This window comes from Nicotiana sylvestris, chromosome 11 (genome assembly GCF_000393655.2).
Source record: "Nicotiana sylvestris chromosome 11, ASM39365v2, whole genome shotgun sequence".
NCBI classification, from domain to species: Eukaryota; Viridiplantae; Streptophyta; class Magnoliopsida; order Solanales; family Solanaceae; genus Nicotiana; species Nicotiana sylvestris.
Genome location: NC_091067.1, coordinates 156,978,547 through 157,050,635, shown reverse-complemented (window position 1 = coordinate 157,050,635; position 72,089 = coordinate 156,978,547). Strand labels below are relative to the sequence as shown.

Here is a 72,089-nt window from a genome sequence, read left to right as displayed (position 1 = left end):
AATTGGTTGGCCTTATCTTCACGAGAGGCGTCACCACGACCGAGTTCGGGGTTAGGGTCGTGACAAGTTGGTATCAGAGCCTAGGATACATAGGTCTCACGAGTCATGAGCAGGTTTAGTAGAGTCTCGCGGATCGGTACATAGACATTTGTATTTATCCTCGAGATGCTGCAAAACCTTTAGGAAAATATCACATTCTTGAATTCTTATCGTACATCCTTTGATTCAGCTTGAAATGTAACTCTTTGAATTTCTTCCACGCGTTCGTGTGCGCGCATGAGCGCTCAGTATCAGATGTTCCTCGATGGCTTGTGATTCCCTGATAGAGGGGCGAGATGTGATCTCTGTGAGTTGATGTTGGGCCGGTCTGGAGGACTTGAGGCCGGATCTTTGCCTATAGCTTGAGCACCGAGGTGCTGATTGTGTGAGCAAGTATTTTTAAATGTATATGTTCGGTATTGTCCCTATTAGTGGAAGTGACGGCTGGATAACTATGTGATGAGTATGTTGGTACTACGAGATGTACCCATATGATTTAGAGGTGACGAGAAAGGTCTGCTAGAGGATAAAAGAACTATTAGGTGCTTGAATTCCATCTTGATTCGATGTATAGCCCCGAGTTATGGGCGTGTGAAGGATCTTTTCATGTTTCCCAGATGTGAGTGAAGTAAATTTCATGTTGCAGTATGAGTTCAGACTCAAGTTTATGATGGTGGAAGGTATACAAAAAAGTTAGTTAGAGGCAAGCAGGTGGGTTGTCTCCTGCGAAATGTTCTGTGGTTGTGCGATCCTTATGTGTCTGTTAGAAGATCTCATTTGCGAGTGAAAGATATGTGTTGCAATTTAAATTGGGTCACTTAGAGAGTGGGTGTGACTTTTACGAGAGTGGAATGCGAGATTGCAGAAGAGTTAAAATTCTAGATGATCTGTGTTTTCACAAGCTTATAAAAGATTTGAGTTTAATCTCAATATGGTATCATGGCATCAATAGAGTATAATCGTTATCAGTTATTGGGTGTGTGATGATCTATGGCTTCGAGCTAAGTGGGGGAGTCTGCTGTTGATTAGTTGATTGCACGGTTATATACTATGTTGATTCTAGTTTGAGGTATGTTGGTGAATCAGTTATGGCTTGTGGAAATTGAGATCGAGGATGGCTCGAGTAAAGGAAAATTTTTAACAAAGGTTATAAGATGCTTCACTGGCGTGTGAGAATCATAGAATGTCTTGAGTTGTTGTTGGTAAAGGATGCTCGGTGCATAGAGCAGGAAGTGGCTTGGTTGTTCTAGGATGAGGTTATACTCAGCAGTGTCGGAGTGCTATTGAAGCACGGGTGGTTCTGTTCATTTGGTCAGGCTAATTAAAGTTTGAATAGAGTGAATGACTCTCGAGAATGGTTCCAATGTGTTCAAGATTCTACATGTAACAATGGGTATTTTAAAGTCGTATATGTGGTTAAGAACTGAGTTTTCATTTGGAAGATGTCAAGACTGAGTTCTACATTAACTATGGGATTCTATATATCAGTATCAGGAAGGTAAAGGTAACGTATTTAGATTCGCAGAAAGTTTTTTCAGAGTAAAGTTTTTTCAGAGTAAAGTATTTTGAATGTGGTGCTTTTGGGAATATTTGAGAGAGTACTCAGCGGCTTGTGAGCCTTAGACAGTGTAGTTTTATGCTTGAGTCTCGTGTGGTAAGTCTGGTTTGAGGAATTGTGGTGCTACAGCAAGAGGAGATATCAAGTTGAAGATAAATCAGAAAGAAACTCGGATAGATGGGATAGCTAGGTAGTAGGCTAGATCGGTATGGTAAGGATATGATTAGTTCCTTGGGTGTGTACAGGGTAATGAGTTCCTACAGGTATTTCATGACAATGCTCTTAGGTTTTGATGGCTTGCGTAGCTTGGTCGAGTTAGAAGGATTCAGTCCTGGCAGGTCTGGCTTGTGCAAGGGGAACTCGGAGAGTTCTTGATGGTTTCTACTTCGATTGGAGATGTCTATTTTCTATGGGCATGAGGAGCATGAGATGCATAGTGATTTTCTTCTAGATGGGATCAATAGAAAGTCCTTGACTAGTTGAGTACGTAGATGTTTGTGGCTCGGAAGGGAGATGAAGTTCTCATGTTATCCTAGGATGGTATGGTATATGCGGTATGTTGTGGAGGATTGAGATTTGCGTGTGTAAGGTTACAGTTCAGTTTTGAACGGAAAGTCATAAAATTCTTAGGCAGCACGGGCAGTTTTAGATGATTAGAGAAATGAACTTCAGATGATTAGGGGGATGATATCTAGGTGATTAAGGAAATGGTATTGCTAAATGGGAGTGATTTGACGAGGGTATAAGTTTCAGAAAAGGCAATGTGATTAAGTTAATGGTACTTCGGTGGAACTGCGGCGCTTTCTTGTTAGATTGACTGCTGATATTCGAGTTTGCTTGGTGACACAGGGGAATTTTAGAGTATCTTTCGTGGAATGATTGGGTATTTGAGGTGTGGTATGCATTCGGACGGCGAAATTGGGATCAAGTGTGTTGAGTCATGTGCCATATGGACTTAGAGTTAGGGAACCTCTGGCATTTAGGCTATATTGTAATTGTGAGTCATATGTATCAGCACTGTTTAGTGATTATTAGGGGTTTGGTGACCCAAGCGGATCTTTCGTTGCTTGGTATGTTAGATTTTGGATGTGATATTGGGTTCGGACTGGTTGTCTCCATGTTGTGTTATTTTGGACTATTGCACTAAGGCGGCGCTGTTGGCTATGCCGAAAATGCCACGGAGTGAGTGGTGAGTTTCGACGGATTATGTCCTATTGAAGTGGTTTTATATTTTGAAGACCCAGCAGACGGCTGGGAAGAATTGTTTTTCTTATGTGAGCTTTCGTGATAAATGTCAGTGCAGAGGCTCCTACCATTGATTCGGTTCCGGTGGTGATAGACTTTTCAGATGCGTTTCTTATAGGCGGGCATGTCGCCGGGCAGGGTGGTTGATTTCGGTATTGATTTGATGCCGGACACCATATCGTATGGCACCGGCAGAGTTAGAGGAGTTGAAGGAACAACCTTAGGATTTCCTTGATGAGGAGTTCATTGGCAGGACAATGTAGATGTGTGTTCTAACTTGAGTCGGCTTGAGTGGCTGTGAATTTTATTGCTGAGAGAGGTGTTGTGATTTATCGGTTATAGGCACCTAGGGTGCGATTCTATTGGGGTGTCATAGTGGAAGTCGAGCGGGAAGAGAAATTGGGTGTTACTCGGTGAATGGTGTATGGGTTATGTCCTTTCGGGTTTGTGTGGTGTAGGTTATTTGCTCTACCATGGGTATGATGACTTGCTTTGGTTCCAGACATCAAATTGTGCGTGGTTGTCGATTTCTAGCATAGTGACTTGAGGTGGTTCATGTAGATCAGTGTTGGATAGGATCGCGCATCGCAGCGAAGTTATGTGGAGGTATGACCTTGCGGGATAGATTCATGAATTCTGTTCCTACGATGCGAGATGGGTTCTCAGCCTTGTGTTGTGGTGGTACTGGTGAGCTTAAGGTACAATTCTTTCATTTAAGTCATTTTCATGATTTGAGTATGTTCGGATCGTTGCTTATTAGTGCGCGTATTATGCAAGTTGTTGCTTAGGCCTATATTGTTGTGTCATGTCACCAGAGTGGTGTGTTGGATTAGAGGAGATCGTTGGGAACATTAATGAATACAAACAGATTCGATTTCAGCATATTGGAAGGATAATATCGAGGTTCGGCTCAGAGATTTGCTATGGTATTTGCCAAAGGAGAAGTGGCTTCATGAATGGTTGATCTGAGAGATGGTTATGGTTTATTGCATGCTTCATTTATCCTTGGTAGTATATGAAAGTATTGGAATGAGACTTTTGTTGATAGGAGGTTTTCTACCGGTATTCGGTTGTTGTGGGCAGCTACTATGAATAAAAGTTATCGCTACGAGCGTTTGAGTTACGTGGTTTATCATGTAATTGCACCTGAGGTTGTAGGTATGGGTTATTACAGCTGGTTCGAGCTTATTCTGAATATAAATGTGAGATTCTGATCGTATTGAGGATTTTAGAAGTGGAAATGTGGTTCTATGGTTTATGGGCTAGATTGGGTTGTGAAATTTCAGTTACAATGTGTTATCGGACCTATATGGGGTGACGTGGGATCACCCCGGGTATATGCATGGTAAGGTTATTCAGCGATTGGTTGGTTTTTGGAACAACTCTAAGCATGTTTGAGGACGAACGTATGTTTAAGTGGGGGAGGATGCAATGGCCCGACCGGTCGTTTTGATCTTTAGCACTTTGCTCGCTAGTTCTCGGGCATGACTTGCCCTGTGTGGTGTATTATGACTTATGTAAATTGTTGGTGTTAGGTTTCAGGTTAATCAGAATGAATTTGGAAGAACAGTCTCAGTTGAAAGCTTAAAATTTGAAAAGTTTGACCAAAATTTGACTTATGTGTGTTTGATGTCAGATTGGAATTTTTATGGTTTGGTTAGCTCCGTTAGGTGATTTGGAACTTAGAAGCGTGATCGGAATGCATTTTGGAAGTCCGTGGAAAGTTTAGGCTTGAATTGACGAAATTGAGATTTTGGCGTTTTCTGGTTGATAGGCGAGATTTTGATATAGGGGTCAGAGTGGAATTCCGAGAGTTGCAGTAGCTTCGTTGTGTCATTTGGGATGTGTGTACAAAATTTCAGGTCATTCGCACTAGATTTGATAGGCTTGTTGATCGAAAGCATAATTTAAGAGTTCTTGGAGTTCTTAGGCTTGAATCCAATGTTAAATTGGTGATTTGATGTTGTTGTGAGCGTTCCGAAATTTTGAACAAGTTTGAACAATGTCATGAGATGTGTTGGTATAATTGGTTTGAAGATCCGGGAGTTTCGGGTATGTTCGGGGATGTTTTAGGCCGAAAATCATAGCTGTAGCAGGTCCAGAAGGGTTGTAGGCCTCGGAACCCACCCGCGCGGTCCGCACAAAAAGAAGTGCGGCTGCGGTATGTGCTGTGCGGACCGCACAAAATGAAGTGCGTCCACGGTAGATGTTGTGCGGACCGCAGAAAATACAGTGCGGTCGCGGTGGGGGACATTTCACTTGTCCTACTTCGGAATCTTATGTCTTTTGATCTACAAGGAATTTTGAAATGATTCAAAACGAAAGTTGTAGCCCTTCGTGTCTAATTTCCAGAAAGGTAAAGATATTACAATTCGGACATCTGTAGCAAAATCTATGTCCAAAATACTAAAGCTTGTCACTGTAGAGAAAAGCCTGTGCGACCGCGGGCGTTTTTATGCGGACCGCGGTCGATTTTGTACGGTCCGCGGAGGTGGAAATCTGTGGGGTACTCTATAAATACGAGGTTTTGGATTTTATTTGATATTTTGACCTAAAGAGCTCAGATTTTGGCGATTTTTCCAAGGTTTTTCAAGAAATTCATCGGGGTAAGTGATTCTAACTCAGATTTGGCTAGAGTACATGAATCCGTCATTGAATTCATCATTTAATTCGTGTTTTGGGATGGAATTTGGGAAGAAAATTGTGAAATCTTTCAAAAATGTAAAATGATGAATTGAAGGACCAAATGGTATCAGAATTGGATAATTTTCATATGGTTAGACTCGTGAGGGTATAAGGATTCTAGTTTTGTGAATTTTGTCAAATTCCGAGATGTGGGCCCGGGGGTCGGGTTTTACCAATTTCTGAAATTTTGTGGTAATTCGATTGTTTTTCGCTTGGGCTTTGTTCCCTTAGAAATTGTGACGTATTCGTTCTGATTTTAGATAGATTCGACGCGCGTGGAGGCCAATTCGAGGGGCAAAGGCGTCGCGGGCTAGAGCATTAGCCGGTTCGAGGTGAGTAATGATTGTAAATGATGTTCCGAGGGTTTGAAACCCCAAATTGTACATCGTAGTGCTATATTAATGTGAGGTACACGCTTTCTACGAGCGTGGGGTCGTGCACTATTGGGGATTGTGACTTAGTCCGTCCCGATTGATGATTTTACCGCGTATTTGACTGAAACTTATATGTTATCATCATGATTTGGGTTGATTTCCATATTTGGGCTTCGTGCCAACTATTTGAACCCTTCGAGGATTTTTATTACTATTTCCTCACTGCTTTGACTTATTAATTGAACTCAGTCATGTTATTTTCCACTATTTTACCACTCAGTCATTTTTACTCTGTTTTGAGACTTAAATGATATTCTAAATGATGTTCTGGGCTGAGAAATACTGTTTTACTAATGTCCGAGGGGCTTGTGAGTATTTTTGACTGAGTAAGGCCGAGGGCCTAGTTGTGAGGAAACACTGATACTGATTGAGGCCGAGAGCCTGAGATATATACGCCATGATGTGGCTTGTTGATATTGTTTACGAGGCCGAGGGCCTGAGATATATACGCCACGAGGTGGCTTGATTGATATTAGGCCGAGGGCCTAGATTTGATGCCACGAGATGGCTTGATATTGCGCTTGGGCCGTAAGGGGCCCCTCCCGGAGTCTGTACACCCCCAGTGAGCACGGGTACCCAATATGATGTGAGAGATAGCCCGATGGCTGATATTGTTCTACGGAAAGAAATACAAGCCCGACCTCGGGTGTCACTAAGTCATGAGCCAAATCTACTACAATTGTTCGAAATAACATGACCAACATGGTTTGAGAATATCCAACAAATAACTAAAGGAAGATAAGGAAGGACAAGGCGGAACTGCAACCGCCAAGCAGCTATCTCGCGATCTCCAAGGAAAAGTTAACAATGATATGATCAACAGCTGCTACCATGGCCCAAGATACCTGGATCTGCACAGAAGGTGCAGGGGGTAACGTGAGTACACCAACCCAGTAAGTAATAAGTCTAAACTATGGACTGACAGGTAGTAATGAACCAAACCTCAACAGGTAATCAAATAACTATACAGAAAAGTAGACATGCTTGCAGTTCAAATAAAAGCTCAACAGTAAGTATTTACAATATGACTATTATGGAGTAATAATCTTAGTAAAACTCTAAGTACCAATGCATAAATAGCATGATCAATGTCCCGCATACCTCCACTCAAAAGTGCTCAACCACTCGGTACTGTATATGACCATTTGGCCCAGGGAAGATCCATCACTGTAACGACCCGACCGGTTGTTTTGAGCTTTTGCACTTTTGATCGCCAGTTCTTGGGCATGACTTGCCCTGTGTGATGTATTATGACTTAAGTTAATCGTTGGTTTTGGTTTTCAGGGTAATCAGAATGAAATTGGAAGAACAGTTCCTAGTTTAAAGCTTAAAATTTGAAAGGTTTGACCAAGATTTGACTTGTTAGTATATGATCTTGGATTGGAATTTTTATGATTTGGTTAGATCCTTTAGGTAATTTGGGACTTAGAAGCATGATCAGAATGCTTTTTGGAAGTCCGTGGAAGGTTTAGGCTTGAATTGGCGAAATTGAGATTTCGGCGTTTTCCGGTTGATAGGTGAGATTTTGATATAGAGGTCGGAATGAAATTCAGAAAGTTGCAGTAGTTCTGTTGTGTCATTTGGGATGTGTGTGCAAAATTTCAGGTCATTTTGACGTGGTTTGGTTGGGTTTTTGATCAAAAGTGTATTTCGGAAGATTTTAGAAACTTAGGCTTGAATCCGATGTGTTTCGGATGATTTGATGTTGTTTGAGGTGTTTTGATGATTGGAACAAGTTTGAATAAGGTTTTAGGATGTGTTGGTGCCTTTGTTTGAGGTCCCGGGGGCCTCGGGTGAGTTTCGGATAGTCAATCGGACCATTTTGTGCCTTAAAAGATTGCAGAAAATGCAGGTTCAGGTTGCAGAGAAATTTGCCCTTTGCGATCGCGTAGGGTGTATCGCGATCGCATAGAAGGATTGAGAAAGGCCAGGAATTAAGCCTTCGCGTTCGTGAGAGGGGCATCGCGTTCGCGGAGGGCCGAGATGCAGTATATCGTGTTCACGGGAGAGCATTCGCGATCGCGTAGAGAAAGTGGGGTGAAATGGGTTCCAGGTCATTTGTTCATCGCGTTCACGTAGGGATGAGCGCGTTCACAAAGGTGTAGGAGGAAGAAGCATCGCGTTCGCATAGGCCTTATCGCGTTCGCGTAGTGTAATTTTTGGGAGTTGAAAATTTGTTCTTCGCGATCGTGAGGAAGTGCCGCGATCGCGATGAAGGAAAGTCAGGCTTGGGCAGAATGTTTTTAAGTCGTCTTGTCCGCGATTTTTGGTCTATTTTCACCCATAGCTGCTTATTTTTGGAGATTCTTGAAGGAGATTAAAGATGGATTCAACGGAAATCGATTGGAGGTAAGAAATTCGGACCTAAAACTTGATTCTATTGTGAAATCTACCTAGAAAATCATGGAAACTTAAGCTAAAAATGGAAGAACTAGGGCTTGGGATTTTGAACTTTTGGTTGGGGATTTGGAGGACCATTTGAGGTCGGATTTGAGAACTTTTGATATGTCTGAACTCGTGGGGAGATAAGGAACCCGTTGTTGTGAAAATTTCTGAGTTTCGAGAAGTGGGCCTGAGGCCCGGGTTTTGCTAATTTTGGGATTTTTGGTATTTTTCGATTGTTTTCATTTGGGCTTTGTTCCCTTAGCACATTGTGACGTATTCGTTCTGATTTTGGATAGATTCGACGCGCGTGGAAGCCGATTCGAGGGGTAAAGGCATTGCGAGCTAGAGATTTAGCCGGTTCGAGGTGAGTAATGATTGTAAATGATGTTCTCAGGGTTTGAAACCCTGGATTGCACATCGTAGTGCTATATTGAGGTAAGACACATGTTGGATGACGGGCGTGGGGTCGTGCACTATTGGGGATTGTGACTCGGTTCGTCCCAATTAATGATTTTTACCGCATATTTGACTGAACTTAATTGCTATCATCATGATTTGAGCTGATTGCCATATTTGGGCTTCGTACCAGCTATTTAAACCCTTCAGGGATTGTTGTTGATATTTCCTCTCTGTTTTGATATATATTTGAACACAGTCATGTATTTTCCACTATTTTCAAAACTCAACCAAGTTTATTTTGCTTTAACGCTTGAAAAGATATTTCCAATAATATTTTTGGGCTGAGTATCATGTTTTACTGTCGCCCGAGTGATTTATGTAATTTTGACTGGGTAAGGCCGAAGGACTGTATTGTGAGGATATTTTGGATCGGGTTGCACGCCGCAGCAGTGAGATACTGATTTGATTATTAGGCCGAGGGCCTGAGATATGTACGCCACAAGGTGGCTTGTGATTGATATGACGCCAAGGGCCTAGATTTGATGCCAAGAGATGGCTTGATATTTCGCTTGGGCCGTAAGGGGCCCCTCTCGGAGTTTGCACACCCCAATGAGCATGGGTACCCATTGTGATATGAGATTGAGCTCGAGGGGCTGGTATTGTTCTGAGATTGAGCCCGAGGGGCGAACCTTATGTGCTTATCTTCTCTTATTTGCCTGCTATTTACCTATTTAAATTGTGTATTTGTGCCCGAGGGGCGAATTTCTGTGCTTATCTGTACTAATTATTTGCATTCATTTGCATAACGGTTGAAAAGGTCATTTTCAAAGAAGTTTCCAACTGAGCTAAGATGTTTTAAGAGATTTTACAGCTTCACTATTTTCTTACTGGTTTTGAGCTGCTTCTATACATCATCCTAATATGCTTTACGTGATTTCTTACCATTCAGACTTTAGTTATGATTATTACTCACTGATTTGGAGTACTCACTTTACTCCCTGCACCTTGCATGTAGATTCAGGTATTTACACCCCCGGTAGCGGGTTTTGGCTGGTCGGAAGCAGAGTTATCGGAGTTTAGCAAGGTAGTTGCCAGCGTTCGTAGCATTGCTCTTCTCTCTTCATTTCATTGGTCCGTATTTGTACACTTCAGGCCTTTAGTTGTATTTATACCCTAGTAGATGCTCGTGACTTAGTGACACCCCGGCTAGGGCTGTGTCGGGTTGTATTTCCGCTACTTATTATTATTAAATCATGTTTAGACTGCTTTTATATTGTTTAACTATTTTGCAAAGGTGAATTGGGTTTAGTTGGATGGCCTTGTCTTTACGAGAGGCGCCATCACGACCGGGTCGGGGTTTGGATCGTGACAAGTTAGTATTAGAGCCTAGGTTACATAGGTCTCACGAGTCATGAACATGTTTAGTAGAGTCTCGCGGATCGGTACGGAGATGTCTGTATTTATCCTCGAGAGGCTGCAGAACCTTTAGGAAAACTTCAAATTCTTGGATTCTTGTCGTGTGTCCTTGATTCAGCTTGAAATGCAACTCTTTGAATTCCTTCCACGCATTTGTATGCGCACATGAGCACTCTATATCAGATGTGCCTTGATGGCTTGTGATTCCCTGATTGAGGGACGAGATGTGATCTCTGTGTGTTGATATTGGGCCCATCTGGAGGACTTGCGGCCGGATTTTTGCCTATGGCTTGAGCACTGAGGTGCTGATTGTGTGAGCACGTGTTTTTGAACTTATATGTTTGGTAGTGTCCCTATTTGTGGGAGTGATGGCTGTATGGCTCCGTGATGAGTATGTTATGATTGCGAGATGTATCCGTATGAATTGGAAGCAACGAGAAGGGTCTGCTGAAGGATAGAAGAACTATTAGGTGCTTGGATTCCATCTTGATTTGAGGTATAGCCCTGAGTTATGGGCATGTGAAGGACCTTTTCATGTTTCCCAGCTGCGAGTGAAGTAAATTTCATGTTGCGGTATGAGTTCAGACTCATGAAGACTAAGTGACTGCGTAATATTGTGACGGTGGAAGGTATACAAGAATGTAATTGAAGGCAAGCAAGTGGATTATCTCCTGCAGAGTATTCTGAGGTTGTGTGATCCTCATGTTGTCTGCTAGAAGATCTCATTTACAAAGTGAAATATAAGTGGTGAAGATTTAAATTTGGGTCGCTTAAGAGAGTGGGCTTGGCTGTTGCGAGGATGAATGCGAGATTTGCAGAAGGTTTAAAGTACTAGATGATCTGTGTTTTCACAAGCCTACAAAGGATTGGAGTTTAATCTCACTGTGGTATTATGGCATCAATAGAGTATATGCGTTATGAGCATTGAGTGTGTGTTGATCTATGGCTTCCAGCCAAGTGGGGGAGTCTGCTATTCATTAGTTGATTGCACGGTTATGTGCTATGTCGGTTCTAGTTTGAGACATTCGATAAATCAATTATGGCCGGCGGAGATTGAGACCGAGGATGGCTCGAGTAAAGGAAAAATTCTTGACAAAGGTTATAGTATGCTTCATAGGTGTGTGAGAATCTTGGCATGTCTTGAGTCGTTGTTGGTAAAGGATGCTCGGTGCATAGAGCAAGAAGTTGCTTGGTTGTAATAGAATGATGTTACATTCTTAGGTGTCGGAGTGCCAACGAGGTACGGGTTGATCAGTTCGTTTGATCAGGCTAATTGCAGTTCGAGTAGATGGATGACTCTCGGAAATGGTTCTAATGTGTTCAAGATTTTACATGTAACAATGAGGTATTTTAAAGTTGTATATGTGGTTAGAGACTGAGTTTTCATTGGGAAGATGTCATGGTGTTTTCTATATTGATTAGGGAATTCTATGTATCAGTATCAGGAAGGTAAAGGTAACAGATTTAGATTCACAGGAAGTTCTTCAGAGTAAGTATTTTGAATGTGGTGCTCTTGGGAGTAGTTAAGAGAGTATTCATCGGCTTATGAGCCTTAGACAGTGTGGTTTTATACTTAGGTCTCGTGTGGTAAGTCTTGGTTGAGGAGTTATGGTGCTACAACAAGAGGGAATCCAAGTTTAGGATAAATCAGGAGGGAACTCGGATAGATGGGATAGCTTGGTAGTAGACCGGGTCGGTATAGTAAGGAGATGATTAGTTCCTTGGGTGTGTACGGGGTAATGAGTTCCTACAGGTATTTCGCGGCAGTGCTCTTAGGTATTGATGGCTTGCATAGCTTGGTCGAGTTAGAAGGATTCAGTCATGTCAGGTTTGGTTTTCGTGCAAAAGGGAGTTGAAGAGTTCTTGATGATTTCTACTGCGATTAGAGATGCGTATTTTCTGCAAGTGTGAGAAGCATGGGATGTGTAGTGATTCTCTTTTGAATGGGGGCAAATGGAAGTTCTTGGTTGGTCGAGTGCGTAGTTGCTTGTGGTTTGAAATAGATATGAAGTTCTCATAGTTATCATAGAATGGTATGATATATGTGGTATGTTGTGTAGGACTGAGATTTGCATGTGTAAGGTCTTGGTTCAATTCTGAAAGGAAGATCATAAGATCCTGAGGCAGCGGGCAGTTTCAGATGATTAGAAGAATGATTTCAGATGATTAGGGGGATGATCTTCAGATGATTAAGGAAAAGGTATTGCTAATTGGAGTGATTTGACGAGGGAATATGTTTCAAAAGAGGCAATGCGATGAAGTTGATGTTACTTCGGTAGTATTGCGACGCTTTATTGTTAGATCGACTGTTGATATTCGAGTTTGTTTGGTGGCATAGGGGAATTTTAGAGTATCTTTCGTGGAATGATTGGGTATTTGAGTGTGGTCTGTATTTCGGACGGCGGGATTTGGAATCAGGTATGGTGATTCGTGTGCTATATGGAGTTGGAGACTAGGAGTTCTCATGTTTAGGCTATATTATGGTTGTGGGTCTCGTGTATCGGCACTGTTTAGTAACTATCAGGGTTTGGAGATCCGAGAGGATTTTTTGTGCTTTGTATGTTAGATTTTGGATGTGATATTGTGTTTAGACTGGTTGTCTCCGTGTTATGTCATTCTGGACTATTGCGCTAAGGCAGCGCTGTTGGCCATGCTGGAAATGCCACGGATTGGGTGGCGATTTTCGACGAATTATATCCTAGTAGAGTGGTTTTATATCTCGAAGACCCAGCGGACGGCTGGGAATGATTGCCTTTCTTAGTTAGGGTTTCGTGATGGATGTCAGGGTAGAGGCTCCTCATATGGAATATATATTCATCACTGATCGTAGTCATCCAGTACCGAGGAAGGTCATTCCAGCCCTATGGAGAAGATCCATCTCCAGATATCAATACTTCGGACAAGATCCATGTCCAGGGAAGATCCATCCCTCAATATCATCATCTGCGCTCACTGGGGTGTAAAGACTCCGGAGAGGCTTCTTTGAGCCCAAGCGCTATAACAAGCCAACAAAGGCATGTTCAATATCTCGCTACGGCGTGCAGCCTGATCCCATACTGTCACTCAATATTAGGCTCTCGGCCTCACTCAGTTATTACTCTCCAGTCTCACACACGGGCTCAAATTCATGATACTAGCCCGAACAATGATATGATATGATATGATATGATATGTCAAATAGCAATAATTGAGACTGAGGCATGATATAATATGCATGAACAAGACTGAGTATAAAATATCAATAAAGCTAATGATATGACAGCAAGAAACGACCTCCCGGGTCTCAACAGTATTGGCGTGAAGCCTTAACATGATAATTATCATGATTTGCAGCTCATTAACTTAATCACATAAGTACAACACAAATATCAGAAAGAAAGAGTCATAAAAAGTACTCCGGAATGATCCAGGCCGTATTTCTCATGGTGCACTCCCACACGCCCGTCACATGGCATTTTCATCACCTCAATAGTGATTATAGAACGCATAGTTTGGGGTTTCGAACCCTCAGAATCAAGTTTGGAAGCGTTACTTACCTCAAGCCAAGCCAAACTCTAGCCCGCGACGCCCTTTCCTCTCGATTCGGCCTTCAAATGCCCCGAATATAACCAAAGATCAGATCCATAACATCAATATATGCTCAGGGAATAAAGCCCACGCGAAAATAATCAAATTACATCACAAATCCCGAAATTGGTCCAACTCGACCCTCAGGCCCACGTCTGGGATTCTGATAAAATTTACAAAACTAGAATCCTTACACTCTCACGAGTTCATACATACCAAATACACCAAAATCCGACCACAAATGACCCCTCAAATCCCTAATCAAAGTCTCGAATTCCAAGCCCTAATCTCCCAACTTTCTTCCTTAATTTTTCACTAATACCATGATTAAACAATGGAAAATGGCCATAAACACAAGTAATAAGGCTTAAGAAGCTTACCCAACTGAAACCCTTCGATTTTCTTGAAAAACCACTGCCATATCTCTCTTCCCTTCTTCAAAAATGGAGAAACTTAGCAAAAATTTGCGAAAGCATCTATTTATATGTTCTGCCCAGCGATACCGCATCTGCGGTCAATTAGTTGCACCTGCGGACCCGTATCTACGGTCCCAGGTGCGTACCTGCAAAAACCACTTATCCGCCCAAACTCGCACTTGTGCTCAAATATCCGCACCTGTGCCTTCGCAGGTGCGCTCCACTCTCCGCATCTGTGGCTTCTGCCATCTTCACCTGTGGCCGCATCTGCGGCTCGATCTCGTTTCTGCGGTCATCGCACTTGCAGTCCCCTAACTGCAGGTGTGATTATGACAAAATCTCAGCAGTTTCAGCTGCTCAAACTAATTTCCAAACTTTCCATTAACCATCCGAAATCATCCCGAGGCCCCCGGGACCGCAACCAAAAGTACAAGCAAGTCATATATCACTATTCAAACCAATATCAATCTTCTGAACACTCAAAACAACGTCGAAACACCAAATCGCCCTCGGATTCAATCCTAAGGATTCCAAAACTTCCAAAGTCCGCAAATGATCAAAAAGTCTACCAAGCCACCTCCGAATGATCTGAAATTTTGCACCCACGTCACAAATGACACAACAGATCTATTCCAACTTTCGAAATTCCATTCCGACCCCGATATCAAAATTTCCACTACCAACCGGAAAGTTAGATGTGCTCTTCTTATTTGAATCACAGATACTTCCAATATAATCACCTAGAAGTTTCTAAGTTTTAGATATTAATTAAGAAAAGTCCAACATATTATACTGGCGTTTTGTTCTGCACGGTTTTATGTTATTTTTGTGGTTTTGAATTAAAGATACCTCAAGTACTATAACATTTAGCATTAGTCGAACCTTAAAATTTTTAGATGTGTAATCACACATACTTCCAGTATAATCTATGCATAATTTTTTGTAGTAGTTTGAATCAAAGATACCTCCAATACTATATGCTGGAGACTGTGTAGTTTTGACATATCTAATAACAAAATTCCATTTTTTTATTCAGAATAGTAGGTGAATCTTAAAAGTTTAGTATATCTATTCAGAAAGGTCCAGTATATTATACTAGATGTTTTGTTCTGCAATTAATTCATTTGCTATAACTTTTACTGTGTATTTTTTAAAGAACAACATAAATTACTTGAAATTAAATTACACACACACACACACACACACACACACACACACACACACATATATATATATATATATATATATATATATATATATATATATATATATATATATATATATATATATATATATACACACACACACAATTAAGCACAGAATAAATATTTTTCATATAAAATTTATAATAATATCAGAACAATGCAGATTTTATTAGTTACGATCTGAATTACAAATAAGAAGATATATTATACAGTTAAGCACATATTAACGCATTGAGAAAATTCGAGATTAGCACAGATTAAAGCGTTGAGATAAAACCAGAAAATTCGAAGAATCAGAAGAATAATTGGGAGCTTACTTCAATATGTAGATTACGACGCAAGATTCTGCTCAAACAGAGTGTGAGATCGTGTTGCATAAATTTATAAATAGAGTAGGGGTAATTTAGTCAATAATACTTTTCCGTACAAAATTACTGGCTAAATAAGGTTGACTTTTGATTATGTGGCTAAATATGATTGACCAGGCGTAAAAATAGCTATTTATAAATTTTCCGCTTTTTTTAATCCAAGTCACACTAATTTTCACTACTATATAAAATGCTTGTGGCGTCTTTTATACATACAAGTTTCTGGATACGCGCATTGCGCGTGAGTCCTATATCAATTAGTATAATATTCTTTTTCAAAATTACATTAGTATTATTTAAAAATATATCTGAGTTATAAAATGAAATTAAAGAAAAAAATTCAAGTTCATGAATATAATTTTTTAATATTGTTAACTTGGTAAAGAAGAAATCATAATACTTCATAGAAGTCCACATGTGCCAGATTGAACTACTTCAAATATTATTGAAGTTCACCGAGTAACTTTGTACTATATCCTAGCTGTTTGTTAGCGACAGAGATGTATGAGTTGTGAACAACAAATTTAATTCAAAAACAATCATTTTATAAATTTAATCAACATAAAAGAGATAAAATTATAATGTACCTACATAAAAAACTAATTTTGTCTCTTCATTTGCTGTTAGGTTTAGGACCTTCAGGTTCTTTGAACTTTGCGTGTATCTGTTCAAATTCTTAAGATAGTATGATAAGGCATTTGCCTCTACCCCTTCGATTCCCTTGTACTTCATGCTTTGAAATGGTACTTTTAATTGCTACATTAAAATATGTGAATTCCAAAAACCAGAATAGTTAACATCAATTTACATTTTTGTATTTTTATTATGCAGAATAGCTATTTAGTTTTCAAGGGCAAAATAGCTCATTAATTTTATTTTATGTGGGCATTTTAGTAATTCAAGTTTGACACTTTTTGCTTCCCACTTTTAGTATAATATATATACGATGAAAACATATTTCTTGAAAAATGAGTTCAATGCTATCTCAATACACTGATGAGATAGTTCAAAATTGCAAACTTTTCCAAGGCTCTAAGTTGCTCTTTCGTAATTTGCCGTTGAAAAGATTAGAAGAACTCTTTAAAAAAAAAAAAAAAAAAACAATAACACTTCCTTTTTTGTATTAAAAAGTTTCATTACAAAATATTGCACAAGGAGGTGGTCATTCTCATTCAAAAGGTGGAGAGGATAGAATGAGATTAAATCCTTAAAGAGAGCGAAATATCCAAAAGTATCGGATCTTCCAAAAGTAGTGCATTTTTGGAGGGTCCGATGCGGGTTCGACAATATTATGGAGAGTCCGCGCACCATAGAAAAGAACTACCAACTTCATTTTGAGAGAAAAGTATTCAAAAGATAACCAACTACATATACTAGAAAGAAAGAAAGAAAGACTTGCATAATTTAAGACTTTGGGGTGATGGACATCTTAACAGTCGCGCTTTCTGAAGATCTAGAATGCAGAAAACATTCCGTCAAATCCTCATCACATTTTATCAATATCGTATCACCCTCTTTATCTACATACGTGAAATCAAAACTTTCGATCGATGACTCGACCCTCTTTACCACTTCCTCTTCTAAATCCTTCATCTTAGAAGAACTAGTTAGCTTCAATTTTAGCATCCTATCTCCATAATTTACCTTTGTAATCACAGCTGTACCATCTAGGATTTCTGTAACATGTGCTCCAACTTTAGCTCCATTAATTGTGTCTTCCTTGTTAGGGGAATCAGAAGATTGCTGGAATTTTGTTCTAGCATTGACATCTTCCTCAGCAGGGAGGATTGATTTCATTTTACGAGAGTGGGAGCATTTTGTTTTCTTCTCCTTATTCTTGGGTGGCCATCTAGTTATACCGTATAATCTACATATACGCTTCAGTGTTGATTTGCCAACTGCATTAGAATAATCCCAGGTACAAAAATGTCTTCAGTGAATCTTAAACTACAATACACACATATGATTTGGACTAAAGGAAAGGAGAAGATAAAGAAATCATATCAATTATTCAATCGATCAACTACGTCCCAATACTAGCTAGTTAGAGACCGCTAGGTGAATCCTCCGTATCCATTCACTCAATTTGGGTCCATTTCATTCCAATTACTGGTGAACAATTTACTTTTTAAGACAAATTTCGGGTACTCTAATCTAGAATCTCTTTAGATCTTACACTTTACCTTGAAATGACATAGGAGCTTCTAACTAGATTAAAAGGACTCTTCGCAAACATGGTGTAATACTCGGGCCCCTCGAGCATATCTTAATAATGACTTGGAACATGTTGTGAACTTGATATTGTAATGAGTTGTATAGGTGCTGAAGTAGAGACGGAGTGTTTCATTGGTGAGCCCCACTTATTGTTTTATGCATAGATATGCTTTCCTTTTTTGTCCTCAGCAAGAACTAAGCTAGACAGTTGTAATGACTCTCTAGAATATGCTTCATGGAATCTATTACAGATTTAGGACTACATTAGGTGTTAATTTGCTTATGTTAATCCTTGGTCCATACTAGCGCTATGAGACAGATTAATGGATGTGGATATATTGTGGGCGGGCAAGCTGACTCACGCTTAGAGTTTGGGTTGTGAGGACTGAGGACCTTATATAAATATAACAACAATAACTAAACCTTAGTCCAAGTAGTTAGTATCATTTATATGGATCATTTGCTTCATGCGTATTGTTCTTAAAGAAAGAAGAAAGATACAAGCAGAAGAGTTTTGGAAAGAGTTTATGATACCTCCCAAATCATTGGCAGCGGCATCTTGAGTCATTGACGAACGGTCTTCAATTTTTTTGAGGTTGATGTTATGGTCCTGTTCTATCCTCTCTCTTTCTTTCTGAATCTCTGACTCAGAGGTAAATATCCGTTTACCCTTTTTTCTTTTGTTCCCAGCATTTGCTCCCTGCTTTGCCTGTCGTGTTGATAAGTCCAGCTGCAGTTTTCTTTCTTTATTTTGTGAGGTTTTAGCGCTAGTTGAAGATCCAGCGGAATTGCACTGTTCTTCACTTACAGCTATGCTATCCCTTTCAGCATTTATCTCATCAATATCCAAACTCAGTTGCTGATTTGTTTCGGAAGAAAAAGACTGCTGATTTGGTGTGTCAAGCAACATCAACTCTCCTCCATTTGGCAATGGCTCAGCATTCTGCAGTTCTTTAGTAGTTTGACAGATATCAAAAGAATCAAGTTCATCGTCAGAAGAAATCTTGATGACTTCAACAGGTAACATCTCTCCAAAATCATGTCCGACTGCAACCTTAACGTGTTGCAACTGTTGTTTCACCGTGCCCAAAACTAACTTCAGGAAGTCTTGTAGATTCCTACGCAGAAGCTCATTTGGGGGCAAGAAGAACTCTAGTATGAAAACATTGTCATCATTGCCCGGAGCACTTAAACAGATTGCAAAACAACCAGTTAAACCAGCTTCGCGAGCACAAGTTACCAAGGGGTATTCCATTATGCTCAACCGTGTTACATCTCGGCAAAAGCATGAAGATTTTGATGAGAAAGCCCTGCCAACAACACCGTATCCTTCTAATATGTACTGAAGACCACTTGCATATTTGAATAAATTTAAGTTTTGGTTATCGTTGATTGCAATGTGTCGTTGTCTAACAGTGATAACTTTTCCAGTGCACCATGAATCAGCAACACTGACCCAAATCTGAGCAAAGAGAAATTGATGTTTTTGACATACCACTTCGATTGCCTTGTATAATCCACCAAGAGCACATTGCCGGTCATCCAAAACCTGCCTTGAGACTGTTTTTGTTAATATGAATTCAAGATAGAGATATCACTGAAGCTTAAACAAAAAGAGCCAAAGGAAATGAATATGGTCCGAAGGGAGACATTACTGGAAAAGAGCTTGATCTACTGGACAACTTACTTTCAAATCAAGCGGACAATATGAATCTGGAGATTTAAGATCCACCACCTAAAAAATGAAGTCAAAAGTGGAAAAGAATAAACAGCGGTTGAATAATACAGTGTACAGTTTTAATTTCCTCTTTTCTTGGCGCCTCTTCTTTTTCTATTCAGAAAGGGTGAAAGGAAAACAGTGCATTAAAAGGGATCATGGATGCCAAACAAGATGAGCTAGAGGTTCAACATTTAAGGTTGGAAAAAGCTGAAGGTATGCGTAAAAACCTGGAGCATCTTGAAAATGGGCAAGACAGAGTTTCCAAATATCCATTCATTTGTTTGGTGACTGGTGACCAACTCAAGTACCCCGACAAAGGTGTCTCGAGATGGATCAAAAACAGGGACAGTATAGCACCATTGTATGCTCCAGGCTACAGCATCATCCCGTAAAGGGAACTCTTGTTGGCTGTAATTCTTCACGTCTGTACATAGTTCAGGCAACCTATGTTTGAACACACGTCCGGGGGGACCAAGGTCATTTTCACATTGGGTACCGTTCTTCAGCTCAACAGGAATTGCATGGCTCAGGCACTTTTTCCTGTACGAACATAGTCCGTATTCAAGTCTGGTAAGACCAAAAGGCTGATCTGAAGTTGTTAGGAAAGTCTGGCCATCAATTACAATACTAGCCCAGTACTGAATAAGATAATTGCAGGATAATTTCTCTACATGTTGTAGTGCAATCTTAACTCTTTCCTTGATTACCATGCGTTTAGTAACAACATCTGTAGCTGTGGCATACACAAATATTGTATTAGTACAAAGAATATTACTCCCAGGTTTTGTAAAAGGCTTGTAGCAACAATTTTACTGATTGGCCAAAGCAATTAAGTTACCTTTATCTAATTTAAGGAATTTTCTTGAATTCAAATCCGCGATACAGTACTACTAATGATAATCTCAGAGCCAGTACTATAAATTTTACGTCTGCCTCAATCTTTCACTCATACATGACAATCAGAGCCAGTACTATAAATTGTAATGAATTTTGGCCCATTGCCATTGGTAATAAAGAAAAGAAAACGATCGAAAAAAATTAAGTGTTTGCGGAGAAGTGACAGTAACATGCAGAAACAAAATTACTTTGACAAAAGGTTGGCATTTTCTCCTTAGCATACCAAACATATAGGTTTGCCAACTTTAGCACCGATTCAAAACGACACGATAAATGGTTATCAGTACTATAAAGAATAGGTTGAGGATTCAAAGTTAAGACCTTTATATCCAGGATAAATTTTCAAGTGAATGAGAAGTTCTTCTTCTAAGGTGTGGCAAGCACAAAATTCAATGGCAACCATGGTGGTGAATATCTTGTACCTAAAGTATGTAACTGAATTGCAACAATGATTCTCAAAATGGAAACAAAGTGCTAGAATTTCACAAAGAAGAAACAAAAAAAATAGGTGCACTAAGCTCACACTATAGGCACGATCCAGGATCGGACCATAAGGGTCTACTGTACGCAACCTTACCATGCATTTGTGTGAGAGATTGTTTACGCAGCTCGAACCTATGACATCGTGGTCACATGGCATTAATTTTACCAATTACGCTAAGACTCCCCTTATTAGAATAGATACAAACTGCTAGAATATCCCAAAAGTATTAAAAAAGAACAAAATTTTGAAGTAATGAAGCTGAATTTGGCAGTGTATCTCAGAAAATACTTAGCTGACTCTCATCCCATGTATAAAGATCAAAATAATTTCAACCCCACCAAAAACCAAAAATTCTTCTTCCCTACAATTTATGAGAAAATCAAATATAGTAAGTTCTTACTGAAGGAGAAGTGATTCTGAAGCTGCTCTGCATCATCACGTTCACTCCAAAAAACCCATAGACCATTGGGTTGGCGGGACCAGGCTTGTTCACTGAACACACTCTCCATTCTTGAAATCAAATGACTTTTTTTTTCTTTCTTTTTGAGGTTGATGTTGTTGTTGGTTGCAGGCCAAACCGGTCTCTCTTTCCAAATGTTCACATTGACCAAATGTTGAAAATTTTGAGATAAGGAGTGTTGAAACGGTTGTTTTAGGCCAAAAAGACCAAAAGGTTGTTTACGTTAATGTAAGAAGTGTTGGAAGAGTTGTTTTAGGTGAAAAGAACCAAAAGGTTTGTTTTACATAAATGGATAAAGCACAGTCCAGTTTTTTTTTTTGTTTATTTAACCTTGCCAGTTGGGCCCACATTCCACTAACTCACTTTCGTTCTTTGTCTAATTTAATTTAACTATAATTAAAATGGACAAATATGATTTTATTTATATTCGATAATAAAAAAAGTGTATAAAATTTATATATCTTTTGTATATAATCTATCTATATTATATTAAAAGTATGAATACCCTTAGCGAAATGTTGTTCGCATTTTTTACCCTTATAAAATAGAGTTTATATTAGACAAAATAGTCATTCAATTATTTTCCTAATATTTAAGATTTTGAAATCAACTAAAACTTTTACTTATTAAATATTTTCTTGTTTAAACCATATAGAAAATCCTAATAGGATTTCTAAATCAATTAAAATATAACATTATATAAATTCTTTCCTTACTTGATCATGTAAAATAACAAGACTTCTTACAAATTATATTTCGTGGTATTTTGTTTCAAAACAATCTTAAATGCCGTAATGAGTTTGGTTTTGGTGTTTCTTCATCAGTTTGGTTTTGGTTTTTACCTAATTTGATTTTATCCTCTCTTTTTTTCAATTAAGTTCTCACATTTTAAAATCTTTTTTCTAAAACTAATATTATTAGAGTTTAGATTCTTCATCAACAAACTAATATTATTATTCTATTCATGTGATCGATAGCTTAAAAGCTATCAATTTTTTTGTACTTTTTAATTATTTAAAAGTTAGTTATAATTAGTACAACTTAATAACATATGCACACTTAATGAGTAACAATATTTTAATTAGAAATCATATGAGCAAACTTTATTTTATTATGGTTGTTGCATATCGATCCAATTAAATATCAAGTAAAATAACATCTATCATTCATAATATATTCTAAATTCAAAGATGTCTAGCTATAACTTTAATTTTATATTATAACTCCAAATAAATTTTCAAAAAATGCTTACATTTAGTTTATTATTTTCTTAGGTGTCGTTGGTTGAAGTACCAATGTATTTTTAGTTTGATTTGCTTTTTCACATTTTCTTAATATTTACAAACCATAAACATTGGATAATTCTATAAGACATGATTCCTTCCTTTAGTGAATTAGCTAAATAGGACCAACAATTTAATATTTACCATTTTCATAAATTTACGATTTATTTTCTTAGATTTAATTTATAACTCAAATATATTTTTTCAATATTATTTACGTAAGTTTTAAGAGTTTGAACACAGTGATACAAGGTATACACTTGCTTCCGTCAAATTGATTCATGTGAATTAAAACGGAGGGAGAATACATTTTTTTGACTATTGTTTTGCCAACACCTATAAAAATCTCGTTTTCCCTTTACTGTGTAAAGGCAAAGAATATCCTCTGCTCCTTCCTTCTTTCATTCTTTTGTTTTGCACAATTGCTCCATCCTTATGTTGGTGTTAATCATCTATTTGATTTTGAATACAGTAAGGGGATCTACTGTAAGCATCTATTTGATTTTGAATTTCATCTCAAATTAAAGCTTAGTGTTAAATAGTTGGGCTACAGTGAAAATGGCAGGAAGAAATGAAGCATTCAGAATATGTGGTAGTGTATCCGAAGCATTGAGTTACATGCCATGTCCCCTGCAATACACTGAGCCTAACACTAAGAATGACCTCTGGGTATTTTGGAGCCAACACAACAACGAGTTTCCTTCTGTCTTCCCCAGCAGTAAGTGCCTTTTCCCCTTTATGTCCAATTGGATTGGTATTTACACTATATATAATCTCCAGATTATATGATACTCAACTCACTTGTTTGGAGAATGAAGCCTTATAGGGTTCTCTCTTTTTGTCCTTTCTTTTAGTTTTTACCCCTTGCTAGATCGGAGCCTTGGCGTAACTACTAAAGTTGCTTCCATGTGACCAGGAGGTTACGGGTTCGAGCCGTGGAAACAGCCTTTTGTAGAAACATAGGGTAAGACTGCATACGATAGACCCTTATGGTCCGGCCTTTCGCCGAACCCCGCGCATAGCGGGAGTTTAGTGTGCTGGGCTGCCCTTGCTAGATTCTTGTGTTTGGTCAATGCATAGAAGTAGTGACACTCATTCACTTTTTTTGCTTATTGATTTTCGGGAAAAAATTGGACTATCTGAATTCATTCATGTCAGATGGTGAAAGGTTAAACTTTTTGAGGTTAATCAAAGTTCACTTAGTTTAAATCACGAGGGTAGAAACTAGAAAAGTGACAAACCTTTTGGGACACATGGTTTAGTATGTCGAGTGTAAAAACTAGTAATTCATGTATATGTTATGGTACTCTCTCAAAACTCAAAAAGTTTTAAACTTTAATGTTATCAGAATAAGAAAATAGACTGATAATCAATCAAAGCTCTAGCTCGGAGCTACTTTTTTGGTACTTTTCTTCATCGAATTGTTGGAACGTTAACTGCTGCCAAGGACTTGGTATACTCCAACTATCCAAGCTTTCACAATTTATGACGATCGATTCATGTCATTATTAAATTTTAAATAAGTCTTGGTGGTCTAAAAATTAGAGCAGTGATACTACAAAACTTTAAAACATTTATTTTTAAATACTATAACTCTCATTCATGTTGTTGTTTTTTTAACATTTTACATATAATTATAAGGTATTCATGTTTTTACGTGCGAAAATTCTCTGAAGCAGAAGGTAGTAGCAAACTTGGGACTCTCATTCATGTTGTTTTCAGAGCACTCCATGAGTATTCTTAATTGTTAACTTGAGCTTGTGTTTATTAATCCTATAATCTATGCAATCATGTTAAAGTTCTACTTTTGGTTCTTTTATGCGTCTAACGAGTGCAAAATTGGTGGAGTTGCTTATTTGTTTCATACATTATCTCTTACTAATTTATATTCTCCAGGATTCTATAATGATTATATTTGGTTATTCAGATAAGATGAATGACTTTTAAATGATTCGGAATGAGAAAGGGGTCGTGATTTCTTTGAGCTTATGTAACTGCTTCCGCTTTTAAATGTTGAACATCCAAGGAGTTTCAATTGAGAAACTTAACCAGTTTTTCAATATGATATGATTGCAACATATCTATCTTTCTGAACGGGTCAAGTGACTAATATCATGAACAACCTTTTTACAGCTGCTGATACTACTATCTATCATGATACTATTAAGGAGAAAATCGCATCTGCTCTCAAGAATGCCTACATTTCTGACAACTTCGGATGCTGGTTGGTTCAATTTTGGGCACCTGTGACTACTAAAGATCAGTTTTTTCTAACAACTTGTGACCTACCGTTTGGTCTTACGAAACTCCATGAAGGACTTTGTTTTTATAGGTCAGAGTGTCTGAAATTTAGAATTTCTATTGTAACTGAGAATGAGAATCAACTTGGCCCTACCGGACGCGTGTTCAAACATGGTTTGCCTGAAATGAGTCCGGATATTTCGCGCTATTCTGCTGCTGATTTTCCTCAGCATAGCTCGGCTTTTACTGCTGGTTTAGGGAACTATTTGGCTGTACCGGTTTTTGTGCCGCTTAGTAATGAATGCGCTGGAGTACTTGAGATCATAGGGGATAAGAAGGGAAGCTTCTCTCAAGACCTTGTTCAAATGGTCTATGAAATGCTTAAGGTATGGCTTTCCTCTCTCTTTTCTCTTCTAGCTTGTCTGAGTTAGAATTACTGTAGAGAAAGGAAAGGTTGTACCTCTAGAGAGAGAAACTTTGCTTGATTTTAATGTGGTAAATATTGTTAGAGAGGAAATACATTTATTAATTTAATTAGGTCTGTAACACCTCCTGTGCATGACTGAATATGCAGATACCTTTCCTTTTCCTTGTTGTTTTTTATAGCAGTGGTGTCCGTGCTAGTTTATACGCACCTCAACTATACCATTGTGTATCAGTTTTCATTTGTCGTGAGGTGATTTAACATTTTTTCATGATTTCTAGCTGTGGGAAACATGTGATTGAAACCTTATCCATCAATCAGGCCTGTAACTTCCCTCTAAATAAGAAGTAGAAGAGAAAATCTGTAAGAAGTAGGTTTCATTTGTTTCAAGGTATAAGACAAAGTTAAAAGCAGTTTGGTATTTATTTCAGATGATCGATTGACATCCATCCTTTAGCCCAACTGTTAGTTTTCCTCACTCTACCGTAGGAAGTGGAACTGGGAATAGAACCTCTAAGGACGAAGAGAAAAGAAAATTAAAAAGAACTTCCCTTTCTTCGGTCTTTAGAGCTTTGTTTGGCATATGTTCGTTAAATCCTTATAACCTCTTTCAATTTCTCTGAGCATGGCATCTTGTTCTTAACAGAAGGTGGACTTGAGATCATCAAACATGTATGGCCACCCCGACAAGAAGGTATGTTCATGAAGATGCTATCTGCCTGAATACCCAAAGCTAGGAAAAAACATCATAGACTAAATGTATCTCTTTGCTCCTGTATCAACTGTCTGTTTTTAGCAGGGTATTAAAGGGCTAGCACGTGCCCTGAAAGAAATTGAGGAGCAGTTGAGTTTTATATGCAGAACACATCAATTACCTCTAGCTCAGACATGGCTACCTATCCTTGACAGAAGCAATGTTGAAAGATTCACGACCACAGAGGAACAATTTTGCATATGTACGTCAGCAGGCTATGAGTTCAGAGCTGCTTGTGATATGTTTCACTTAGGGAAGAGTCAGGGGGTTGTTGGTAAGGCCTTTTTAACCCGTAGTTCATGCTTTTGCAGTGACATCACACAGTTAAGCATGACTGAGTACCCCTTGGCACATGTGGCACACAGAGTTGGATTACATAGCTCGTTTGCTATATGTTTGCAGAGTTCCTACACGGGGGACTATTTATACCTATTGGAGTTCTTTTTACCCCAAGATAACAAGTCAGATTGCAGGAGTCCACAAACCATATTGAATATGCTATTGGCCTCGATGAAGCGACAATTTCGAAGTTTCAAGCTTGCTTCTGGACAAAAACTGGGAGAGAAATTATCTGTTGAAATTATACCTGTTCCTTCAGATGATGGACTCAACTCTTTTGAGATATGCCATAGTGTGAAACCTTTATCTGATATTGAAGCAGTAGCAATACAGTGGTTTAACCCATTAAACAGATTACTGAAAAGTGGAAATACAGTAAATATCTATCCTGAAAATATTGATCTAACAACATCATCAAGAACTTCTAACAGTACAACAAATCTAACAAATGTGAGGGTGCTAACTAATAGAGTTGTTTCCAATAACTCTGAGGAAGAAAGCATGATGAAGATATCCGAAGGACACCACAGAATTAACAGTGTAGTGCTTCAGCAATCAGTTGGTGCAAAAGTCAATGGCACTGAAACCACTCTTGGTAATAAAACTAAATTCTTTTTAACAGATCTATTGCATCTCTGATTGTATGCAGTAATATTTTCACGTATGTTGATGTTATTCTAAGAAAATTCTTAGTACATTTGCAGCCAGCCAATCTCCAAATAGTCTTGGCACAAAGCATCTTGAAATTAACGACATGAATTACTCCAGTGATCAGCTTGAATCTCCCAAGGTTGCTGATAGCCATTGTGAAGAATCCAGTGGAGGTGACCAGTTATGTCATGACAACACAACTTCCTTGACTCATGCTGCAAAGCCAACCACACAAGCTGCGGGAGTGCAGAACGAAAGCATCATTCCAAGAAAATGTCCAAATTTTCTACTCTCTGGGGTTCATGCTGATGAGCTAGAAAGGTTAGCCAAGGTGTCTAAGCTCTACTATCGTGAGGAGCTCCAGGTTTGAGCTCTTTCCAAACAAATCACTGATTTTTTAACAGTATTATTAAGTCAAAACTGTTGATTGATGCACATGATTTATGTTGATTTGATTTGATTACTCTAAGTCAGCCATTTGTTAGTGGACAGGTTGTGTTCGTACTATTTTTCTGCTCTGGTTTCCTAGTACCTTGCCACTTTACTAATTATTGATATTGCCTTTTCCATTCGTTTTTCCGATGCTTAGCTCGCTGGTACTATTTTTTTGGCGTATGTTGTTGTTACGATTCTATTGTCTCATTTCATCTTCTTCTGTCGAGGGTCTATCGAAAACAACCTCTCTACCCCCAGGGTAGGGGTAAGGGTTGCGTACGATCTACACTCCCCAGACCCCACTTGTAGGATTATACTGGGTTGTTGTTATTGTTGTACTCTAAGTCAGACATAGATTGGAGATATTGATATCCTAGGTGAAAAGTTCAAATATGGTGAACTTTGGCAACCAGTGGTTTATAGATTTGAGAGAAGATTGGAGGGATGGATGACGATACTTGTCAAAAAGGGGAAGAATCATGCTATAAGTTCTTACATTACCTTATAAAATAATCATGTTATAAAATTGCAATTCCATTTTCAGTGGGTAAGTTTGAAAGTTAATGAGAGACTTCTTGTGGGATGGAAAAAATGGGAAAGGAGATTTCACTTTGTCCCGCAGGCGAAGTTATCAAGCTAATATTCAAGGACTAGTCATTTTTTAATAGACATTTCTGCATTAGAAATGGTTATCGATATTCAGATACAAATAAGAGATTTTATTGATGTAGGCGATTAGCACAAAGTACAGATGTAGTCAATAGCGCTGGTTTTCTAAAGATGTCAAATTACCGTGTGAGATGGGTTTACCAAAAGGTAGTGTAAAAGACAGAGTGAACTTCTCAAAGTTCATGGGGTCTTTGATTGGAACTAGTAGTCGAATAAGATTTTGGCTAGATTTTATGGTGTTTGTGATGCTTAGTTAATAGTTGCCATACATTTTCTTGGTGCCTTATAATTAAAATTACTTTTCTATTAGGTAGCCGAGTGTCGTCCTTGTTTGTAACAATAGCTTTTATTCACCACTTGGGTGTTTTTCGTACCCCTAGACTTCCGTTGCTACTTGTTGTTGTCTTTGTTTCGGTTTTCTGATTGCATTACCTATTGTTATTTTTGTATTTTCGCTTCGGTCAGATCGGTTTGTTTGTTATTGTCCCTCCCCTTTTCCCCTCCCGAGCCGAAGGTCTTTCGGAAATAGCCTCTCTATCTTCTTAAAGGTAGCTGCGTATACTCTACCCTCATCAGACCCCACTTGTGGAATTACACTGGATTGTTGTTGTTGTTGTACATTTCTATTATATGGAAAAGGGAAAGACCATTTTCGCAAATAATTCCTTAGGCTAAGCAAAGAATGGAAGTTGGAAGAAGTGTAAAGAGAATTATGCCAAAGATTCAAATTTTTTGGGAAGAAAGTCATATCATCTGTCTTTTTCATGGTGTGGTGCATAAGCATTTATTCAAAAAATTGTTCTGAGTAATTCTAGAGAAATGTGCCGATCATTTGTGTTGTCTAGGTGAGTTTACACACAAACAACAGAAATTTTAAGGTTAATTACTTTACTCTTTCTTGATTGTTAAACCAGCTTTGTGTTGGTATAATAATGACATCTCTAATCTGTGTAGTATTATTTCTCAAGGCTTAGGGCTTTAATCATGACATCTCTATAGTTCAATGTTGAGGTTGAGATGACCGACTCTCAGATTCATAATTTAACTTCTATTGGTGTTGCTCCTGTAATGTCAAATATTCCAAAATGCTCTATACCTGAAGATGCTGCAACTTCTTCCTTGCCTATTCAGTCAAGTTGTGAAGGTGTCCAAGCTTATGAGGTTTTCGACGTCTCTAGTGAAGAAGATGCAACAAGAATGAGAAAACCTGTTGTACCTCGTGCTATTGTGAAAGGGGATCATCCTTTTAAAACGTCAATTACAGAAGAAATTCCTGTATCAATTATTGATGAGTTTAGTAAGTTTGTTCAGACAAAGTCAATTCGAACTCGCAGGTAATTTTTTGAGATTGCTTTATGTTTTGATTGTATTTTCTGTGTAATGATAGTTTGGACTATTATTTTTATATATTTATTAAATCTTTTTAGAAATAAGGTGTGCGAAAAGAAGGATGATATATTGGAGGAACAGTTTGATCTTGGAATTGCATCTATAGCTGAGAGGACATGGTTTTTTGAACTTCATTATGCTGGTATAGGTATTAATGACATGGTATGTAAACATACATTATTTTTTTTGTTTTGTTTTAGTATCGGTATGTGAGTTTATATTCGATTGATGTCTGTTTTATTTTTGTAGCATATTGATGTTATATTCTATTACCTTCGGAAGAAAGCAAAATATGGAAACATAAGGATGACAACCACCGACAACTATTTCAGTTCTATCATTGAAGAGGTGTACAATAAATCAATTAAGGATAGCATGAATGCAAAAAATCAGATATTTGACATGATAAAGAAATTAAGAGAGTATGTGCTTGGGTTTTACATTCTTTGTAACACCCCTTGGGTTTTCGTTGATTATGTTCTTATGCCAATCAATGTAAAATATGCATGGCATTGGGTGTTGGGCATTCTATCTTTGCATGATTGCTGCATATACATATATGACTCAATGAGATCCCCAGGACATGATGTTGTAATTCATAAAGCATTGCACTCATTTGCTGTAATGATACCATTGTTGCTCAACACTACTACATTTTATCAGCAAAGAAGTGACATTGCAACGAATATATCACATTACTTGGGAAAAAAGGATCTATCTGAACCATTTGCTCTTACATCAGTGGATAACTTGCCTCAACAGGAAAAAACGTAAGTTGCGATGTATTTTTATATCATATTCTTTAGTTTTTACTCCTTTATTGTTTATCTTATTCTTTCTTAAAATGTGTTTTGTATGTAGTGATTGTGGTATATATTGTTCTGCATTTGCGGAGTATTTCATTGAAGGCAAGAAGATACCTGTTGACAAGAACATCTTTGATCCTACACGTCTTCGAACCAGATATGGAGCATTATTATACTATTATGGTAAGAAGAAGCAGCTGGAATATCTCGTTAGTGAAGATGAGGCCACTGGAAGATTGGACAAACCTTGCGTTTCAAAAAGGCGCAACACAAAGACCAATTGATAGTTTTTGTTTCTTGTTGTAATTTAAAAGATATTTTGGATTGAAATGTAAATTAATATACTAGAATATATATTTATTTTTAGCATGTGTGTGTGTGTTTATATTTTTATGTATAATGTGGATTGGAGTTTATATTTTTTATGGTGTGATTTTATGCATATTAAGTTGGATTACATAATTTTTGTTGATGATATTCTAGTATAATTAGTTGCAGTTCTTATTTTGTTTGGTTACTGTATATTATGCTGGAAATGCTACTTATGAAGCGCTATAAGCTAGTATATTATAATGAAGAACTGTAAAACAATGGAGAAGTTATATCTAGAATAATCTGTTAGAGTTAAAGACTTTAAAATTTTGTCTCCTGTATATTCTACTAGAGATATAACACCTGGAAGTATTTTCTCCAGTATTTTTGTAATGGCCCGATCGGTCGTTTTGAGCTCTAGCGCGTCATGCAAAATTTTGAGGCTATGAGCAGCTCCACTTCAGGTATTATGACTTGTACGCATGGTCGAAATTGAATTTCGGGAAGTTCGAAGTTGATTTGGAAAGAGCATTCTCATTTCAGAAGCTTTAAGCTGAAAGAATTGACTAAGATTAGATTTTTGAGTAAACAACCTCAGAATCGGGATTCGAAGGTTCCAGCAGGTTCGTATGATGATTTCGGACTTGGGCTTATGTCTAGATTAGGTTTTGGAAGACCCGGGAACATTTCGGCACCTATTGTGGAAGTTAACATTTTTGGAAGAATTTCATAAGTTTGGGTTGAAGTGCATTTTAGTGTTATCAATGTCTGTTTTGGATTTCGAGCCTGGGAATAGCTCCGTATGGTGATTATGGTGTTGGGAGCGCGTACGGAAGTGAATTTGGAGGTCCGTGGGTCATTTTGAAGTTATTTGACTACACATAGAAATTTGAAGGTTTTTGAGGAGTTTGACCGGAAGTGGAATTTTTGATATCAGGGTTGGATTTTGATTCCGGAAGTTGGAGTAGGTCCGTAATGTTGAATATGACTTGTGTGCAAAATTTGAGGTCAATCGGACGTGATTTGATAGGTTTCGGCATTGAATATAGAAGCTTGAAATTCTAAAGTTCACTAAGCTTGGATTGGAGTGCGATTCATCATTTTAGCGTTTTTTGACGTGATTTGAGGCTTTGAGCAGCTGGTCCGTGTTATGTTAAGGGACTGAGTTGTGTGATTGGACGGGGTCCCGGGGGCCTCGGGTGTGTTTCGGGGTGGTTTCGGAGCATTTTGGGCTGTGTTGGAACTACTGATGCTGGTGTCTAATGTTGTTCTTCGCGTCCGCGGGGGTCCTCTCACGTTTTCGAAGAAGGATTTGGCTTCTCAGATTTTGTTCTTCGCGTTCGCGAAAGTAGTCTCGCGTTCCCGAAGAAGAAGAATTTCTGTTGCGCAGGTCTTACTTCGGAGGCTCATATCTCACAATCTACAAGGAATTTGGAGATTACCCAAAAACAAAAGTTGTAGCAACTTTGTGTCTAATTTTCAGAAAGGTAATCCATTTAGCATTTGGATTTGTGTACGAAAACTTATGGCTAGTACACTACAAGCTGTCCGGGAAGATGAAGAAGAAATTTGTGTTGCAGAGGGCTGACTTTGGCAGCTTATATCGCAAAATCTATAAGGAATTGGAAAATTTCCAAAACATGAAAGTTGTAGATCTTGGTGTCTAGTTTTCAAAAAAATAAACCATTTGTCATTTGGAGTTTTGTACAAAAGGTTATGGCCATTATACTATAGGCTGTCTGAGAAGAGTTTGAAAAATAATTTTTGGAAATTTTCTTTTTCGCGAACGCGACGGGGTTCTCGTGAACGTGAAGAGGAGTCGTCTGGGTAGTGTATAAGTGTAGAGAAATGGATTTGGATCATTTCATCTCATTTCCTCCATGGGAGCCAACCTAGGAGCGATTTTGGAGCTCCATTTTCATCATCCATGTCAAGGTAAGTGATTCCCATCTATTGCAAGTTAATTACTTGAATTATATCTAGATTTTAACATGGAAAATCATGGGAAATTAGTGAAAATTGGGGTTTTAAAGAAAAACGTAGAAATTTGGTATTCTTGGAATTTGACCCCGATTTGGGCACGAAATTGGGAGTAAATTATATATTTGAGTTCGTGAGGTTATGGGTAGACTTTATCTTCGAAAAATTTCAGAATCCGGGCATGTGGCCCCGAGGTTAATTTTGTCAACTTTTCGATGGGGGTTTGGAATTGTTATAAATTGGATTATAATGAGTAATTGATCATATATTAATGAGTTTACATAATTATTGGCTAGTTTTGGAGCAATGCGCATCGATTTGAGTTTTCGGAAGGGCATGGAATAACGGTTATGGAACTTCGGAGCGAGGTGAGTCTCCTTTCTAACCTTGTAAAAGGAAATTGTCCTCATAGGTGAGTTAATTGGTTATGTGCTCCTATTTGTGGGGGCTAAGTATGCACGAGGTGAAGAGAGTCCATGCGTAGCTACTATCATGCTTATGTACGGGTAGTCTAGGACCCAAAATCATGTTTTACTTGTGATAATTGTAACCTTATTGATAGTTTAAATTGCTTAAATCATACCGAAGTGTCAAATGACTTTCTAAAAGAATTAAACTTCATCTTCTTGACTTGTAAAAGAGAAATTTACACCTCCTTGAATAACTGTTTCCGTGATGAAGTCTTGACTGACTATTTTAATGTGTGTTTCTATGTGTACCTATGTCACATGTATGATTCACGAGGAGGATGATTGTTAATTTATATTTGACTGCGTCGCATGTATGATTCACGCGCGGGGTAATAGATGCATCTATGTTTCGCGCCATTCGACCCTCTGGTAGTGCACAATTTAAATATTTATTGGATCGCGTCGTACGACCTCGGCATAATTTGTGCATGCTTGTATTGCTTGCCTTGATATTTATAAATGAGGACATTGCTTTCCCGAATTGAGAATAAATGTATAAATGATGAAAACGGATTTGGAAATTTCCCTATGAATAAAAGAATTGTTTACTTGCTCCATTCTATTGAGTTATAGCCATGTTTATAGAAATCCTTGATTTATTGTACAATTGGTATTTTATTATTGGACCACTAGTAAGTGTCAAAGGACCTCTTGCCTCTACTTCTTCGAGGTTAGGCGGGATACTTACTGAGTACACGTTGTTTTTGTACTCATGCTATACTTGCTTTGCATTTTTGTTGCACAGGCACATGTACTTCTAGTGGCCTAACGGGCGTAGCAGTGCGGATGATACAGAGACTTAGGTGAGTTGCATCCCTTGAGACGACCCGCAGCCAGCAAAGTCCCTTTCAGTGTATTATATTTACTTTCTGTCCAAGTTTGTATTCCGGGCAGCTATTGTACTTTATTGGATTTCCTAGTAATTGCTCATGCACTTGTGACACCGGGTTCTGGGATGATTTTGGGATTGTTCAATAGTTTTGTAAAGACATCATTATTTATTCAGTGGAACTTATTATTTATTGTTTAAATATATAAAAGAAGTGATTTCAGAAATACCTAAAACGAGAAATTTCTAGTTAAATGGTGTTGGCTTGACTTACAGTAGTGTTCGGCGCCATCACAACCCTTTGTAGATTTTGGGTCGTGACAACATGGTATCAAAGCACTAGGTTCCCTTAGGTCTCACGAGTCATGAGAAAGTCTAGTGGAGTCTTGCGGATCGGTATGGAGACGTCTGTATTTATCTTCGACAGGCTACATGGCTGTTAGGAACACTCCCCTTCTTGATTCCTCATCGTGCGGTTTGATTCCTTTGAGTCCTATGCCCTTGCTTCCTTCTTACTCAATCTTATGCGACGCGAAACCCTTATTATAAATCGGGAATTGAGGAATCGAAATGGTACTGCAGATATGGTGCGAGATGTTTCCTCCTGCGTATTTGACTGGGCAGCGAAGGATAAGGAAGGGTATTTGGGAAGTGTCTTATGGTGATTAAACTCCTAGAAGGCCAAGTGTGGGAAATAAGAGTCGAGTAGTTGCTTAAAGGAGTGAGTTTGACCAAAGTGGGAGAGTGGCAAGCAACACAAGGGTTCTGTGGTAGGATGACTACGTGCCTTTAGAGGAGTTTAGAGTGATTTGGGATTCATGGTGGACAATGACTAGGTCTACAAGCTTAATTTGAAATATTGGCTAGCATAACGGCGGGATATTTGATATGACGGAAAAAAGCTGCTTGATATGAAGAAGGATACAACATGACTTTGAATTGGAAGATATTGTCGCACATTTAGTTGATGTCCATGAGGAGTGAATGGACTTGTGCAGCTGGTGAATGAGCATAGGCACAGGTGGGTCATCTCCTATGAGCAGGTCAGCGATCGCGTAGTTGGTGAAGCTCATGCAAAGGATTTTACTTGCTATCCGGTAAGAGGTTTAATATGTGAATGTTGGTAGAGATTCAGAGTGTTCATAAAATGCTAAAGGAAAGATTTCGAGGAATCTGGCGGTTTAACTGTGCAAGGTCATGTCAATAAGGGGTAAGGAATCTTGGTGGGTTCCAAAGTTGTGTAATAGTGGCTTCAAGCTGAGTGGGAGAGTCCCACCGCCTATGATTGAGTTGCATGATTATCTTCTTGTGAGGATTCGGGTTATCGACGTATTGGTAAGTTGTTTCGGCTAAGGAAAGAGAACATCAATAGTAATTTGAGCAAGGGAATTGAAGAATGTGTTCTATAATTGGCATCATCAATTCATGTTCAGGATTTGGGAAGACTCAGGAAGTATGCTTCGCGTAGAAGTGAGTTGCAAGAAAGGTGATTCGGCCGAGTGCTTCTTTGAGAGGGTGGTCATGTGCTAGCGGAGCCTTGTAGTTGATTATATTCGGGACCATGTTAGAGTGGGTGACTCTCAATAGCGGTCCTAGTGAATTCAAAAGTCAAAAATGCGGTACCTAATGGTTCAAGCCTGCAGTATGGTTAAGAATCAAGCTTTTAAAGCAGCTTATGATAAGAGGCTCAGAATGTTCTATGATGTTTTGACTTGCAGTGTAACATTGGGAGGAAAAGGAGAAAAAAACTTTGGATTCGTAGGGGAATTATCAGAATGGATGTACTAGTAGAGATGCAAATATGTGCACAAGGAAGGTGTGAGATGGTTCGTGGGATTTGAGACAGCATGGTCCCATGTTACAAGGTCACTCGGGTTGAGTGCGTTATGTGTTGAATGAAGTTATTATTGTTCTAAGGCAATTAAGGATAAAGTGGAAGAGGTTGGATTGGGTAGCCATGATTGAATTAGAATATTGGTGGCAGTGATCAGTTCCTTTATCGTGATTAAGTTACGCAAGTGATTTCTGATGGTACGTGTGAGGCTTGTCGGTCGTCGTAATTGGATTTATCCGGAAGTATTCTAGTATTATGTCCTGCTATGTGTAGGCGAATCCCGAAAAGGGCTATGGTGGTTTAGGCCACTACTTGAAGAATTGCATCTTCTACGGTTGTGATAATTCACTCATGTGTTACTACGGTTCTCTTGGAATGAGTTAAGTAAAAAGCTTCCATGTAAGGAAGTGTTTACCATGTTAGTGGTTCAGGAGTTGAGATGAAATTCTTGTACTATCGCGTGCTGGCTTGTTAGGTGCAGTGACGGTATGAAATTTGAAAATGAGGATTAAGGTTGCGGTTTGGTATTGTCAAGGATGTCACGAGCTCGGATGAGCATGAAAGGGGTTTGAATGATTAGAGTAAGCTGGCATTGTCTTCAGCGTCACCTAGGATCGGTGTTTTGTGAAAGAGGTTTTGCATCCTGGTTATGGAGTTTTGATCGCTTTTCAGCATTAGTGCGGCCGGTAGCATGGATGTGCAGACTTTTTATCTATTACGGAAGATCATGGGGGCGTGTCCTACGGAAAGATTGTATAAGTGTGACGTGTAGTCACTTAATTGATTGAGGATTTAAACTAAGTATGGAGATTGTGGTACTATCGCTAATTGAGAATTTATGCCTGAAGGGCGCTTGATTCATTTGGTTGTGGAATGTGGAAGGTTGTTTCGGATTGGACGGCTGTTCTTGTGTGTTATGGGAAAAATGGGGTTCTTGTGGACCCAGGAAAGATTATCGGCCTAGATCGGTACGATTAGAATCGGCTTGAGGTTTATGAATGGATTTAAATATGAATATGGGCTCTATATCAAGTCAGATGTGTTCATTTCAGCATAGCGCTCCTTATGGAGGAGTATTCGGACGTTGGATGTTATTTCATCATTGGCCATTTTATGTAATGCTATATTGTGCCGTGTTTGCGAAATGGCTTGATAAATTTCTTATGTGTTGAGGTTTCGCATAGAGATGGTGTTATGTGAGCAAGATGGCTCTTGAGACTCAGATCATATATCGCACTTCAGTTGTGCTTGAGTTTTGTAGCTTATGGCGCTATCTGTCTCCCCTGGGATGGTATTATACACTTAGCGTGCTTGTGGCCGATATTCGGTATTTTGTAGCAATGAGTGATTTTGCTCGGTGTGTATCTTTTTATGTGAATTTTATGTGTGGATCGGGTGGCATGCCGCCACGGGTATATTGTTTGGATCGAGTTGCACGCCGCGATAGTGTGATATTGAGTAAAATTCCCTATATCTGTTTTTGGGTGTTTTGTTTTCCATTTTCTAAGGAAAGTTCATATTACTCACGTGAGTTGAGTAGTCCCTTCCAGAGCTCGTTTTCTTATGTATCATGTTCGAGCTTGTGTCCTATTGGCACGTTGTGGCATCATATGAGACTTTTGATCATAACCGGGGTGGCTTATTGCCTGAGCAGTTTGTACTGGGTGAGACAAGATTATTGGATCTAGGATCAATGCAGTCGGATTATATGAAGTATATTAGAGCTGTCAAAATGGGCCAGCCCAGCCCAGCCTAGCCCAAGCCACGCGGGCTTTTAAATTTGGTAGGCTAGGACGGCCCAGCCCGCCACATGAACGGGCTGGCCCGCTACACGAACAGGCCTTAAAATAGCTAGCCCAACCCAACACTGAGAGGGTCGCGGGCTAGGGCGGGCCGACCCTTCAATTTTTTTTTTAAGAAAAAAGAATTTCTTTAAATCCTTAAATAATTTTTCTTGACATAGTCAATTAATCATGTATATAACTTCTGTTTGCTTAGAGCGTAAAAAAACTTGATATTTGAAATAACATGAATATTTTCTTCTTATATCTCTAACTCTTATTTGAAGCAAATTCCTTATACCTCTAACTCTTCTTTTTTAAAATTACATGAATATTTTCTTAATGATTTTCTTTCATTTTCCTCAGATTCAGAGATTGCTTCAATAAGTGTAAATGCTGAGGTTTTTTAATTTAGGATTAAGATCATTTGCTGATTTCATCATTATAATCCATAAATTTTTTAAAATTCCTGAAATTTGCTAGTGGTCAATTATTTTTTTTTGGTTTATTTAAAATTTATCTTTTTCTATACTAAGGAGCAGTTTAAATATTAATAGTATATTAAATTAATCCAAATTGATCATTGGCCAATTTTTTGAAAAGTGATTATTATTGGCCAACTAAAACTTTTCAAGTTCGTTATTAATTAAGCAAAAGAAAAACTAATTTTGTCATATTACATGCATGTCAAAATCGAAATTGTAGTTGATATGGAAGGTTAAATTAGCAATCTAGGGTTGGGGAATGAGGATTATAGTTAATAGTTTTTTTAGTTTTTACTTTTTTAAATATTAAATATTTAATAGTTAATTAATTTCTTAATTTTTAGCCCATGGGCCGGCCCAGGCCCACCCTCGATCAAGCCTCAAGGGCCAGCGGGCTGACTTGGGCCGGACTTATAAGCCTCAGTTTTAAATGGGCTCAAAAAATCCTAGCCCAACCCTACCCAAGTAGCGGGCTGGATTGAGCTGGCCTCACGGGCTAATCCCATTTAACGGCTCTAAAGTATATTAAAGAGCAAAGATCATTATTTGGTTCAAAATGAGGTAACAGTTCTTGTTAGAAGTATAGACTCAATGATTTGTTGACTCGGTAGTTGGTTATGATTTTCTACACATCTCTTCCGTCGTGGCACTATTGCGAAAGTTGGAACAAGACTTATATATATCATGAGGTGCATTGTGAGCATCAGATTCGAGGAATGTTGGTTATTATGATCAGAGAATGTTATTATGGTCCTGTGAATGATGTAGTGCATGGTGAGAATTCAGCAAAGGCATGTCGTCACGTTCTGGTACCTCGTGTAGTGATTGATACGGTGTTCATATATTAGAAGCAGGCCTGGCAGAGAAGTTCGGATGTTAGAATTGGGCTCTAAGCTTATTTGATTGAATAAAAGGGAATATCTTCAGAATTGATCGAGCTAATGTGCTCAACTATGTTGTAGTAGCATGGGTAGGTGCACGAGGTGTTAAACAGTGATTTCGGACAACTCCAGCGCAGTTCTTAGCAAGTTCGAGGATGAACGTATGTTTAAGTGGGAGAGAATGTAACGACCCGATCGGTCGTTTTGAGCTCTAGCGCGTCGTGCAGCAGTTTGAGGCCATGAGCAGCTCCACTTCAGGTATTATGACTTGTACGTATGGTCAGAATTGAATTTCGAGAAGTTCGGAGTTGATTTGGAAAGAGAATTCTCATTTCGGAAGCTTTAAGCTGAAAGAATTAACTAAGATTGGATTTTTGAGTAAACGACCTCGGAATCGGGATTCAAAGGTTCCAGCAGGTTCGTATGATAATTTTGGACTTGGGCGTATGTCCGGATCGGGTTTTGGAAGACCCGGGAACATTTCGGCACCTATTGTGGAAGTTAACATTTTTGGAAGAATTTCATAAGTTTGGGTTGAAGTGCATTTTAGTGTTATCAATGTCCGTTTTGGATTTCGAGTAGGGGAATAGCTTCGTATGGTGATTATGGTGTTGGGAGCGCGATTGGAAGTGAATTCAGAGGTCCGTGGGTCATTTTGGAGTCATTTGGCTACATATAGAAATTTGAAGGTTTTTGAGGAGTTTGACCGGAAGTAAACTTTTTGATATCAGGGCCGAATTTTGATTCCGCAAGTTGGAGTAGGCCCGTAATGTCGATTATGACTTGTGTGCAAAATTTGAGGTCAATCGGACGTGATTTGATAGGTTTCGACATCGAATATAGAAGCTTGAAATTCTAAAGTTCACTAAGCTTGGATTGGAGTGTGATTCATCATTTTAGCATTGGTTGACGTGATTTGAGGCTTCGAGCAGCTGGTCCATGTTATGTTAATGGACTGAGTTGTGTGATTGGAAGGGGTCCCGGGGGCCTCAGGTGTATTTTGGGGTGGTTTCGGAGCATTTTAGGCTGTGTTGGAACTACTAATGCTGGTGTCTAATGTTGTTCTTCGCATCTGCGGGGGTCCTCTCGCATTCGCGAACAATGATTTGGCTTCTGAGATTTTGTTCTTCGCGTTCGCAAAAGTAGTCTCGCGTTTCCGAAGAAGAAGAATTTCTGTTGCGCAGGTCTTACTTCGGAGGCTCATATCTCACAATCTACAAGGAATTTGGAGATTACCCAAAAACAAAAGTTGTAGCAACTTTGTGTCTAGTTTTCAGAAAGGTAATCCATTTAGCATTTGGATTTGTGTACGAAAACTTATGGCTGGTACACTACAAGCTGTCTGGGAAGATGAAGAAGAAATTTGTGTTGCACAGGGCTGACTTTGGCAGCTTATATCACAAAATCTATAAGGAATTGGAAAATTTCCAAAGTATGAAAGTTGTAGATCTTGGTGTCTAGTTTTCAAAAAAATAAACCATTTGTCATTTGGAGTTTTGTATAAAAGGTTATGGCCATTATACTATAGGCTGTCTGAAAAGAGATTGAAAAATGATATTTGGAAATTGTCTTTATTGCGAACACGACGGGGTTCTCGTGAACGTGAAGAGGAGTCGTCTGGGTAGTGTATAAGTGTAAATAAATGGATTTGGATCATTTCATCTCATTTCCTCCATGGGAACCGACCTAGGAGCGATTTTGGAGCTCCATTTTCATCATCCATGTCAAGGTAAGTGATTCCCACCTATTGCAAGTTAATTACTTGGATTATATCTAGATTTTAACATGGAAAATCATGGGAAATTAGTGCAATTTGGGGTTTTGAAGAAAAACCTAGAAATTTGGTATTCTTGGAATTTGGCCACGATTTGGGCACGAAATTGGGAGTAAATTATATATTTGAGTTCGTGAGGTTATGGGTAGACTTTGTCTTCGAAGAATTTCAGAATCCAAGCATGTGGGCCCGAGTTAATTTTGTCAACTTTTCGATCGGGGTTAGGAATTGTTATAAATTGAATTATAATGAGTAATTATTGGCTTATTTTGGAGAAATGTGCATCGATTTGATTTTTCGGAAGGGCATGGAATAACGGTTATGGAACTTCGGGGCGAAGTGAGTCTCCTTTCTAACCTTGTAAGAGGGGATCGTCCCCATATGTGAATTAATTGGTTATGTGCTCCTATTTGTGGGGGCTACATGTGCACGAGGTGACGAGAGTCCATGCGTAGCTACTATCATGCTTATGTCAGGGTAGTCTAGGACCCAAAATGTCATGACCCATTTCCATAATAGGTCATGATGGTGCCCAACACCGTTGTCAGGCAAGCCAACACAAAAGTATTAGTAAATTCTTATTTTACTTACCCAAAACAGTTGCAATATTTTCTTAATTTGCAGTTAAAAACAAGTGATAATATGCCACGTTCAATAATAATTATATATCCCTAAAGAAACGTCTACTAATGTGTGTGCCAAGACTTGGTGTCACAAGCTGTGGACAACTAGTAGAATATACAAAATAATACATCTCTCCTATTGTCTGAAACAGAATAGACAGTCAAAAGTAAGAAAGACTCCATCCAGCTATTGATCGGCATAGGAAGGGAAAGCAGCTCACCGTGGAAGTCTCGGACTATGATCAGGGACGCGCACCGGTCTGATAGCCAGATGAACCTGCCTCAGAGCCTGTACAATTAAGTAGAGAAGTATAGCATGAGTACATAAACAAATATGTACCCATTAAGTATCCCGTCTAATCTCGAAGAAGTAGAGACGAGAGGCCGACTTGATACCTACTAGGGCCAAATAATATAATGATGTTATGCCAGGCATGATGGTCACAATATATAACAGTTGAATTAAGTATTTCTAAGTCATGTCATTTTTAATACCCCAGTTAATCCTTTACAATTTAACCCATGTAATAGGCAGTTCATCAATAATAAATTCACATAATATCATGCGCACGTTATGTCGAGGTCGACGACCCGATCCAACATAAAAGAAATTGTGCACTGCCAGAGGGTCGAATGGTGCGAACCATAGATGCATCTATTTCTACCGAGGCAATCGGCCTGATCCACAAATATCAATTATCAACAGAAAAATACAAGAAGGTGCATTTATATTCAAATAAACTCATACAAGTGTTCAACACAGCATATGTTCAATTATGCTCATTTCCAATTCTCTAGCATATCCTAAATGATCACATTAGCAAGAAGACATATAACATTTTGCAGATATATCATGACACGGATCCTAAACTACCCGGACATTTAACATGATAGTAGCTACGCACGGACTCTCGTCACCTAGTGCGTACGCAGCCCCTACATTTAGTAACAAATTATATAATTATTACTCCTATGGGGACAATTCCGTCTTACAAGGTTAGAAAGGAGACTCACCTTGCTCCAAAGTGCACTTCCAATACCAAGAACGAGCCCGAACTCTCAATTTAGAGCCGAAAGATCCAAAACTAGTTAAATGAGGTAGGAACTAGTCAATATAAGCTCACAAGATAATATTCTAGCTACTTAAGCAATTTTCCAACCCTTAACACAAGTTTCCTAAAATCCGACCCCGGGACCACGTGCCCGGATTTCAAAATTTTTCGAAGGAAGTTGTTCTCTATAACCTAAGGATAAATAATATATGATTTCTAGTTCATTTCATAACAAATTTCGTGGTTAAATATAACTTTTGTCAAAACCCTAGGTTTTGCTCTAACCCCATGATTTTGCCTTAATCCTAGTGTTTAATCTACATAAGATGCAAGTATTAGACTAGGAATAGGTGGGATAAACTTACCTCAAGATGTTAGGTGGAAGTCTTCTCTTAAAAGCTCCCAAAATCACCAATGGATGAGTGAAAAGTGGCAAAAATGACTTAGAACCCGTATTAAATGAAGCTCACTGCTTCAGCAATTTTCGCAGCTGCGGCCGCTTCTGCGCGGAAGAAACCGCATCTGCGGACTTGGCCAAGCAGACTGGGACCGCTTCTTCGGTCTTGACGCTGTTTCTACAGAGACGCTTCTGCAGCTTGGGAGCCGCTTCTGCAGTTTCTGGCCAGGCCTGCCTTGGTCGCATCTGCGAGAGGGCGACCGCTTCTGCGGTCTCGCACCTGCGGCTGACCAACCGAGGTGCGGTTATGACAGATACCAGATGCTTAAGCCCTTTTCAACTTTTCCAACTTTACTCGAGCCTCGTCTGATTGACGCTCAGGGCTCCCGAGCCCCGCCCCAACATACTGACAAGTCTAAAATCATGAAATGGACCCGCTCGAACCGTCAGAACTCCAAAAACAACGCTAAATCTACGAATCGCCCCCTAAAACCAATTGAATCAGACTTATGAACTTCAAGTTCTTAGTTCTCCTCTAACGAGCCGAAACACACTTAAACTACTCGGATTGACACCAAATTTTGTGAGCAAGTCTTAGATGTTATATTGGACTTGTATCGGGCTCCGGAACCAACATACGAGCCCGATACCCATGTGATCAATCATTATTTAGTTTCTTTAAATTCTTAGAATTTCAGTTTAACAATTTCTAATAAAAATTCATTACTCGGCCTAGGGACCTCAGAATTCGATTTCGGGCATACGCCCCGGTCTCATATATTCCTACGGACCCTCTGGTTCCCGATCATATCCGCTTGAACTTTGGCACTGTCACGAGCCAAGCGGAGTTGGGCTTCGAAGGTGGGGACCTTGGCCGAAGCGCCTGTCTCCTCTAAAGCTTGCACCTGATCCCTTAGCTCACCACAGGCAGTTCTGACGCGGTCGATGTCACCTTTGAGATACTCCAAAGCCTCCGTCTTTTTTTGCAGCTAATATAACAAAAAAGTGGTTAACCTTAAGGGACAAAGAGAGAAAAGCTCGAGCTGCAAAAAGTTACCTGCTCCATCAAATAACTCTCGTAATTCGAGCTCCGGTACGCCTCATATCGCCAATGCAGCAACTCGACCTACTTCCAGTTCCCGAACCAACCATCCCCGTAGGTCATAAATTAGTTAAAGCAAGTGTGGGAAGTTTTATTTAGGGGGACGAGGTTCCAAAAGGCAAAACGACCAGTCGGGTCGTAACACAAAATCATATTTTACTTGTGATAATTGTAATCTTATTGATAGTTTAAATTGCTTAAATCATACCGAAGTGGCAAATGACTTTCTAAAAGAATTAAACTTCATCTTCTTGACTTGTAAAAGAGAAATTTACACCTCCTTGAATAATTGTTTCTGTGATGAAGTCTTGACTGACTGTTTGAATGTGTGTTTTTATTTGTATCCGCGTCGCATGTATGATTCGCGAGTAGGGTGATTGTTTATTTATATTTGACCGCGTCGCATGTATGATTCACGAGCGAGGTAATAGATGCATCTATGGTTCGCGCCATTCGACCCTCTGGCAGTGCACAGTTTAAATATTATTGGATCGGGCCGTACGACCTTCGCATGATTTGCGCATGCTTGTATTGCTTGCCTTGATATTTATAAATGAAGACATTGCTTTCGCAGCTTGAGAATAAATGTATAAATGATGAAAACGGATTTCGAAATTTCCCTATGAATAAAAGAATTGTTTACGCTCTCTATTCTATTGAGTTATAGCCATGTTTATAGAAATCTTTGATTTATTGTACAATTGATATTTTATTATTGGACCACTAGTAAGTGTCGAAGTCGACCTCTCGTCTCTACTTCTTCGAGATTAGGCGGGATACTTACTGAGTAAACGTTGTTTTTGTACTCATGCTACACTTGCTGTGCATTTTTGTTGCACATGCACATGTACCTCTAGTGGCCTAATGGGCGTAGCAGTACGGATGATACATAGACTTAGGTGAGCTGCATCCCTCGAGATGATCCGCAACCAACAGAGTCCCTTTCAGTGTATTATATTTACTTTCTGTCCAAATTTGTATTCCGGACAGATATTGTACTTTATTCGATTTTCTAGTAATTGCTCATGCACTTGTGACACCGGGTTCTGGGGTGATTTCGGGATTGCTCAGTAGTTTTGTAAAGACATCATTATTTATTCAGTGGAACTTATTATTTATTGTTTAAATGTATAAAATAAGTGATTTCAGAAATATCTAAAACGAGATATTTCTAGTTAAATGGTGTTGGTTTGCCTGATAGTGGTGTCCGGCGCCATCATGACCCTTAGTGAATTTTGGGTTGTGATAATTTTATCCTGGATATGTACAATCCATTTTTAGGGTGGATTTGAAGCGATTTATTTATTAAAATAAAGATTAAGGTATTGGAGTATATATTATTTATGATGTGTTTTTATGTATAATAAGTTAGATTTCATAATTTTTGTTGATGCTATTCTAGTAAAATTAGCTAGAGTTTCTTATGTTTGTTTGGTTCCTGTATATTATGCTGGAAATGCTACTTATAAAGTGCTATAAGACCGTATATTATAATGGAGAATGGTAAAATAATGCAGAAGTTTCTATAATTAAAGACTACAAAATTTTGCTTCCTGTATATTTGGTTGGAGATCTATCATTTGAAATCATATTATCCAGTATTTTATCCTGGATGTATACAAAACTTCTTTTATTCTTTTCATAATCACCTCCTTTATATACTGAATTTGATGATGTATATTCATTTGTAAGCCAGTAAGTTTTGCTGGATTTTCATGAAATATTTATTTTTTTCACTGTAATTTTTATTTCCACTTCTTCACTTATTATATGATAAGGCCACTAGATGATTAGACAAACTTTGCGGTAAAAATTCACAACGTAAAGAGCAGGAAATAGTTTTTTGTTTTTTGCTGCAATTTAAAAGATATTTTGGATTAAAATACAGATTAATATATTGGAGTATATATTTTTAGCATGTGTTTGTGTTTCTATTTTTATATTTTCATGTATAATGTGAATTGGAGTTTATATTTTTTATGGTGTGTTTTTATGGATAATAAGATGGATTTCATAATTTTTGTTGATGCTATTCTATTATAATTAGCTAGATTTCTTATTTTGTTTTGTTCCTATATATTATACTGGAAATGCTACTTATGAAGCGCTATAAACGAGTATATTATAATGGAGAAGTGTAAAACAACGGAGAAGTTATATCTAGAATAATTTGCTGGAATTAAAAAATTTAAAATTTTGCTTCCTGTATATTATACTGGGGTATATCACCTGCAAGGACTTTCTCCAGTATTTTATCCTGGATATGTACAATCCATTTTTTTGCTGAATTTGAAGCGATTTATTGATTAATGGATAATAAGTTGGATTTCATAAGTTGGTTCCTGTATATTATGCTGGAAATTCTACTTATGAAGAGATATAAGTGTGACGACCCGGCTAGTTGTCATGAGTTACCGCTCCGTTTTTCTCTATTTCTGCTTTTTTATGCTTTGTTTATCCGTGTTATGTGGTATCGGGTTGGTCGAATCGAATCCGGAATGATTTTGGTAAGGTTTGAGACATTTAATCACTAAAAGTAGCTTTAGAGTTAGAAAAGTCAATCGAGAGTTGACTTATTGGTAAACGACCTCGAAATGCGGATTTTATGGCTCGGATAGCTTTGTTAGGTGATTTAGGACTTAGGAGTATGTCCGAAATATTTTTGTGATGTCCGGTGTAGAATTAGGCTTGAATTGGCGAAAGTTAGTTTTTGGAGATTTTCGGTCGGCAGTGGAAAATAGGCTACGGAATGGAATTCCGATAGTTGGAACAGGTTCGTAATGTCATTTTGGATATGTCTGCAAAATTTCAGGTCAATCGGAGTTGTTTTGGATAGTTTCGGCGTCGTTGGTGGAATTTAGGAATTTCAAAGTTCATAGACTTGAATTTGATGTGATTTTGGTGTTTTGATGTTGTTTTTGGTGTTTCGAAGGATTGACTAAGTTCGAATGATGTTATGGGACGTGTTGGTATATTTGTTGAAATTTCCGAGGGCCTCGGGTGGATCTCGAAAAGTTAACAGATCAATTTAGACTAGAAGAAAACTGCTGCATTTTTCACAACAGCATGAACAGTAACTTAGGTGAACAGTACTCGGGTGAAAAGTAACTCGGGTGAACAGTAAAACGCGTGAGCTGTATTTAAATAAACCCTCTACGACCATTAAACCTTTTTACACCATTTTTGAACGGGAAAAGAGCTTTGAGGCGATTTTGAAGAGAGGAAATCATTGTTCTTCATTGAGGTAAGGATTTTGGACCCTAAAACTCGATTATTTATGATTAAGGAACAAAATATCAGTATTTAATTCATGAAAATCAGTAGAAAAAGTTGAAGTTAGGGTTTGAGATTATGAGACCTTCTAGGGATGATTTGAGGGTCAAACGAACTACGATTTTCGAGTTCTTTATATGTACAGACTCGTGAGATGATGAAGGACATTTTGGTATAAAGTTTTTCCAGTTCCGGGTTGCGGGCCTGAGGGTCAGGTTTTGACTGATTTCAGGTTTTGTGCTTAAAATCGATATTTTCAATTGGAATTCATTCGTTTAGCATAATTTGATGATAAAAATCTGAACTTGGTAGATTTGGAGCACTCGGAAGTTGGTTCGAGAGGCAAGCATGTTGCAGAGTAGCTTTTCGGGCTAGTTCAAGGTGAGTAATGATATTAAATGATGTTCTGAGGGTATGAAACCCCAGATTTACACAACGTTCGGCTGTGTTGAGGTGACACACGCGCTAGATGACGAGTGTGGAGTCCTGCACCGTAAAGGATTGTGACTTAGTCCATCCCGAATGACTATTTTTCTGTATATTTGGTAGCTAATTGTTTGATATTATTATACTTTGGGCTAAATGTCATATTTAGGCTTCGTGCCAACTGTTTGAACCCTTAGGGGATCGTTAATGATATTTTCCTCACTATTTGATTTTATACTTGTGCTCAGTCATGCCAGATCTTTCAATGTTTTCAAAACTCAGCTATGTTAATCTGTTTTAGAAACCTTAAATGATGTTTTAAAGATATTTTGAGCTGAGCTGCATATTTTTACTATTGCCCGAAGGGCTTATGAGATCTGACTGAGCAAGGCCGAGGGCCTGTATTATGAGGATACTTTTGGGTCAGACTGCACGCCATATTAGTGATACACTAATTATGATAATGAGGCCAAGGGCCTGAGATTGTACGCCACGAGGTGGCTTGATATTGATATGAGGCCGAGAGTCTGTTTATGATGCCACGAGATGGCTTGATATTGCGCTTGGGCCGTAAGGGTCCCCTCTAGGAGTCTGCACACCCCAGTGATCACGGGTACCCATTGTAACATGAGATATAGCCCGAGGGGCTGGTATTGTTCTGTGATATTGCCCGAGGGGCTGATTTGATGTTATTGTGCCTGTGGGGCAGTTCTTATGTGATTACCATTCCTAGTTGTTTTTCCTATCTATTGTTGACTGCTTAAAAAGGTGTTTTTATAAGATTTCATTGTTAAATTGTGTTACTGATTTTGTTATGCCTCTGATAGCTAAATGTTGTGTTTAACATAATTTTATATCATTCAGTCTTCATTTATTTTTATTACTCACTGAGTTGTAAGTACTCACTTTACTCCCTGCACCTTTGTATGCAGATTCGGGCGCTACAGGTCCTGCTACTGAGGGTTGACAGTTCCAACAGATCTTCGGAGGTTTACTAGGTAGTTGCTTGGCGATTCGCAGCCCAGTGCAACCTCCCTCTATCTTATTTATTTTTTGATTCAGTTATTTAGTAGTGGAGTAGACTTTCAGACTAATAGTATTATTTTAGATGCTCATGACTGGTGACACCCCGATGTCAGGTTGTGTTGGCTTTTATTTCTGCAAATTATACTATTAAATGCTTATTTCGGGATTTTATTTCTGATTAAAGACTTAGTAGTTATTATTTTAATTGTTTAAAGTGAATTGGAAGTGAGTCGGCTGGCCTTGTCTTCACGAGAGGCGCCATCACGATCGGGTTGGGTTTAGGGTCGTGACAAGTTGGTATCAGAGCCTAGGTTACATAGGTCTCACGAGTCATGAGAAGGTTTAGTAGAGTCTCGTGGATTGGTATAGAGACGTCTGTATTTATCCTCGAGAGGTTGCATAACATTTAGGAAAACTTCACATTCTTGAATTCTTATCGTGCGTCCTTGATTTAGCTTGAAATGTAACTCTTTGAATTCCTTCCACGAGTTTGTATGTGCGCATAAGCGCTCAGTATCAGATGTGCATCGATGGCTGGTGATTCCCTGATCGAGGGGCGAGATGTGATCTCTGCGTGTTGATGTTGGGCTAGTTTGGAGGACTCGAGGCCGGATTGTTTGCCTATAGCTTGAGCACTGAGGTGCTGATTGTGTGAGCACATGTTTTTGAACTCGTATGTTCGGTAGTGTCCCTATTTGTAGGAGTGATGGTTGGGTAGCTACATGATGAGTATGTTATGTCTACGAGGTGTATCCATATGATTTGGAAATGACGAGAAGGGTCTGTTGGAGGATAGAAGACTATTAGGTATTTGATTTTCATCTTGATTTGAGGTATAGTCCCAAGTTATGGGTGTGTGAAAAACCCTTTCATGTTTCCTAGCTAGAAGTGAAGTAAATTTCATGTTGCGGTATGATTTTAGACTCAGGAAGATTAAGTGACTGCGTAGTGTTTATGACGGTGGAAGGTATACAGAAATGCTAGTTTGAAGCAAAGCAGGTGGGTAATCTCTTGCGGAGTGTTCTGAGGTTGTGTGACCCTTATGTTGTCTGTTAGAAGATCTCGATTTCAAGTGAAATATATGTGTTGTAATTTGAATTTGGGTCGCTTAAGAGAGTGAGTTTAACTATTGCAAGAGTAAATGTGAGATTTGCAGAAGTTTTAAAGTACTAGAGGATCTGTGTTTCACAAGCTTACGAAGGAGTTTAATCTCACTATGGTATTATGGCAGTAATAGAGTATGTGCATTATGAGTTATTGTGTGATTTGATCTATGGATTTGAGCCAAATGGGGGAGTCTACTATTGATTAGTTGATTGCACGGTTATGTGATATGTTGGTTCCAGTTTGAGGCGTGCTAGTGAATCAGTTATGGGTTGCAGAGATTGAGACCGAAGATGGCTCAAGTAAAGGAAAATTTTTGAGTAAGGTAAGGTTATATCATGCTTCATAGGTGTGTGAGAATCACGGAATGTCTTGAGTTATTGTTGATAAAGAATGCTCAGTGCATAGAAAAGAAAGTGGCTTGGTTGCATCAAGGTAAGGTTACATGCTGCAGTGTCAGAAGTGCAAATGAGGCACAGGTTGTTCGGTTCTTTTGATTAAGCTAATTACGGTTTGAGTAGAGTGGATGAATCTTGGGAATGGTTCTAATATGCTCAAGATTTTGCATGTAATAATTGGAGATTTTCAAGTTGTATTTTTGGCTAGAAACTGAGGTTTGCATTTGGAGGGTGTCAAGATTTGTGGTATTTCTATATCAATTATGGGCTTCTATATATCCATATTAGGAAGGTGAAGGTAATGGCTCGGAATTCCTAGGAGGTCCCTTTAGGGTAAGTATTTTGAACGTGGTGCTTTTAAGGAATATCTAAGAAAGTATTCAGTGACTTATGAGCCTTAGACGACGTGGTTTTATGCTTGGGTCTTGTGAGGTGAGTCGGGGTTGAGGAATTGTAGTGTTATAGCAAGAAGGAGTATCAAATTGAATGTAAATCAGTAGGAAGCCTGGATGGATGATATATCTTGATAGTAGACCGGACCGGTATAGTAAGGATATGATTAGTTCTTTGGGTGTGTTCGGGGTAATGAGTTTCTACAGGTGTTTTGCGGTGATGCCCTTGGGTTCTAGTGGTCTGCATAGCTTAGTTGAGTTAGAAGGATTCGGTCCTGACGGTTCAATCTTGTGGGAGTGGAATTCGAAGAGTCCTTGATGATTTCTACTGCGGTTAAAGATGTGTATTTTCTGCGAGTGTGAGAAGCATGGGATGTATAGTGATTTTCTCATGAATGAGATCAATAAGAAGTTCTTGGTTGGTTGAGTACATAGTTACTTGTGGCTCAGAAGGGATATGAAGTTCTCATATTATCCTAGGATGGTATGGTATAAGCGGTATGTTGTGGAGGATTGAGATTGCGTGTGTAAGGTTACGGTTCAGTTCTGAAAGGGAGGTCGTAAAACTCTTAGGCAACGAGCAACTTCAGATAATTAGAGAAATGAGCTTCAGATGATTAGGGAAATGATCTTCAGATGATTAGGGAAATGATATTCAGATGATTAAGGAAATGGTATTGCTAATTGGAGTGATTTGGCGAGGGTATATGTTTCAGAAAAGGCAATGTGATTAAGTTGATGGTATTTCGGTAGTATTGCGGAACTTTCTCATGAGATCGACTGCTGATATTCGAGTTGGCTTGGCGGCACAAAAGAATTTTAGAGTATCTCTCGTGGAATGATTGGGTATTGGAGGTGTGGTATGTATTCGAACGACAGAATTGAGATCGAATATGGTGATTCATGTGCCATATAGATTTAGAGACGGGAAGTTCTCATATTCAGGCTATGTTGTGGTTGTGGGTCGTGTGTATCGGCACCGTTTAGTGACTATCATGGTTTGGAGACTCGAGTGGATCTTTTGTTGCTTGGTATGTTAGATTTTGGATGTGATATCGAGTATAGACTAGTTGTCTCAGCGTTGTGTCATTTTGGGCAATTGCGCTAAGGCAGCGATGTTGGCTATGACGGGAATGCCACAGATTGAGTGGCAAGATTTGACGGATTTCATGTTCTAGTAGGGTGGTTTTATATTTCAAAGGCCCAGCGGGTGGCTGGGAAGAATTGCCTTCCTTATTTGGGCTCTCGTGATGGATGTCAGTGCAGAGGTTCCTCATATTGATTCAGTTCTAGTGATGAGGAACTTTTCTGGATGTGTTTCCTGCTGTCAGGCATGTCGCCGGGCAAAGTTGTTAATTTCAATATTGATTTGGTGTTGGGCACCGTATCGTATGGCACCAACGGAGTTAAAGGAATTGAAGGAGCAACTTCAGGGTTTCCTTGATAAGGGGTTCATTGGCAGGCCAGTGTGGATGCGTGTTCTAACTTGAGTCGACTTGGTTGGCTCCAAATTGTATTGTTGAGGGATGTGTTGATTCGATTGTTAATGAGCTTATTAGTGTTCTGAGGTGATCTATGAGTTACCTTTCTGTGTTGGGAGGCGTTATGAATTGTTGTTTATAGGCACGTATGGTGCGGATCCATTGGGGTTCATAGTGGAAGTCGACTGGGAAGAGTACTTGATATTTCTAGGGGTGTGCATTCGATTTATCGATTCGATTTTGACTCTTATCGATAATTACTTATCGATTATCGATTTATACATATGCTTATCGTTATCGTTTCAATAAGATTTCGATTTTTTCGATTTCGATTTATCGATATTTGGGGCTTATCGATTCGGTTATCGATTACACCAATAAGAAAATTTGATGTTCTTTAAGTATAGAATAACTTAAGATATTCATAGTAAATAGTAACAATTGTTCCTTCTACTGTTCTACATACAGTAACAAAGACTTTTTTGCTCTCTCTTTTACGTTTTTTCCTTTGCTTGACTGTTCATTTGACCAGAAAAGTGTGAGCATACTAAAAACAAACTGAACAAGTTGCAAATGCTTTTACAACAATGAGAAGTCACCAACATGCTACCAACTGATAACAAACAATCTCAAATAAAATGGGCATGCTGTCAAACCCTTTAGTGACAGGCTAAAGCCACAGAATCAAACAATCTCAAATAATTTTAATACACCTGAAATCAGAATGTTAAGCGCAAAACTGTTCTTATGAAATTATGTTGGATGAACATTGAACAGAATAGAGATTAGAGCGTGCAATTGGACCTCAGATCTTCTTCTTGCACAGAGCAATTTTAAGACACCAAGCTTTAAACCTAAAAGAAATTAAAAAAATATTAATAACTTTATAATACACCACATTCTTTTACAAGTATATTATTTAAAATGGAGAACTTACATAGAAGCTAACAAACTTTAGCAAACATCGTCGGCAGAAGCTTCTTTGTCAAGATTAGTAAAATCTGATAAGAATATACATTAACAAGTCAAGCAATTAATATATTATTTAACTATCTTAGGCAATACAATAAAATTAATTAAAATATACATGCCTTCCTCGAGTGTCTCGAGAAAATCTAAATCTTCCTCAACATTTACAGGAAGCGATTCACTTCGAAGCCAATCTTGAAGGCACACTAGAGTTTCAACCAATTTAGGAGTTAATGAACTCCTAAATTGGTCAAGAATACGCCCTCCGGTACTAAATGCACTTTCAGATGCCACACTTGAAATTGGAATAGCAAGCACATCTCGAGCCATCATACCAAGAATAGGAAATCGAGGTGAGTTCACCTTCCACCAAGCCAAGATATCAAACTCCGGTCTTTCATTTTCAAGATCTTCTCCAAGATACTTTTCCAATTCTGTTTTAGAATATACACCTCCACTTGCAGCTTTATGTTTCCTTATTTCATCTAAGAGTGCACCTAAACCAGTTGAAGTTTCCATTGTGCTGAATGAAGAGCTTGGCAAAGAGGTAGAAACTTTACCGCCAGTATCTTTTGAAACCGAATTAGAGACATACTCATTAAACAATGAACACATATAAGTATGAACCTCTTTTTCAATAATTATTCCTTCATCATCTCCAAACATCTTCTTAAGTACAAAACTAACAGTAGTAAACTTGTAGCGAGGATCCAAAACACAAGCAATGAAAATCATTTTGTTCATTTTTTTTGGTTCACCCCAATACTTATCAAATTTTTTCCACATACTTAATGCCATCTCACTCAACAATTTATCTTCAGTTGTTATTAATCGATTTAAGTAAACAGCAACTTGACCAATTTCAATAAAATGGGCATTCGATGTTACATAAAGTGACCCAGACACCTTCAAAGTGAGATTATAAAATATTTCAAGAAATTGTGCAATTCTCTTTACCTCATCCCAATCAGTTCTTGTAAGAATACCTACAGGCTTTCCATCTGAAATGGCATCAAACATAAGATAACGTGACAAGTTGGTATCACGATCAGAATATTCTTTAATTGCACGCTCATATTCAATAGCCCTGCTCAACATCAAGTAGGTGGAATTCCACCTTGTAGGAACATCTAAGCATAAAGACTTCTTGACAATATTTTCACTTTCACAATATTCCTGAAACTTCCTCAACCTAGCAGGAGACTGTCTAATGTATCTGACTACACATCTAACACGGGCAATAGAAATACTTGACTCTTTTAAACCATCTTTCACAATAAGATTTACAATATGTGCCATGCATCGCATGTGAAGGTGATGACCATTCATGGAATTGGTTCCCCAATCATCTAATTTGTCAGACAACTTCTCCACGGTCACATCATTTGAACTAGCATTTTCAACTGTGACAGTGAAAATCTTTTGCAAACTCCACTCACGCAAATAATCAATAATACACCTTGCCATATCTTCACCTTTATGACTACTAATTGGAGAAAAGTTAATAATTCTTTTATGCATAATCCATTCACTATCAATCCAATGGGTTGTGATGCACATATAGTTAACTTTTTGAATAGAAGTCCATGTATCAGTGGTAAGACTTACTCGTTGACTTGTTCCTTTAAGAAATTTCAGTAATTTATTTTTTTCCACATTAAAAAGAGCAAAACAATCCCGTGTAACAGTAGTACGGGAAGGAATATAAAAACAAGGTTGTGCCATTTTCATAAAGTTTCTAAAGCCTTCCTTCTCAACAAAACTAAATGGAAGTTCATCAACAATCACCATACGACACAAAGCCATCCTACACTCTTCTTGATCAAATTTCCATGGAATAAGACCACCTTTATTACCCCCCGGTAATGTTTGAAATTGTAATAGTTTTTGACCTTTTTCAACTTTATAAGGATTATTTGGACATTTATTGATATGATTATTCATTTGTGTCGTACTTTTACCTTTTGTCTCAAAATATTCTTGTCCACAAAATCTACATGCATATTTATTATGTCCTGTAGCATCAACCCTTTCTTCAAAAAAATCCCATGCCCGAGATCGTTTTTTCCTTTGTTTTGTAACTGTCGAGTGAGTAGTTGCAGTCGTAGACTCGGAACCTCTACTTTCATCAGCCACTTTATCAGTATTACCATTTTCAGCCATGTGAAGTGAATGAAGAATGTAACTTACAGTCTTAAACGAGTTGAATGAACCAAAGCAAGACGAAGTCAGCACTCCTCGCTCTTGAATCTACATATCAAAATAAAATACAAACTTTGTTTTACATGGTTGCCACAAGTAGCTTTTCACCATTTGCATACAAGAAGCAATTGAAACTTAGCTGTACATCATCACACTAATAAAGTGGAAAATGATACCAATAAAAAAGAGTTGCTCAAAAGAGAAATATGGCGTGAAGTGTGAGGTCCAGAAAGTATTAAAAGTTAAAACTCATGTCCATTTATTTTGTCACTTTGTTAATTATTTAATTTGATTCATGTAGTGCTTTACTGCTTTATGTGTTAATTGGATCACAGAACTTTTCCATTTTAAAGCAATGGAAATTTTTTTCTTATTTTCCATCATCAACCTGTTTTATATCAAAGCAACCTCAAGATTTCAACTTCTCGTGACTTCATCTTGATTTCAAAAAAGTAAAATGTTTTTTTTTCTTTTCCAATTACCTGCTGTTTAAAAATGAAAATCCTTTCCGGAAATCCTTTTCCAATTATAGGAAAAAAAATTACTAAGAGAACCCATTTGGAGATAGAGAATTACCAGATCTGTGGGAGAAACCGAGAAAGGAGGAATTTTGATTGAAGAAAATTTGAGGCTTCGGCTATAAAGGGGCAGAATCAGAACAGTTCTTGAGCAAAGCTTGACTCTTAAGGAACTTCAGATTCTGAACTGAAGCAGAAGCGGCTCGCCTGCGCCTGAACTGAACGGATGAACCGATGAAGTCGTGACTCGTGAAGAGGAAATAATAGAGTAGGGGAAAATCTTGAGGAACTTCAGATTAAGAAGGCAGAAGCGGCACATGAAAATGGAAATAATAAGTTAGGGTAAAGGAAGGGTTATTACTTATATATATAGAATAAGGATATAGTTGTCTTTTTAGTTTATCTTATCGGTTTATCGATAAACCGATAACCGAAGTGGACAAAATCGAAATCGAAATCGATAACTCGATAAGAAAATTTTCGAAATCGAAATCGATAAACCGATAAACCGATATCGATAAACCGATAACAAATAATCGATTCGATTTATCGATAAACCGATTCGAATGCACACCCCTAGATATTGCTCAATGGATGGCATATCAGTTATGTCCTTTCGGGTTTGTGTGGTGTTATGTATTTGCTTCACCATGGTTATGATGATTTGCTTTGGTTCTAGACATCAATTATGTGTGGTCATCAATTTCGAGCAGAGTGACTTGAGGTGTTTCATGTGGAGCAGCGTTTGGATAGGATCGCGCATTGCAGTAAAGTTATGTGGAGGTATGACCTTGCGGGTTAGATTCGTGTGTTCTGTTTCTATGATGTGAGATGGGTTCTCAGCCTTGTGTTGTGGTGGTACTGGTGAGCTAGCGGTATAGCTCTTTCATTTGAGTCATTTCCATGATTTGAGTATATTCGGATTGTTGCTTATTGGTGCGCGAATTTCACAAGTTGTGGCTTTAGTCTGTATTGATGTGTCATGTCACCAGAGTAGTGTGTTGAATTAGATAAGATCATTGGGATCATTAATGAATACGAACATATTCGATTTCAGTATGTTGGAAGGATAATATCGAGGTTCGGCTCAAAACTTTTGCTATAGTCTTTGCGAAAGGAGAAGCGGCTTCATGAATGGTTGATCTGAGAGAAGGTTATGGTTTACTGCGTGCTTCATTTATCATTGGCAGTATATGGAAGTGTTGGAATGAGACTCTAGTTGATAAGAGGTTTTCTATCAGTATTCGGGTGTTGTGTGCAGCTGCTGTGATTAGAAGTTATCGCTACAAGTGTTTGAGTTATGTGGTATATCATGTAATTGCACCTGAGGTTGTAGGTATGGGTTATTACAGCTTGTTCGGGCTTATTCAGAGTATAGACGCGAGATACTGATCTTGTGGATGATTTCAGAAGTGGAAATGTGGTTCTAACGTTTATGGGCTAGGTTAGATTGTGAAAAATTTCAGTTACATTGTGTTATCGGACCTATATGAGATAGGGTGACGTGGGATCACCCCCGGGTATATGCATGGTAAGGTTATTCAGCGGTTGGTTGGATTTTGAAACAACTCTGGACACGTTCGAGGACGAACGTTTGTTTAAGTTGGGGAGGATGTGACGACTCGGCCAGTCGTCTCATGAGTTACCGCTCCTGTTTTTCCTTATTCTGCTTCTTTATGCTTTGTTTATCCGTGTTATGTGGTATCGGATTGGTCGGATCGAATCCGGAATAGTTTTGGTAAGATTTGAGACACTTAGTATCTAAAAGTAGCTTTAGAGTTAGAAAAGTCAACTGAGAGTTGACTTACTATAAACGACCTCGAAATGCGTATTTTATGGCTCGGATAGCTTCGTTAGGTGATTTCGGACTTATGAGTGTGTCCGGAATATTTTTGTGATGTCTGGTGTAGAATTAGGCTTGAATTGACAAAAGTTAGTTTTTGGCGATTTCCGCTCGGCAATGGAAAATAGGCTATCGGGGTCGGAATGGAATTCCGATAGTTGGAACAGGTTCGTAATGTCATTTTGGACATGTCTTTCAGGTCAATCGGAGTTGTTTTGGATAGTTTCGGCGTCATTGGTGGAATTTAGGAATTTCAAAGTTCATAGGCTTGAATTTGATATGATTTTGGTGTTTTGATGTTGTTTTTGGTGTTTCGAAGTCTCGACTAAGTTCGAATGATGTTATGGGACGTGTTGGTATATTTGTTGAAATTTCCGAGGGTCTCGGGTGGATCTCGAAAGGTTAACAGATCAATTTAGACTAGAAGAAAAGCTGTTGCATTTTTCACAACAGCATGAACAGTAACTCAGTTGAACAGTACTCGGGTGAAAAGTAACTCGGGTGAACAATAAAACGCGTGAGCAGTATTTAAATAAACCCTCCACGACCATTAAACCTTTTTACACCATTTTTGAACGGGAAAAGAGCTTTGAGGCGATTTTGAAGAGAGGAAATCATTGTTCTTCATTGAGGTAAGGATTTTGGACCCTAAAACTCGATTATTTGTGATTAAGGAACAAACTATCAGTGTTTAATTCATGAAAATCAGTAGAAAAAGGTAGAGTTAGGACTTGAGATTATGAGACCTTCTAGGGATGATTTGAGGGGTCAAACGAACTATGATTTTTGAGTTCTTTATATGTACGGACTCGTGAGATGATGAAGGACATTTTCGTATAAAGTTTGTCCAGTTCCGGGGAGTGAGCCCAGGGGTTGGGTTTTGATTGATTTCGGGTTTTGTGCTTAAAATCGATATTTTTCAATTGGAATTCATTCGGTTAGCATAATTTGATGATAAAAATCTGAACTTGGTAGATTTGGAGCACTCGGAAGTTGGTTCGAGAGGCAATCGTGTTGTAGAGTAGCTTTTCGGGCTAGTTCAAGGTGAGTAACGATTTTAAATGTTGTTCTGAGGGTATGAAACCCCGGATTTACACAACATTCGGCTGTGTTGAGGTGACACACGCGCTAGATGACGAGCATGGAGTCGTGCACCATTGGGGATTGTGACTTAGTCCATCCCGAATGACTATTTTTCTGTATATTTGGTAACTAACTGCTTAATATTATTATACTTTGGGCTAAATGTCATATTTGGGCTTCGTGCCAACTGTTTGAACCCTTAGGAGATCATTAATGATATTTTCCTCATTGTTTGATTTCATACTTGTGCTCAGTCATGCCAGATCTTTCAATGTTTTCAAAACTCAGCTATGTTAATCTATTTTAGAAACCTTAAATGATGTTTTAAAGATATTTTGAGCTGATCTGCATATTTTTACTATTTCGCAAAGGGCTTATGAGATTCTGACTGAGTAAGGCCGATGGCCTGTATTATGAGGATACTTTTGGGTCGGGCTGCACGCTGCAGCAGTGATACACTAATTATGATAATGAGGCCGAGGGCCTGAGATTGTACGCCATGAGGTGGCTTGATATTGATATGAGGCCGAGAGCCTGTTTATGATGCCACGAGATGGCTTGATATTGCGCTTGGGCCGTAAGGGGCCCCTCTAAGAGTCTACACACACCCAGTGAGCGCGGGTACCCATTGTGACATGAGATATAGCCCGAGGGGTAGGTATTATTATGTGATATTGCCCGAGGGGCTGATTTGATGTTATTATGACTGAGGGGTAGTTCTTATGTGTTTACCATTCCTAGTTATTTTTCCTATCTATTGTTGACTGCTTATAAAGGTGTTTTTTTGTTAAATTGTGTTACTGATTTTGTTATACCTCTGATAGCTAAATGTTGTGTTTAACGTGATTTTATATCGTTCAGTCTTCATTTATTCTTATTACTCACTGAGTTGGAAGTACTCACTTTACTCCCTGCACCTTTGTGTGCAGATTCGGGCGCTACAAGTCCTGCTACTGAGGGTTGACAGTTCCAGCAGATCTTCGGAGGTTTACTAGGTAGCTGCTTGGCGATTCGCAACGCAGTGCAACCTCCCTCTATCTTATTTCTTTTCTGATTCAGTTATTTCGTAGTGGAGTAAACTTTCAGACTGGTAGTATTGTTTTAGATGCTCATGACTGGTGACACCCCGATTTTGGGATGTATTGGGTTTTATTTCCGCAAATTATATTGTTAAATGCTTATTTTGGGATTTTATTTTTGATTAAAGACTTAGTAGTTATTATTTTAATTGCTTAAAGTGAATTGGAAGTGAGTCGGCTGGCTTTGTCTTCACGAGAGACGCCATCACGACCGGGTTGGGTTTAGTGTCATGACAATAAGTCATTATATTATAATGGGGAAGGGTTAAACAATACAGAAGTTGTAATATTTATTTTACTTATTATTTGATACACATTGGTTTGTATTACATAATAAATATGATATTTTGTGACGTAATAGCTATTTTATGACGTAACATACAAGTGACTCTAATATAGCTCGCCTATAATATTTCATTATTTCGTCTGAATTCCAGTACTTTACATAACCATTGGTGCAGTCTTTTATGTATTTTAACCACAAGTATTTTATATTATACGTTAGGAGTTGTATTACAGTAATAATTACATTTTCACTCTTTTCATAGTAGTCTATATTTTATGGATAATAAGTTGGATTTCAGAATTTTTGTTGATGCTATTCTGTTATTGTAGACATGTGATTTTTGACCCTCCTCAAGTTTTTATACATTTTTAGCTTAAATATTTAGTTTAGGCCTAATGTCGCTATTTTAATTAGTTTTGACTCTTTTACTTTATTTTAGCACAAAAATAAAAATTGCAAAAAAATATTTCTTCTTTTTAGTTACTTTTAGTTTATATACCTTTCGTAAACTAAAAAAAATATAAAAATAGTACCTTATTTTTATTTTAATATGATATTTGAAAATACCAAAAAATATGTTTGTTTTAATGGTTAGTTTTATTTTAATAGTTATTTTACTTAAGTAGGATTAATTGGTAAATGAGATCATATTTTTAGTCTTGTTCACAGAGAAAGAATAAAATTTGGGCTCAAACAACCCATTGTTTAGGCCTAATTTTAGGACCTAGCTCATAATAACCAAAAGCCAATACCCCTAAAACCTTAGACTTAGACTTAAAAGCAACCCTAGACCTAAAAAGGTTTTCAGCCATTTCTGATTGGGAGACCTACACAAAAAGCTAAGTTTTTTTCTTCTTCATAAGAACTTAACAAAGAAAACCCTAAAAACCAGAAGCTACAGTCGCAGAGACCAAGGAGGACCCCGGCCCTTCATCTTCAACCATCAGCCATTTTATAAGAGACCCCCCCCCCCGCCTTTGAACTTGGTCCTCTCCATGAAAACAACAGACTTCACCCGAAAAAATTCTTCTTGAAGCTGGACCCAGCCATTCATCTTCTTTTGCCTGGAACCATCGCCGCTTTCAACTTGCCGACGACCAACAAAACTTCATGGCTTCCGTCCAATCACGACCCGGATTTCCCACCCTCGAAAATCGTAATGGCGCCTACTAGTGAAAGCTAGGCAAGCCGACCATCTGCATCATTTACCTTTTCCCCATTTTTAATTCTTTAACCATTAATAACCAACATTAGATAAACAAACAGAATTTAATAAGCGGAAGACCGAAATATAATATTTTAATAAAGATGCCAATACCAATCCATACATAAACTACCCAAAACTGGTGTCACAATTTTACAGACTGCCTAAGAATGCTACAAATAAAGGTCCAAAAGATTTGTTACAACACTGTCTCTGAAATACATAAAAGAAATAGAATGAAAGTATGGAAGAAGACGCCAAGGCTTGCGGACGCCTGCATGACTACCTCGAGTCGCATGTTGGACTGAAGACAGCAATCTCACTGCGGTCGAAAAGCTACAATACTGGGATCTACACACAGTGCAGAGTGTAGTATCAGCATAACCGACCCCATGTGCTGGTACGTGCCTAGCCTAACCTCTGCGAAGTAGTGATGAGGCTAGGACCAGACTACCAAATAAACTTGTGCAATTAAATCATATACAACGAAAAATAAAAGCATAAATGTACAGTTAAGGATGAGAAGGGGAATCATGCTACGGGGACATCGAATAATAATAGAAGAACAACAAGTAAATATAAGAATCACCACAATTCAATTGAAGATAGGAAGGGGGATCATGCTATGGGGTACACAAAGTATCAACAGAAAACCAACAATTAAATGTAGAGAAACCATAACTCAGTTATCAATAAAAATCAGGAAATCAAAGACAAGTGCACGGCATCACCCTTTGTGCTTTAACACTCTCTCACAAATAATATGCACGGCATTAGCCTTCGTGCTTTAACACTATCTCACAAATATCATGCACGGAATTACCCTTCATGCTATACACTCTTCATCACCCAAGCAACAATCACAAAACAATTTGGGCAAGGAAATCAATAACATCACAATAAAATCAAGTAAAAACAAAAAATCAGTAAATAAATGTAAAGAACACCATAACTCAATTATCAGCAAGAATCAGGAAAATCAAGGACAAGTGCACGGCATCACCCTTCGTGCTTTTACTCTTGTCCTCACCATAAAATCAATATAAATGGCACAACATTACCCTTCGTGCTTTTACCTCACATAATTATGACACAGAATGATCCTTCGTGTATTATCACTCATATAAAGGCATGGAATGGTACATCGTGCGGCACGACATCACCCTTCGTGCTTTAACACTCTCTCACCAAAATAATGAACGGCGTCACCCTTCGTGATTTAACACTCTTCCTCACTCAAACAACAATCACAAAGCAATAAGGGCAAGGAAATCAACAAATTTACAATTAAATCCCGGCAAGGGAATAATAGTACAACAGTCATATCCCGGCTAGGGAAACAATATCAACAATAATATCCCGGCAAGGGAGACAACATTAAACAACAACATCTTGGCAAGGGAGACAATATCATAATCCTCTTTTCTTCTTTATCTTTACTTCACAAGTCAATTCACAATTTGAGCCAATGCTCTATAAGGTTAAATTGCGAATTATACTTCCACAATTCACTTTACAACTTGAGCCAACAATATAAATTATCACATAAAGCATGAACAATACAAAATGAGTCACATTAATCATAATATAAAACTCAGGGGCATGCTTGACACCAACGTATAGATACTCGTTACCATGCCTATACATCGTACTCAACAACTAGCACATAGCAAATAGGACACAACTCCTAATCCCTCAAGCTAATAATATACCAAAAACTTACCTCGATGCCACAAACACAATTCAAGCCTCAACTATCGCTTTACCTCTTGATTCCACCACCAATTCGCTTGTATCTACCCACAAGTTACTTAACTATATCAATAAATACTAAATGAATCCATTCCAATGCATGAAAATAGGTTTTCTGAAGTTTTTCCCATAAGGTCAAAAATCGACGCCGGGTCCACATGGTCAAAACCCGAGGTTTGAACCAAAATCCGATTACCCATTTCCCCAAGAACCCAAATATATAATTTATTTTGAAATCGAACCTCAAATTGAGGTCCAAATCCCCAAAATTTGAAAAACATAAGTTCTACCCAAAACACCTAATTTCCCCCATGAAAACCCTTGATTTTGAGTGGAAATCATGTAAAAAGATGTATTAGATTGAAAGAAATGAGTTAGAAATGACTTAAAAATAATTTGGAAGAGTATTTTTCTTTGAAAAATCACCCAAAGGTGTTTAGGTTTTGAGAAGCTTTGAAAAACGGCTGAAAATGCGTCTAAGTCCCAATTAACTGGTCTCTGATGTCATATTTGCGACAAGGGTTCGCAATTGCAAACCCCTTCAAGACCTGCTATCCTCTCAATTGCGAAGAATATGTCGCAATTGCGACGCTGGGAAAATTCACTAAGCTTCGTATTTGTGAAGAAACAGTCGCATTTGCGACTCTAGCCCCTTTCGCATTTGCGATCAAATGGTCGCATTTGCGATCAAGGCCTGCCCAGGCCATCTTCGCATTTGCGATCAATCTTCGCATTTGCCAACTCGCATTTGCGAGCCAGGCTTCGCAATTAGGAAGCCTGCAGACCTGCAACATACCAGTAATTTCCTAAGCACAAATTTAACTCTGTGACCTATCCAAAACTCACCAAAGTCCTCGGGGCACCAAACCTATCACGACCCGAATTTCCTGCCCTCGGGAGTCATGATGGCGCCTACTAGTGAAATCTAGGCAAGCCAACCGTTTGAACAATTTACCTTTTTCCCATTTTAATCTTTTAACAATTATGAACCAACAGTTTATAAACAACGGAATTTAAACGAGCGGAAGAAACAAATAAAACCACTTAAATATTTCCAATACAATTTCTTAAACAAATACTACCCAGAACTGGTGTCACAACTTCACAGACGGTCTAGGAATATTGCGAACAAGGTTTGAAAAGTAAATACAACACTATTTCAGAAATACATAAATGAAACAGGAAGAAAGTATAGAGGGAGACGCCAGGGCCTGCGGACGCCTGCAGGACTACCTTGGGTCTCCGAATGGCCTGAAGGCAGCCACCCCAAGCTAAGGTCAAAAAGTTGTTGTGCCGGGATCTGCACACAATGCAGAGTGTAGTATCAGCACAACCGACCCCATGTGCTGGTAAGTGCCTAGCCTAACCTCGGCGAAGTAGTGGCGAGGCTAGGACCAGACTACGAAATAAACATATGCAGTTAAATCATATATAGCGGAGAATAAAAGCAGGAATGTACAGTTAAGAATGAGAGGGGAAACATGCTACGGGGAAACATCACTTAAGAATAGAAAGACAACAAGTAATTATGAGGAACACCATATCTCAAGTATCAACAAGAATAAGAAATCAAACAAGTGCATGGCATCACCTTTCGTACTTTTACTCCCGTCCTTACCATAAGAATCAATATAAATTGCACAGCATCACCCTTCGTGCTTTTACTCTCGTCCTCACCATGAAATCAATATAATCGATACGGAATTGTACATCGTGCGGCACGGCATCACCCTTCGTGCTTTTACACTCTTCCTCACAAAATCATACACGGCATCACCCTTCGTGCTTTTACACTTTTCCTCACAAAATCATACACGGCATCACCCTTTGTGCTTTAACGCTCTCTCACCAAAACAATGCACGTCATCACCCTTCGTGCTTTAACACTCTTCCTCACCCAAACAACAATCACAAGAAATAGTGCAAGGAAATAAATAAAATTACAATAAAATCCCGTCAAGGGAACAATAGTTCAACAATCAAATATCGGCAAGGGCACAATATCAAAAGCATCAACATCCCGGCAAGGGAGATAGCATTTAAAGCAACAACATCCCGACAAGGGAGACAATATAAAAATTCTCTTCTCTTTTTCACTTTTACTTCACAACTTGAGCCAATGCTATATAAGATTCAATTGCCAATTATACTTCCACAATTCATTATACAACTTGAGCCAACGCTCCTAAATATTCAAATATCACTATTACTTCCACAAGAATTTCTTAACAATAGAAATCATCACTTAAGGCATGAACAATACAAACGGAGTCACATTAGTCATATAATAAGACTCACGGGCATGCTTGAAGCCAACTTATAGATACTCGTCACCATGACTATACGTCGTACTCAACAAATAACACATAGAAAATAGGACACAACTCCTAATCCTTTAAGCTAAGGTTAGACCAAACACATACATCGCCACGAACACAATTCAAGTCTCAACTATCGCTTTACCTCTTGATTCTACCACCAACTCGCTCATGTCTAGCCACAAGAACTTAACTATATCAATAAATGCTAAATGAATAAATTCTAATGCATGAAAATATTTTTCCTAAAGTTTTTCTCAAAAAGTCAAAAACCGCCAAACCCGAGGTTCGAACCAATATCCGATTACCTATTCCCCCACAAACCCAAATATATAAATTGTGAGCACGTGATTTTTGCCCTATATGAATTACTCCCATAATTTCAAAACAAAATAATTTCTTTTCATTATTTGCAATTTTATGGATTTCCGCGGCATTTTATGTTAAATGTTTGCATTTGTCTGTGCATATTTATTTTATTTAATTAATGTAAAATACAAAAAAATATGTTGCATTTGCATTTTAGGATTAATTGACAAATTAGTTGTTTTATAAAAATAAAAAAATCACAAAAAAAAAATAATAGTTTATTTTGCACTTTTAATTTTAATTTTGAATTTTGGTAGTTTTTCCTTTAATTTGTTTTTTTTTTAATTATTTGTGGCAAGTATTATTTAGAGTTAACTAATGTTATAGGATAATTTGATTAGTGACTAATGTAGGTTTATTTTTAATTTTAATTCAAAAGAAACTAAAAGAAAATTGAAAAAAGAAAAGAAAACAAAAGATGGGGAAATTTGGACTTAGAGCCGATTTGGGCCTCAAATTTGCTGAACCCAAACCTTTCTTCTTCTTTTAAAATTTTTCGCCAGCCCAGTTTCTTCATTCAGTCCGGAACCACGCCCCAACCCACACCCGCCGTCTTCCGAAACCCAACCCATCAGCGCAACCACTGTTCTTCTTCTCCAAACAACCAAATCCAAGCCCCAAATTTAGTCCAAATTCGGGCGAGTGAATCCCAAATCCTTAACCCACGCATCACTCCTTCTCTCATCTTGTCGTTGCTAACGGTTTCTGACGCCAGATTCCCTTCCTCTCTCACTCGCTCAAATTCATGTTGTATCATATACTTGAAAGGTTCAGGAGACGAGATGCTGGATGAGTGTGAGGCATTGGATTGATTTCACTCAATCCAAGCCCCACATTCATCAAGGATTCGTCTTCAAAAGAAGCCTTATCTGATTTTGTGAGGGGGTGTGAGCACGTGATTTTTGTTTACACGAAAATTACTCCAAAAGAAATCGAAAAAAATAATAATAAATTGTCTTGGTGTATAATTTTGTGAATTTGCTTGGCATTTTTGTAGTTTTTTTATCTGTGATTGTTTAGTTTTATCAATTGAAAATACAAAAATGTATGTCGCGCATAAAGTTGGGATCTTGTTCTACTATTAGGAATTAATTAAAGTCATATTTGGTTTTTGAATGAATAAAAAATCACAAAAATATTTGTCTTCGGTAATTTTGTCATTTTATCGTTTAAAGGTTGATTTTTGTTTAATTAATATATGATATTGTGTGTTAATTATTACTAAAAATCAATTGGTGTCTTGTGATATAATTTATTTTTTATATTTCTTATAATATTTTTTTTTAGAATTTTGTAAATTCGGATTTTTATTATAAATGGGAAAGGAAAAGAAATAAGTTGAATTGGATAAAATTGGGATTGGGCCATTTCAAATTGGACCCAAATCGGGCCCAAAGCATTTGTTTTGCCCGGTCCAGAACAGTTGGCCTCAGGGACGTCCAAACGACGTCGTCTTGATTATGCTTGATCTGGGCCATTGATCTCAGAATGATCAACGGCCAAGATTACAAACCCTAACCCATCTCAGCCAACCCGACCCAGCACCATCCACGACCCAATCCCCACAGAGACCAAAACGACCCCGTTTTATATAAGTAAAGTGATCCAAACCGTTGATCTCATTAGATCTAACGTCTTGGATTTATTCATCCATCCCGTATATAAGCTTTCCCCTCTCACCCCCGCGCCCTAAGCCAGACCCCCTCCCTCTCTTCATCTCCTTCGTTGAACCCAAACCCCTTAGAACCCTAGCGTCGCCCCCCTTTTCCCTCACCGTAAACCCGGCGGCAACAATGCCGGTGACCACCAGACTAACACTAAGTGGAGATGACAGCCTTTAAGGCTTATTTTAAGCCCTAGGCAGCCTGTCTTTAAGGGCAGTTTTCTTCCCTTCTATAGATATAAAGGGGCAGACCAGAAAAGAAAAAAAAAAGAGGGAGGACCCCTGAAAAAACTAAAGAGTTTCAGCCATCAAAGCCTCTCTAAAAATCCATCTCCCTTTAGTTTTCAGCAACATAAAGAATCATAGAATAGAGGGGATTGGTGGTCGAACCAAGAGTTTAGAATCAGAAAACTGGGCAGAGACCCAAGAGTTTAAAACCAGAAAAGGATATAGAGAGAGTTTGTATCTGTATAAAGAGAGAGTTGTTTCAAGTTCAATTGAGTTTTTTTTGGTGTTGATTTTTGCTGTTGGGTTTACAAAACATTTCGGGCTTTGTTGGAGTGTTGTTTCTGGTTTGGAATTGGTGTTGCTGTTGGTTTGAATCTGCTACTGCTGCTGTGACTATAGTTTGTTGTTGCTGCCATTCTTTTGCTGCTGCTGATTTCTCTACCTTCTTCTTCTTCTTTTGTGTTTCAACATCCAGGTACACACTAGAATTTCACATTGATGTAACAGTAAAAGCATGAAATGAAAGATGCGAAGGAGTTTAATCATTTGCTGCTGTAATTACAGCTTTATAAAATGTGTTAGATTTGTGTAATTCGTTAGTTTGTAACTCAATAGAAAATACATTAGGTAGCTTGTACTTAATTGAAACTTAGTTTGTTTAACACTGTTGATCTTAGTTATTTAGTTGTCTGTATGACATGGAGTGCACAGGTGTTTAGTATATCGATAGTTAAATCTCATCTCTATTCTTATTTTAAACACGTAAGGCAGGTTGTTTCTAATTTGGCAAAAGATGCAATATAGTTCTAAGTCATTTAAACTGACTCTATCAAATTGGATTTCGTTAGGCAGTTTATAGGACCATGTTCGAATCCCATTAGTAGCAGCTTCTAATAGTTAATTCCATTAATCTAGTTTAAATAAGTTAGTTTAAATTCAACTCGAAGAATGTTTAGCGTGAGTTTTAGCATTTTATTAATCTTGTATGCAATTTCGTTTATTAAGTTAAAAGCATGTTCGCTCATGGAATAAGTCATGAAACAATTCCCCACCTCATAAATAATTAATCTGATAATTAATAAGAGGCCGGAGCTGGCCAAGCACGTTAATTTAATTGGCATGTATTTTCCTTCATTTTTAGAGACAAACACAATAGAAATGTAGTCGCTGTAGGTTTATCCTTTCAAAAAATGAGACGAGCCTCGTCAAATAAAAATGTAAATTGCGGGGCCCTCAATAATTGGTCAAGAAAATGAAATACTTAGAATTTGGGATGGACTGTTTAGTGAATTTCATTGTCTTCCCCAAAGATAATTATGCGTTAGACTCTTTAGGCACGATTTTAATTAAAATACCTTCTTAAAGTCGGGTGCGCATTTATGTGAACCAAATTCGAATCTCAACGGAGTCGGAATGTATTAACAACCACGGGTGCATTGATTGCGACGTGGTTCGAGATGCATTTTCACGACGTTGCAATTCTATAAAAAATAATAATAATAAAAGCGGTTTAAACTTAATAAAAGCACATAAGTCATAACATGTATTTAAATCAAATATTTAGCCATTATAACAATTTATGCGACCGTGCTAGAACCACGGGATTCGGGGGTGCCTAACACCTTCCCTCGGGTCAACAGAATTCCTTACTTAGAATTTCTGGTTCGCAGACTTCATTTGGAAAGTCAAAAATTTCCTCGATTTGGGATTCAAGATAAACCGGTGACTTGGGACACCAAAAGCCAAACCTTTCCCAAGTGGCGACTCTGAATTAAATAAATAATCCCATTTCGAATATTGTCACTTAAATTGGAAAAACTCCACCCGCGCATTTTACCCTTCGGGGCGGGCGCGCAAAAAGGAGGTGTGACAGCTCTGGCGGCTCTGCTGGGGATTTCAACCCAGAACCTCTAGTTCAGGGTTCAAGAATTCGAGCTTAGAATAATTGTTATAATTGGCTTTATTTATTATCTGATTTTATTGCATGTTTGAGCCTAATGTGCTAAATGCTGCTTTTACCGCTTTGATATTATCTGAACTGTATATAAACTGTGCCGAAACCTTTCTCTTCTTACCTCCGGGGAGAAGCTCGCTGGTCGAGACTCCATATTCTGTTAGTGTCAATACCTGAAATAAGAAAGAGGCCGGACAAGTTACAAAGCCGGACGATCTCGCGGATCCCCGGTACGTAGCCCCCTCCTCGACTCGAGTTGTCCGCTCGGGTACACAGTCTAGAACATAAACCCATGTTATAAACCTAGTATAACAAAACCTCATGCCGGATCCCTAGTAGTAACGCTTATTTGCATCATGTTGCATTTGACATAGGGGACTCAACACAGGGGTTGGGTCCGTCTAGGACAGGAAACCTGAAATGAAAAGACCATCCTGCTGCATCCCGTTTGTTTTGCGCATTTATTTGCTTCAGTTCTGCATGCTGACCGGTTTCTAAAAAAAAAAAAGAAAATAGCAGCGTAGGGAGATAATTACTTATTTTTGAAAAAATAAAACCAATGTCCAAGTAGTGTCAAAACCTCGCCGGAATTTTCTTAAAAAAAATGAAAACAAAATTTGTCTTTTAGTTCGATTTGTTAAAAAAAACATATAAAAAAATTTCCTTTTAATCACTTTCAAAATCAAAAAAAAAAGTATTTATTTAAAAGTAAAAAAAAAGGGAAAATTCAAAATTCAAAAAAAATATTGTTCCTTTTGTAGTATCTCTTTTATAAATTCAGATTAATAGTCCAAATACTTCCTTAAAAGATTTTTCGAAATTTCAAAAAAAGGTAAAAAAAAAAAAAGTTCAAAAAAAAATATTTCTTTAGTCTTCATCTCTTTTAAAAAAAAATATATATATATAAAAATCTAGAAAAAAAATTTCTCCTTTTCTTTAAAAGATTGTATTCAGAAGGGGTTTAGTTTATTTCCCTATTCCTGATCGCCCCGAACTACGCCGGTTTGATTCTCACAGGGTGCGAGATACGTAGGCAACCCTCATCGGGTCCAACCTCCCCTTGTTTTCAAAAAAAAAAAAGAGCCAAAATGTTAGAATTTTAATTCCGTCATAAGTGAGTCAGGTGATGCCGTTTTGTCAAAAATAGCCGAATGTTTCCGAAAGGGACGCCGGAAGGCTGACTTTGCACAAACGACCATTGTTGGTCATCTTTATTTTTCTGGCCAAATTGCCCAATGGCCTTAGGATCCTCGTCCCCGAGGCTCTGTGAGGCCGTGTTCCCCATGTCGGGTCATTCTTAAAAAAAAAAGAGTCATAAATAAATCAAGTGATTGTTTTTGTCAAAAATAGCCAAATGTTCCCGAAAGGGACGGCGGAAGACTGATTTTGCATAAACGGCCACTTTCGGTCATCTTTTAGAGTTTTTGATCGGTTGACCCTCACAGCCTTAAAATCTTCATCCCCGAAGTGCTGAAAGGCCGTGGTCGAAAATCGGATCTTTCTTTCTAAAATATAGTCAAAATATTTTTGAGTCAAATCATTTTTTGCTTAAGTCACCTTAATAAATGTGTAGGATGAGCACAATGCAAAATGAACGCTTTTCGATAATGACTAAAATCCCTGTCAAGTTACGGCTATGGTGGAATGATCTAGGTGTTGAAGGGCAAGATGAGGTCAAGAAATATCTGAAAGGTCTCACGGGTTTATTGGAAATCCAGCCTCGGGGAGATATTATAAGAGCTTTGGTCACCTACAGGGACCCAGCACACAATGTTTTCCACTTCTCCGATTTTGAACTCACCCCGACTCTGGAGGAAATAGCTGGGTACATCGGAAATGCTGAACTTCCATTAAGGCAAAAATACCTGGTTGCCCCAAGAGCTGTCACGGTGCATCGATTTCTAGACTCACTAAAGATTCCCAGGACGGTCCATAACCCAGATTTGGCCGCCGGTTTTTGTAATCCATGCTTCATATACAATAGGTATGGTCATGTAGGAGGATTCAATAATCTGGTTAACAAGCTATACAGCAAAGGTAGTCGTCAGAAGTGGAATGAGCACAGACGGGTGGCTTTCATGATAACATTTTTGGGCCTTCTGGTATTTCCGAGGAAAGACGGAAATATTGATCTGAAAATATCCGGGATCGTCAGTACTTTTCTCACTCAGGATGAAGGTACTCTCGCGCCTATGGTGGTATCTCGAAAATATCTGGTATTTTCGAGCTCTCACAGCCTGCAAAGCTAGGGGGAATTTCTTCGAAGGGTGTAACTTGCTGCTACAAATATGGATGACTGAACATCTCTGCCATCGTTCTGAGCTTTTGAGCCATGGTTCCTCGAAGAAAACTTGCATAGAAGAATTTTACACGAGAACCAAGGAGGTCAGTCTGCCCAAAGGAGTTATGGCATGGACTTCATTTTTTCAGACTCTCACTGGCAGCCAAATACAGTGGACACTGGGATGGTTGCCTGTTGATGAGGTTATGTATATGCCAGCAGCTAGAACTCACTTTC

General features: G+C 38.4%; 2 protein-coding genes across 2 annotated transcripts; one reads left to right on the top strand and one right to left on the bottom strand.

Moving 5' to 3' along the window:
* Positions 1 to 17,029: 17,029 nt before the first annotated feature.
* LOC104217454 (protein NLP6-like) lies at positions 17,030 to 21,722 on the bottom strand. The gene is made up of 5 exons (XM_070163101.1): positions 21,433 to 21,722; positions 19,879 to 20,384; positions 19,619 to 19,666; positions 18,466 to 19,480; positions 17,030 to 17,615 (listed from the first exon to the last, which is right to left on the bottom strand). Exons 1-5 carry the CDS (start codon positions 21,539 to 21,541, stop codon positions 17,122 to 17,124), a joined length of 2,172 nt encoding a protein of 723 aa, XP_070019202.1. The 5' UTR covers positions 21,542 to 21,722; the 3' UTR covers positions 17,030 to 17,121.
* A 1,341-nt stretch (positions 21,723 to 23,063) lies between these two features.
* LOC104217455 (uncharacterized) lies at positions 23,064 to 30,945 on the top strand. The gene is made up of 9 exons (XM_009767719.2): positions 23,064 to 23,493; positions 24,909 to 25,402; positions 26,087 to 26,134; positions 26,237 to 27,128; positions 27,238 to 27,548; positions 29,420 to 29,622; positions 29,716 to 29,839; positions 29,927 to 30,447; positions 30,539 to 30,945. The coding sequence occupies exons 1-9, from the start codon at positions 23,334 to 23,336 to the stop codon at positions 30,765 to 30,767; spliced, it is 2,982 nt and encodes a 993-aa protein (XP_009766021.1). The 5' UTR covers positions 23,064 to 23,333; the 3' UTR covers positions 30,768 to 30,945.
* Positions 30,946 to 72,089: the final 41,144 nt, after the last annotated feature.

Coding starts and splice junctions, on each gene's coding strand:
- LOC104217454 (XM_070163101.1), bottom strand. CDS start 21,541: ATGGAGAGTGTGTTCAGTGAACAAGCCTGGTCCCGCCAACCCAATGGT. Junction 19,667..19,878: donor CCATTTTCAAGATGCTCCAG/GTTTTTACGCAT, acceptor TTCATTTTTTAG/GTGGTGGATCTTAAATCTCC. Junction 17,616..18,465: donor CGCTGCCAATGATTTGGGAG/GTATCATAAACT, acceptor ATTCTAATGCAG/TTGGCAAATCAACACTGAAG.
- LOC104217455 (XM_009767719.2), top strand. CDS start 23,334: ATGGCAGGAAGAAATGAAGCATTCAGAATATGTGGTAGTGTATCCGAA. Junction 23,494..24,908: donor TCCTTCTGTCTTCCCCAGCA/GTAAGTGCCTTT, acceptor ACCTTTTTACAG/CTGCTGATACTACTATCTAT. Junction 29,840..29,926: donor GTATAGGTATTAATGACATG/GTATGTAAACAT, acceptor TTATTTTTGTAG/CATATTGATGTTATATTCTA.